The 72,089-nt window shown below is 32.8% G+C and overlaps 1 protein-coding gene across 1 annotated transcript; it reads left to right on the top strand.

Moving 5' to 3' along the window:
- The first annotated feature begins 14,012 nt into the window (after positions 1–14,012).
- On the top strand, positions 14,013–44,578 carry LOC143222849 (protein-L-isoaspartate(D-aspartate) O-methyltransferase-like). The gene is given in 9 exon segments (XM_076449927.1): positions 14,013–14,071; positions 15,828–15,955; positions 16,509–16,645; positions 28,186–28,290; positions 30,382–30,502; positions 39,131–39,160; positions 39,163–39,215; positions 41,166–41,338; positions 44,106–44,578. Coding segments are annotated over 8 exon segments (696 nt in total). The 5' UTR covers positions 14,013–14,071; positions 15,828–15,900; the 3' UTR covers positions 44,128–44,578.
- The last annotated feature ends 27,511 nt before the right edge of the window (positions 44,579–72,089 follow it).

The following is a 72,089-nucleotide window of genomic DNA, read 5'->3' as shown; positions in this document are numbered from 1 at the left end:
CTGGTTTTTAAACGTCTTACATAATAAAGCTGACGAATGACTAATTTACATAACTTATACAGTTATAACTAAACAAGTATACTTACAAAAAAACATGTGAACGTGTTATTTCGTGTGGTGCTTCAAGTATTTTAAATTACAAAACAACCGTCCAAGATATCAAAGGTTATTTAAACTATTCACTAAATTTCAAATGTAGTGAAAAAAATAGTTTTGATTACATTGCATAACGGAGCGAAAATGAATATTTCTCCTGGAAAATTTTCCACAGTTTAAAACCACAAAATAATTTGTTTAGCACACAACATTTACTGATATGAATTTTACGTTCTTCAACAAAAATATGGATAGTACCTTAGCGCCCTCACATGGAATCTGGTGTAAATTATTAAGCACCAAATGGTTTGTACGTAAGCAGACCTTTAGAAAAATTATACCAGTTCAACTATACAGGATAAAGCTATTGTTCTTTCCTAACCTGCCATTTCACAGAATCATCGGTTATATTTTATATATACAAATGTTTATAAACGATTCAAAATTTTCAAAATTATCTTTTATTCAACATTTTCTCTAAATAAACTGAAACGTATACATAAGATTCATAGTGTTCTTAAATATTTCTAATGACTAAAACCATCATAAATTTCAAAGATTTTTCTATTCTGAAAAATCTCGAATTATTACAATTACAAATAGCAATAATTATCAAACGACAAACAAACTAGGGTTTAGAATACAAATAATGCTTCGTTTGATGAATATCCCATACTCAGTTGTAAACGAATTCTGCATTACGAAACTTTCCTATAATTATTAATATTCATACGATAATTTGTCAGAAGGTAATCGAGAAAACTGTAATTTATTTGATTTGGAAAAAGATATCTTATTTTCACTTTCTTTCTTGATGGTAATTACAATGAAAGCGAAAAAATATAGGTTACGAAACTGGCCCAGCATGACCATGTGGTTAAGGCGCCGACTCGTAATGTGAGGGCTGCGGATTCGAATCTATGTCGCATCAGACATGCTCGCTCTTTCAGCCGTAGGGGCGTCATAATGTTACGATCAATCCTACTGCTCGTTGGCAAAAGAGTGACCCAAGAGTTGGGGGTGGGTGGTGATGACTAGCTGCCTTCCCTTTAGTCTTACACTGCTAAATTAGGGACGACTAGTGCAGATAGCCATCGTGTAGCTTTGCGCGAAGTTAAAACAAACAAACGTTACGAAACTAGTTATTACAAATGTTATCTGGTATAACCTGATGGTTAGAGAACTCGCCCCTTCTAATAATCGATGTTTAGATCTAAGAATGTTAAGTGCAAATGACCTCTTGTCCTAAATTAATGAGTCTAAAGTTTAAGTATCTACCTTAGAGAAGACTGGTTAGTTTGGTTTGGTTTGAATTTCGCACAAAGCTACACGAGGGCTATCTGCGCTATCCGTCCCTAATATAGTAGTGTAAGAGTAGAGGGAAGGCAGCTAGTCATCACCATCCACCGCTAATTCTTGGATTACTCTTTTACCAATGAATAGTGGGACTGACCGTCACTTTATAATGCCCCTACGGCTGAAAGGGCGAGCATGTTTGGCGCGACTGGGATTCGAACCTGCAACCCTTGGATTACGAGTCGAGTGCCTTAACAACTTGGCCATGCCAGCCCAACTAGTTAGTTATTGTTTTTCCAGTCGGTTCCATAGGTTATTGTTTTAATTCTTTCTGTCAAACAGTTTATTCATGCTGTAGTAAAATATTATAATTTAAAACAGTTTGGTTAATTCTGCGCAATTACATTTAAGATAAACCTTTCTCTATAGCAGAGTTTGAAAATCAAAACAACCTCCATGGTCCATTCGAAACTTCGGTTACCCGATGGGACAGCAGTAAGTTTATGAACTTTCAGCGCCAAAATCAAAGGTTCCCTTCAGTGGACACAGCAGATAGCCTGATGTGGCTTTGCCATAAGAAAGAAAACAAATAAAAACATCGAAACCTTAATTTTTTTATTTGTAGGTGATAATATAGTATACTTTGCGCCATAAAACACCAAACACCAAACTAATATAGTATTATAACGATACGGCGAATGTGTTATTTAATAAAATATAAAATTCTGTTGCGAAAGTATGTGACATAATTATTATGGTACATTTATTTTATTGCTTACTTTTGTTTCATTATAGTTTTCTTTTTTTGCATGTGACGTATATTCTTGACTCCCGCCTGTTCTCGAAATTTTTAGATAATTCTTGAAAGGAATTAGAGGAGCCTAATGTTTACGAAAGCACGCTAGAATATTGTTGCAAGCGAACTTCAGTGAAAGTTTTGGAGACTCGAGTGATTTATATGAAAGTAACGCGTCGAGAAGATAATATTATTAGACAACTGCAGTCAGTACGCTTATAGGCCCATGAAGCTATAATTGTGAATAACGTCTGTTATTGAGAAAACTACAGAAAAATGACCAGGAACTTGATAGATTTCGAAAATTATAAACCGTTCAACTTCAGTGAATTACTTCGGACGTATTTCTCCAAGTATGTTAAATATCTTCGCTGAAAGGAACCATCTTGTACCCTGTGTGAGGCCAATCAAACGACTGCTAGCTAGCTTACGCGTGGTGTGACAATATCTACTCAGAATTAATTTACTCGTCAGGGACCTTGGCCATTGATAAAATATTTAGTTCTAGACCTGATATAAAACTCAGTATTGTTTGTAAGTTTGTAAACTCTTGCATATAAGTTATCATTTGTAATAACTATTAGTAATGGCCGTTATTATAAACTGTACTGTTTTTATGTTTCCATATTAAAATATACAGGGTGGCCCGTAAGTCCCTACCCATCCATATGTTATTTTGTTATATTCAATTACGCATGAATTATAAACTTGTTTCTTTTTTCAGAGAAATATGGCCGATGTAAGCCCATTTACACTTGAAGAGCGTATTGTGACAAGTACGTGGGTACATGAGCGCACTGGATACATAAGATATATGGATGGATAGGGACTTACGAGCCACTCTGTAATTGTGTTAAAAAAGAAAATTGTGTGCATAAACATTGCTGGCAAATAACATAAATTTAATACATATCAATCTTAAATTAATTACTAATTTCAAATTCTTGGTTATTTGAGATAGTAATACTTAACATACATAACGTAATAAATCGGTGTCTCGTCCAAAATAAATAATAATGTGACATAATAAATTGAGAGCTCGTCAGGGATAAAATAATAATGTGTAACAAGTACAAAATATTTAAAATATTGACTTTCTTACACTATTTTACTTATCACATTTTTCGAAATGAGTGATAATGCTATACGAAAAACTATATCTATAAAAATATTTCTAGAGCTAAAAATAATATGTGCAAATGTCGCCACGATGAAACTTAGTAGAAATAAGTGCCTGGAACGAGATACAGAGAATAACTAATCCAGAAAAATCCACAAAATAAATGCTTTTTTAAACCTATGCACAGTCAGGAAGACGTAATAAAATGAGCAAAAGCCAAAAGTTATGCTATTAAGAACTTACTCAAGAATCACGAGTGCATTACTTGAACGTTTATCTACGCGTGCCACACACATCCAGCCATCCTCACTCATTAAACTACAAATATAAAACCTTTGTCTTGAAAATGACATTAGGACTGATAAAAAAAAGATATGCCACGAAACGATCATTAGTAAAAGATTTCTTACAAGCAAAGAAAAATTTTCTGTTTATATCATAAACTCCAATAAAAAATTATAAAACATGATTCTGAACATTATAAGATACATTTTTCTTGATGACGAGAAACCCACTTGAAATGGCTGGTATGGGTATTAGTACTTTTATTGATAAAGAGAGAACAACGTTTCGACCTTCCTAGGTCATATTCAGATAAAGAAATATACTCATTTTGATTATTACGCAACTATACTATACTATACGCAACGGTCGAACGAAATATACATTTGGAAGAACTTGACGGATAAGACACAGATTCACGAGATCTTCATTATATATGTATTAGCATGGAATAATAAACGAGGACTAGAAGTGCAATATGCAGACAAAAATTAACTTTTTCTGATAAGTCCTTCAACAACCAGTGAAAGTAACTCACACTTTGAAAAAAATCGATGAAGTGAAAAATGGCATCTTATTGTCACAAAAGAATCCAATAATGATGCAACTCATTAACGTGTTAGAAAGAACATTAACAAGACCAAGTTCTGCTGTTCAAAATAAACTGATGTAGATTGTTTCAAAATGCTTAAGAGTGAGTTTGTAGGAAAATTCAGACTGCACCATTTCCCTCCATCATCATTAAACCGACTCACATGATTTTAAAATTTGTTCTTTTAGTCAAGTTTTTTGCTCTGTCCAAGTTGCTATAGGTAAAAATGAAAGACTCAAGAAATTGAAAGTTTTCCAGAACACTCCTAGGAAATTAAAGATCATAGCACCACTGAAAATGAAACCCGGAACCTCATTGGTGGGGGAGGGGGGAGAAAACATCTGTCTTTGAACAAATGCTACATCAATAATATATTAATGCTGCAACCACAACGAAATTTGTAAAAAAAAATCAATCTCAGGAACTTACGTTTGCAGTGTATACATTGCGCTACGTGGAACTTGAACCTTGTGATCATTGGTGTTTTACATGTTTTTCGACCAAAGTATTAACTAATGGGATGACTTATTTATTGTTTACGAGCGAATCGGAGGACATTAAAAAGAAACTGGTTGACTGGTCGACCCACTCAATGGTGATACTGTAAAAATATGGAGAATGAACGTCTCGAAAAATTTATTTGAAATATAAACTTATGTTATGACTTTAATTTTGGTTGTGAGAAAAATCTCTGGCGCAGGGACTGTGGGCCTCTACATGTATATAGTAAAAAGATGCAGATATGAAAACAACGCTCCATCATATGTATGGCGTATGTATCTACATCATCCTAATAAGCCCAAGACGCGTGTATCACTCTCGAGAACATCGAACAACAAGTTGACGAAAAGCGTATTAGACTGGTAAAACACCACTTTGATAAATTATCTGAAGACAAAGATTAAGGCACCTAGAAAATCGTTTCAAGGTAACAGTACTGAGAGCTACCTAAAACACTGTGATTGTGAAACTACATAACATTCCAAAGATTGAATTAAATTACAAACTCGGCATTGCCAGTGATGAAATTTTGTTATATCAATATTCAAGTCACAATCTATTAATAGTCTTCCTCATGTGCGTATAGCTAGTCACTTTTCAATCAGCTTTACACTTCAAAAGAAACTTAGCTTAAGAACCTTGTGTACTTATTTTTTTAATATTAGTTGAGTATTGTGTTACATGCTCAAGTTTTGTCGGTGTATGTGCACTAATTAGTTACTCTTTCCAATGACACTAGTGACCGTTGACAATATGAATAGATTCTTTTCAATTGAGAATGACCAAAACTACGTTGTAAATTCAACGATCTCAAAAATGGCCGAAAGAACTTGGGTTGTTTATCAATGAAAACATACACGCTACAAAGATGAAAGACGATACAATGCTTAGAATTTCAAGCATCTAAAGCGTGTAAAAGTTGCTTCAATTATAATAATAGCTTGGTGAGTCTCTAAATAGTTGTTCTACCCTATTATTTACGTGTATATATATAAGTTTTTGAAGCTTTGTTTAGAGGCACACATTTTTACAACTGAGATAATAATTTGAAGAAATATCAAACACAAGATTCCCATCAACTCAAAGTGCTTTTGAAAGATATACCTTGATTCTTAAAGTAAAACTTTGTTCTGCCTCTTGGAAACGCTCAACCTTCATGTGCTTTATTGTTCCTTTCTATATTTTCAAAGCATGTTTTCTTAATATCTTTACCATTTTTTATCTTACTTTCTAAATATAAAACAAACAAATCATAATGGATCTAAAGATGTTACATGTTACAAACTGTCGTTAGATTTTCACATTAGTTTTACAAATTTTATGTCTTTAAACTTTATTATCAAGTTATGTTAATAATTACACTTTTAGACGTAGTAGGAGAAGTGAAATAAAAAAAATGTGAGTTGGTCAAAGTGTAATTGTCGAAAAGTCTTCACACTGGCAAGTGACAACCGTAGATGGTTATGGCACTTGGCAACCATAAATGGTTGTGGTACTTGGCTACCATGGATGGTTATGGTACTGTCATGTGAGATTGGCAGTATTTTAGAGCTTCATCTAATAAGTCCATTTAATAAGAGATTCGAACAATATATGGTATCAGAGTTAATAACAAAGCAACTGGATAAAATATGTAATACATGAAATGTATTTTATCCTAAAAACAAATCAGAGGTGGGTAAAATATATAGATACAGAACAAGAGCTAGTGTTTATTGTAGGTGTATTGAATTAGTAAAATATGGATGTGAATAAAAGAAGTAATTGGTTCTTTCTCTCACCGGTCCAGTGCGCTACATCTCTGGGAGCTAAACAAAATTAATGAAATGAAAAAGTTAAATAAGAACAATATCCGAAGTAAAAGTAAAACAAAAAAACGCTCATTTCAAACTGCTAAAAGGTTCAGCTAAAGCAAGTGTATCTATGACAACTTTAACAATTTAAAACCTAAACAAATAGCTCTATTAACAAGGAAGGATCTGGATTTAAATACCAAACAAAATAACCAAGCCAAAATGTTCAAGCCACGCTCTTCTAACACTTGACCCAAGATCATACGAATTCAAGCATAAGGACACGAAAGTCTCGTGTTATTACCCAATTGCCGCCAGAAAAGACACCGTCTATTTATATACGTTATAGTGGGATAATAGTTATATTCCTTCATGTAAGAGAACAACATAATCATTAGTGGATCCAGTTCTTTTGTACACGAATTAAGTAAAATTAAATTGTTTATTTGATTGACTCTCTGTGTCAAAACTGAACTGTAATAAGAAAATATATACATTTTCAAAATTTCTGCTCAACTGAAGGCTTAGCTATTCTGTAGCATACACGTAATTTCTGCTTAACAAAAGGCGTAGCTATCTTGTACCATACACATAATTTCCCTTTTATTTGCAGGCTAACTAGGCTGTCTCTAAAAATTAATTGTGTGTGTGGGTCACTCAATAACATAAAGTAACCAGTAAAACCACTTGACTAACAATACTGACAAGTAATACAGTAAAGGCAACTTTACAAAATAAACTGAAATATTTTAAACAGATGGTTTGGTTTGTTTTGAATTTCGCGCAAAGCTACTCGAGGGCTATTCGCGCTAGCCGTCTCTAAGAAGTGTAAGACTAGAGGGAAGGCAGCTAGTCATCACCACCCACTGCCAACTCTTGGGCTACTCTTTTACTAACGAATAGTGGGATTGACCGTCACATAATGATGTCCCCACGGCTGAAAGGGCGAGCATGTTTGGTGTGACCGGGATTCGAACCCGTGACCCTCGGATTACGAGTTGAGTTTAAACAGATGGCTTATCCTTTTTCGGAAAGGTAGTTTAACACACTATACATATAAAAAAATACCCTTTAACAATGAATACATTTCAAAATATGAAATAAAACAAAGATCGTTTACCAAAACACAAAAAACAGCTATTTAACAACGTATTTTATGTATCACATAAAACGCGAAAGAAAAAATAAAATATTTTAATTAACATCGAAATACGTGAAAAGTAAAAGACCCTTTAAAGATGGACATTTTCTTTGACTATTTGTAATTAAGCATAAACCTACACAATGGTCTATCTGCGCTGTGCCCACTGAGAGTATGGAAACCAGTTTTTTTAGCATTAAAAGCCCTCACATTTAATGCTAAGCTGCATGGGGTCAATCTATTACAAATTATTTACCCATTGTTATTCGATAGAAGGTAAGGCCTCTCATTTTTTTAGGCTGTGACTGTAATAAAAAAGTAATAAAGCGTCTATACTAAAACAGTAATTGGTGAAATGTCTTACATTTAGAATTGAGATTATGCGGTAAATTTATGGTAAAAGCAATATAAACTATTAATTTTTAGTGTAGTTTGGATTTAAATAGTAGTTAATTAAAATAACTGGCTGGGACCCTTTATACATTATAATTTGTCTACTGGGCCTCTAATTAGTGCCTTACCATTATAATGGAGGCAGGGATGCCAACTTCAGGGAGTAAGTTTACTTAACTTATTTACCCTCAAGTGGTAATATCTTATTATGTTTTCTTTATTTTTCTTTCCTTCATTTTTACTTTGGAGAGCAGTTACCTTCCCACAACTGTGTGCAAGCAGTGAAGGGTTATATAGATGTGAGCAGTTACCTTCCCACAACTGTGTGCAAGCAGTGAAGGGTTATATAGATGTGGGACGTTGTAGGCTTGAGCACTCACATCTTGCTCTCATAATTTCTGTTTCTATTCCTTTGATTATTTAATTATTCTTCATGTGAGATTGGCGAACTGAGGTTAAGACTGCAAGATGGTGTATCCCCACCGCAATGTGGGTCCTACTTCATCGCTCACCTCCAAAACCTAGAGTACATTTTATATCCCGCATTATAGCCTGTACCCTGGGGATATTTTCGATTAGTGCAGTTTTTTATTATTATTTTTATTTGGATTTTTGTGTATAACAAATTGTCATCAGTCAGAGGCTTAGATTTGGTGTTTCTAACATAGTTCTTTCTTTTGATTTTGTTCTACTTTACTTGGGTGTCTAGTATCAATATTCTATATGTATATATATGAAAAGTAGTTTTATGTGTTAAAGTGTAATCACCGGAAAGTTGTTGTTGTTTTGAATTAAGCACAAATCTACACAATGGGGTATCCGTGCTCTGCCCACCACGGGTACCGAAACCCGGTTTGTAGCGCTGTAAGTCAGCGGACATACCGCTGAGCCACTGGGGGGCTTACGGGAAAGAACCACTGCTTCCTTTACAGTTTCAACTTTTTTTTTAATTCAAATAACTTTGAGGTCGTCGCCTGTACAGCGTTTAACTTCATCAATTAAATATAATTGTCTTAATTTGTCGAAGCTTTTGCCAATATGCATAGAATTACACCACTGATCGAAATAAACTTCTTTTTCGTAGGCGAATACCAAATACGTTTGGCAAGCTTGCTTGCAATAGCCTCGAACAATTTGGCGATAAGCCTCCAGTATCAATTCGTATGCTTTGAGGAGAGTTACTTTAATGTTATCACAATCGCTGCAATTTTCCAGATAGAGAGCAACTTAAGCTTCTTGTGACTTTACTAGTCAAACACTATAATAATAATAATAATTTTTCAGTGGATCATTGCACTGTTTGGGCAACTTTCTCAAAATACTGAAAATATTTATCAACTTCATTTGCATTAAATGATGGTACCTTAATATAATGATTGAGTTCAATCATTGGAGTTTGATTGGAGTTGAATCTAATTTCCAGTTCTTTCAGCCTAATTTCTTTTTCGGCTTCAATACGAGCTTTTTCGGTCTCGAGACGTTTAATTTTTCTTTCTGCTTCAATAAGGGCTTGCACTTCCTGGGCTTCGATGCTGGATTGTTCAAACTCGATTTGCTTGAGTTTTAACTGGATTTCTGTCTTATCTTTTTCATTCAACTCTGATTGGCTAGTGGAGATACAGGAGTATTTCCCTAATGCTTCCTCAAACAACAAATCATCATCGAGTAATATTTCAAAACACGCTTTTTAGATAACTTTTGTCTCATTGATTTTGTATCCAAAATTCTAAAATTTTGGCAATTTCAAGCAATTTACTTTTGTTATATTTCTTTAGTCGTTCGAGAAAGATTCAAGAAAACCTTAAAAATCAGACATGATCCAAAATTGTCGGCACTAATAAATGTAAATCGCACTATGATTTAAGATTTAATATATTTTGAATTTTGTCTCTGATTCACATCCGGGAAACGAGACTCCAATTTATTATTTCACATTTTACACTTTATTTGGGACGAGTCTCCGATTCATTATGTTATGTACGTTACGTATTACAATTTCAAATAACCGGAAATTTGTATTTAGTAGTTAATCTAGCTTCAGTTTACAATCTAAAAATACCTGAGATTAACCCAGTACAACACAGCACACATATACACTCACAGATTTTGTTTGGTTTGGTTTTGCGCAAAATTAAACGAGAAGTAACGTACCTGATTTCAAAGTGTTAGACTTTAGAGAAGCAGCTAGTCAATATCATCTGCTGGCATGTTCTGATTTAATTATTAGACTTAACTATCACTCTTATAACACAACCATTTCAAAGCGCAATCTTTTTTTTTTAAACATGTGGTAACGGAACACGAACCAAGGAACAGCAGTGCCACATTCCAGTACGCTTGCTATTGAGTCGTGCTTGGCCAGAAGATATAGCACTATTACGACTTGTCACAATATCAAATGTAGCAATTATAGTTTGTATTAATTTGCTCATTGGCCAGTAACATCGTACTGATTAACTAACAAACACAACAAAAATTGTTACAATAACATGATATAACGCACGGAATGGACACGATGTTAAATATATACCAGATTGTGAATAAAAAAGATTGCAGAATAAATAAATTTGCACAAAAATTATTTGATAGAAGCACGTAACCAAGCGACCATTCGTTGTCGCTTCACCATCCTTTTTTCATTTCGCGCTCTCTTTTACCGTTTGTCCCTTATTTAACCCTACCATAAAACATGATTTAAATATGGATTGTAGGGCAAAAGTCAGAGAAAAAAATAATGATTACAGCATACATAAACTACAGGTTCAAGCTTGTATTTAATCCTTTTGTGATGTGTTAAGTTAACTAACAGTTGCTACACTTTTTCTGAAGGTTTGATGAGTTTTAACGAACGAAAGCAAATGATCTTCTATAAACTATTTGAACTTTGACAAGCATTTCGCGCTTATTATTTTTTCCATGCTCCTATTAAATAACTGAGCTACGTCCTACCCGTGTGTGAGTTCTGTGGAAAACAATAACTCATGGAATGAAAAGCAAACCACTTAGTTGGCTCCTACTGTATAGTTTGGCTTCTCTATGTAATTCTAATAACTTATGAGTGTTGCGTATTATAATTTATGATATTACTTATGTTATCTATTACGATTTCAAATATTTGGAAGTTTTAATTTTAATTTGTAGTTATTCGAATTTCGATCTGTATCAACTTTATGATATTTGCAACAAGATTGATATACACAATTTTCTTTCTAAACGAAAATAACACAATGTTTTATAACGGTTATTACAAATAGTTATTTCAAACATTAGATTATATGTATGAGTTTTACAAGCTTAGAAACTACACTACATGGCCAAAAGTATGTGGACACCCGACAATCACACCCATATGTGTTTGTTGGACATCTCATTCCAAACCATGAGTATTAACATAGAGCTGGTTTTCCTCTTTGCTACTATAACAGCCTCCACTCTTCTATGAAGGCTTTTCATTGGTGCGGGGGAAAATGGGTGCGGGGATTCGCTCATATTCAGCCACAAGAGCATTAGAAAGGTCGGGCACTGATGTCGGGCGAGAAGGTGTTCATTCCAAAGGTGTTCGATGAAGTTGAGGTCAGGGCTCTGTGCAGGCCAGTCAAGTTCTTCTATACCAACTTCTACAAACCATGTCTATATGGACCTTACTTTCTACACAGGGCCATTGTCATGCTGAAACAATAAAGGGCCTTCCCCAAACTGTTTCCACAAAGTTGGAAGCACATAATTCTCTAAAATGTCATTGTATGCTGTAGCATTAAGATTTCCCTTCACTGGAACTAAAGATCCTAGCCCAAACTATGAAAAACAGCCCCAAACCATTATCCTCCTCCACAAAACTTTACAGTTGGCACTATGCATTCAGGCAGGTAGTGTTCTCCTGCCATCCGTCAAACCCAGATTAGTCCGCCATACTGTCAGATAGTAAAATGTGATTCATCACTCTGGAGAACGCGTTTTCATTGTTCCAGAGTCCAATTGCGGTGTGATTTTGTGCTTTACACTACTCCAGCTGACGCTTGACATTGTGCATGGTGATCTTAGGCTTGTGTGCGGCTGCTCGGCCATGGAAACCCATTTCAAGAAGGTCCCGACGAATAGTTTTTGTGTTGACGTTGCTTCCAGAGGCAGTTTGGAACTCGGTAGTGAGTTTTGCAATTGTGGACAGATGATGTTTACGTGCTACGAGCTTCAGCACTCGGCGGGCCCACTCTGTGAGCGTCTGTGGCTTATCGCTTCGTGGTTGAGCTGTTGTTGCTCCTAAACATTTTCACTTCACAATAACAGCACTTACTGTTGAATGGGTAGCTGTAGTAGGGCAGAAATTTGACAAACTAACTGGTTGGAAAAGTGGCATCCTATGACAGTTCCACTTTGAATGTCACTGAGCTCTTCAGTACGACCCATTCTATTACTACTTTTATTAGAAATCTATAATGTAGAGCAAACAAATAAATGTTTAAAAATTATAACCAGTCTTCCTATTGTATAAATATTATAGAAGCTATCGATAAACTACATTCTTCTAGCTAATGTCAGTTTTAAACTGTGCTCTTTATTAACATCCGCTAATTTATTATAATTTGTCTTTTGCAAATATTTTAGACAAAATATACAGTGATTATTATAATAGTACAACAAACACTCATTTCATTAACTACCTTCCAGATTTCTGTGCACAAAATTTCTACATTAACAATTACATTTTAACAACTTCCAGAAAAATAAATTAAAATAATTATTTTACCATTACTTCCACCATAATCATTGCTGGAAGTTTGCTGATGAGAGAACAACCATCTGGATAACTTCAATGAAGAGCGCTTGAAAGAAAAAATTCAACTTACTGAGATCCAAGAATTTTTGTTGAGACTACGTCCAGAAGATGGAGGGTGGAGCTACCATTCAATTACCCATAGCAAAAGGATGACCAATGACAAGACGTCATGTCATCTATATATCTTTGGGATTGGAAAAGGAAACGACCTAAAAGACTTGGTGAATGGACAGTTTATTAGAGTGCTTTATTACTTTTTGTTTTAAGGTCATTTATTGGACTTCATGATTCAGGAATGTGGCAATATTATAAGCTGTGTTTTTATTTCGTAATTTAGATTTGTGTGTGTGTGTTTTCTTTTAGCAAAGCCACATAGGCTATCTGCTAAGCCCATCGAGGGAATTGAACACCTGATTTTAGCGTTGTAAATCCGTAGACTTAGTACTAGCTGTACTAACGGTGGGCGTAATGTGGATGTTAGATGGAGGGTGAATAACGTTAAGATCGAAGAAGTTTAATAATTTAGGCCTAAAAGGTTCTAAAAATTTTAACGTAACATTTTCTAGTAAATAAGATATGTAAATTATAAATCTACAAGGGGTGTTGAAGTGTAAATATAGAGTAGTTTTAATTGTTTCTAGCCAGTTGAGTGAAATATTCTAAGAGTGTTTTTGTTTCAACTAACGACTAGTCAGCAGTGTTTTGTTTTCGAGTTACTGCCTTCCCCCTAGTCTTGCACTGCTAAATTAGGGACGGCTAGCGCAGACAGCCCTTATGTAACTTTGCGCAAAATAAAAACAAACCATACTTGATAGATCAATTTTAAAATTATACAAGTAATTTTATTTTTACGTTAGCATAGTACAGTTAGCATTGCGGTGACAAGGCTGCAACTCAGCACAAGTTACAAGAACATACACTTTTGCAAAAGTGTTAAGGAAATAATAAATTATCTGTTATCATTACGTTTACTGGACTTTTAATTGTTTTACTCAATCATTTAAAAAACCTGCTAACGAAAGAGTAAGCTTATAATTTTCCTCGTGTTGATATAACGAGTATAAAATTTTTTGTATTTGGGATGGAAGGCCTTAAGTTTTGTACAAATTACATCGTCTCCAGATTTATTGTTGTTTCTTTAAAATTTCTTTATTGATATAAAATAATTAAAGCTCAGTTGTTTAATTACCGTATTAAATTTCCTCAAAAGAAGAGACGTTTTTGTAGCAATGTGCCATCTATAGGTAAGTATTTATGAGGATGTAAAGTGTATTGATGGGAAGGGAGGTACGAGTAATGGTTACATTTTACTCTATATTAAATATGATAAGAAATAAATTATTTAATGCTTAGCTCACTTAAATATTATTCAACTTGTAAGTGTTATTAGACTCTGTTGAGAATATTATGTTAATATTCAATCTGTAACTTTTTGAATAAGTGATTAGACGTCAAGTTACCTCATTCAGTTAACTGACTTTACTCTTTTTACTTTTAGTCCAAAATTATGGATTCATTCTAAAATTCCAGGCTATTCATTTATGATTTATCTCAAACTCTAGCCTAATACCTATATTCTCAATTACGCTGTATTAAAGTTGTTCATAAATTTTAGATAAAATTGGTAAGTTCACTGATTATTTATTCATTATATTCACTAATAATGGTATAGTAGAGACTAAATTGATGTTACTACGAATACAACTGGTGGCAGAGTTATAAAGTGTAACTTTAAGTTAAAATTTAAGATACAATTATGGTTAGCATAAATAGAACTTAGGTCCCATAATTTTTCATTCTTATGTATTATTAGTTCTGTATTATAATATTAGTTTATCTTAATAGTTGTTTTATCTATTATTATTAATTAATAGTACTACAACGTACAAGTACTAGTTAGTCTTCACTGCTATTCACAGTGACAATAGTCAGTCAAAAAATTTTGTAGTAAAGTAAATTCAGTTTCTAAGATAGAACAGGTTTCAATTTGAAAATCTTTTATAACAATCTATATTATCAGCTATTACAGAAATTCAAATATGAAATAAATACCAATATATTTAATATTGTTTTTTCATGCCCATTGATTTAGTTTTACAAAACACTGACTAGCTACTTTAGTAGGATTCTTTCATACACATTGATTTATGTAGAACTGGTTATTTGATCAATCAGAAAACTTCTTTTTTATCAAGTGGCATATTTAGCCATATAAATTATAAGTGCAGTGATATTTACATAATGTTTAATCTCTAACATACTGTACAAAACCAGAGATCCCTAGAGTTTCAGAAAAGCATGACACATAATTACTTGTACATTAGATCAGCATTGTAAATAACCCTTCTATGACAAGCTCTCTGAAGACATTTGGTATCATAGACTTCTGAATGGTGTAGGTAAACAAATGTTTACTGGTAGGTAACTACTGGGATAGTATCAACCATTATCAATTAATGGCTGGTTATTGGACAAGTTTGTGAAGTACAGAAGATGTCAGGATCTATCTCAGTAAACTTGCTTCTTCATTATATTATTATGATCTGTTATTATAAAAACTAATATGGCAGCTGAAAACCACCTGAAAATTCCTTAATATGATTGTAAACAGGAAGACGCATACCTTTCATTCAAACATTTAAGATGTTGAATTGGTGGAAGAGTAAATTTGATTGTGTTAGTGTAATAATAACATTTAAGATATAAGTTATTACTTAGATTTATATTGCAGTTGTAGTTTGTTTTAACTGGTATGAACAAAACCTAAGATGTTGGCTAAAAGGTTTGTTTTGATTTGACTGTTAGTTTTTTCTTCTTGCAGGTAGATTGGTACAAGATGTATTAAAATTTAAAAAATAGAGCATTTGATAATAAATAAGGGCTATTAATATTTTGTAACAGTTTCCTAAGGTCAAATTTCCCAAAAGCAATAAAGTTCATTGTCAGATCATTCTTTCATAACAAATTTTGGTATTAGGAATTTTTCTGTGAATATTATATCTTGATTTATCTGAAAGCTCATATTTTTATTCTATATTACAAGATGTAGAAGAATCCATTGGGAAGAATCTTGTACTTTTTGTTCTGTACTTTGAAGCATCAGTGATATAGTCATAATGGCTTGGCGATGCCATGGGAGAAGTAATGCAGAGATGGTTCAGAACCTGAAAAGTAAGCTTAGGAAGGGGTATGCTGGGATAGTCATTACTTGTAGAATAAAGTAATATCTTTATCCCATAGAAAGTTAAACATATCATTAGATGCAATTTACTTTGGTATTTATTAGTATTAGGATTTTATTTGATAATTTATTTTACTTAGTCATTGCAACATATTTGATTTGGTTGTCAAAGTGTTTGTAACAAAATGTCAATATCTTAAACTCTCAAACAGAAAGATGTAAGCCTTGGGAAGAAAAATCTTTAAATGAAAAAACTATATATGTAGGTTAAAAAAACAAAACTGAAAAGACTTTGTATGGAACAGTTATATATATAATCTTGTAGTAACTATTTCATTTTAATGTTTTTTTTGATATAGATTATTTAGACAGATATCACACCTAAAACGTAGATTCCTGATAATTTTTTTACCAAAAAAAGTTTTAGTTTAAGAATATTGATCCCAAAACCTTTCCACAAAACCTAAACATTCATGGAGCTTGATCATGCTGGTAATAGGGTTTGATGTGTGCATACTTATTCTATGTTGTGTTTTTTTACAGAAAATGGGATAATCCGTACTGAACTAGTTGAAAAAACAATGTTGTCTTTGGACAGAGCACATTATTCTAAAAATAACCCATATATGGATTCACCACAAGGTATAGGATATGCTGTCACTATTAGTGCCCCTCATATGGTAAGTGTTTATTCCTGTGAAGGTGAAAATTATCTTAAGCAATTTCTATTATGTAATCCAGATTGATTTTAGAAAAATTGGCAATCAGTATCCTTCAGAAACAGCTCATCAGCAAAAATAAAAATAAAAACAAGAAACGAGTATCAGTATTTTCCATGTAACTTAAACTGTTATCTGTATGCATAACATGCTTGTGTTTGTTTGTCTGAAACATTTTGTGCATATTTCCTGACCAAATCCTACAAATCTCATACCATTAGAGGAGCCTTTTTCTGTGGAGTCCAGATTAAATATTGACTAAACTTTTCAATGCAACAATGATGGTAGAAGATAGCACAATGTTATCATCAGGTGATGACTGACTTCAATTTAAACTTTAGTTTTTATATGCAGAGCATTTTACACAAACAATACCTGTGTGTAATTACCCAAAATGAAGATTACATAAACAAAGTTATCAATGGGCTTTCTTGATTTTTTTTTTTAGATCTAAAATACACAAGCACAGTTTGTTCAAAATCATATGCTTGTTACATTGAGAACATGCATTCAGATGTTTCTGCATAATCAGCTAACTTTGTTACAACTTTACATTTACTTTAATTTGCGATAATTTAGTTTTAGTGTGTTCAATGGACTGCTGTAATTCCCTTTCAGCTACTTTTCTTTTTACTGTGGGTTGTATTTTTTATTTCAACTCAAATAACTGTTATTTTATTTCTTACTTTACACATAATTTTGTTAAATAAAATTCTGTGTGAGTTTGTCTGTCTGACTGAGTAAAATTTTGTAAAATACACCAGTGTATATCAGTCTAATAAATAATGCTTGCAAGAAAGTATAGCTTAAATGACATAAGTGAAAATGACTGAAGAAGGAAATTCAAGTAAAGGGTATGAAAAATACTGTTAATATTTTGTGGTTCACAACTTGTATACTTAATATTACATTATTAGAAACATAATAGTGTTTCTTTGCACTGACTTGTAATGCTATACTATAGATGCCACTTGTGTTTTATTTTGTCAGTTAATTGTATTTTTTTTTGTAAGTGTGTGTTTTTGTGCACATACACTCACACACACAACTTATGGAAAAAAAGCTGAGGGTGCTTCAAGCTTAGCCAATCATCAACAGGAGTGCACAGGTGTATCAACAAAGACTTAATTTGCTCTCTGTGAATGCTGATAAATATTCATTTCCAGATCAGATATAAGGCTCAGGTATTATTTGTCTGTAAAACTCTTGTATATAAAGCATCATTTGTAATACTTGTTAGTAAGAACTGTTATTGTAAATTGTATTGTTTGTACATTAAAATATATTTGAATTAAAAAAAAATTGTGTCAATCTTGTTGGAAAATGCCATAAATTTGATACATATTAACATTTAATTAACTTTCAAATTGAAATTAAACTTTTCAGTTATTTCAACTAGTAAATATTTTTAATGTATATAACATAAGTCAGAGATTTATAATAAGTAACAATTCTTTAGCCTGCCACCTCTGAGTGGACTTGTATTTTATTTTCAGGCAAAAATAGTTTTTTTTTACATGTGGGATTCCAGGATGGTTCATATGATTGCTTTGAACCAGTCACATACTCTTTTACTTGTTTAATCCTAATTTTTGCTCCATGATACCCCACCCCCCTTCCAAATGATTGTCAGACTTCAATTTGCAGTTGAGTGAAGTTGTCTTGGTCAGATGGATGGACTGCTTTTGTTCCTTCAGTAGAGATACCTTGGTTGTTGTTGTTGTTTTGAATTAAGCACAAAGCTACACAATGGGCTATCTGTGTTCTGCCTGCCACGGGTATCAAACCTGGTTTTTAACGTTATAAGTCTGCAGACATACCGCTGAGCCACTGGGGGGCAGATACCTTGGTGGAAGAAGTTTGTCTACATGTTGCAGCCTCTGTGTTTTACATGTGACTTGTTTTATGGTCACTTGATGTTCAAGAGTATCCCAAAACAATTGTATTGTGAAATAATGTCACCTGTTTACTTTTTTGTTTTTGTTGTTGACCTCTAGAAAATTCTTTGGCTCTAGCAGCTGAATAGATTCAGATCTTAGTTTGAGGGCCCCTCCATTCAGACTGATTAATGACATTAATATCTGTCTTGGAATAGAGGGAGGTTACCACTATTGATGGACACCTGGTATTCCTTCAGCTCCAAATTCATGGATATTTCAGGCTATTGTATTCAAGTTGATCTTGCCATCTAATTCTCCACCTCCATAATTCTCACAGCCTGTGGTATTTTCACCCCTAACTGAACAGTAGAGTATGGATTTTTATTTCATGGTTATCACATTAATGGTCATGGTGGTGATAATGACAGTTGATCCTGTTCTTCTGGGATGTTATTCCTGGGACATGGTAGAGATTGGTGGATTATCATCTTTCTTATTTCAACTCATTTTTCAGCCCTTGTAGGTCCACAGTTGTATTTTTTCTCACCTTTTGTTGGCATTCTAAACCCTTTTGCTCTGAGCTGAGTATGATACAGTATGTGTATCTTCACAAAATTTGTTAGACTTTTAGTAAATATTACAATTTTTTTTCCACACAAAAATAATTTTTTAATTAAGTTTTTATTAAAATACCTAGTCTGTTTTGTTACTAATCCAAGTTTGAAGTAATATTCATTTTATGATTAAAAGAGACAAACTATTCTTCATCCCCAAAATCTCGTATATTATTTGTATAGTTTTTAAAACCTCCTAAATACATTTAAAATTTTGTTTTCTGTAAAATTGTATATTTTGTCTACCCTAACTTTGTGGTGTCTGTCAATTTGACTTACCTTGTAACCATAATAATATAAAAAAAAGTAAATTATGCATTTTTCATTCTAGAATAACTACAGATTATAACACATTTAGTCTAAAAAGCTCGAATCTCATAATGTTATATATTTATTATTTTTATTATAAAGACCTTACAGTTCTATCTGGCTAACAATGCAGATGTAGTGCATGTGCACTCATGTTAATGTATTCACTAATATAAAACTGACCTATAGTCTTTACAAAGTGACATGTGGTGGCTGTGTTTTAGTGGACTAGTAATATTTTGTAATATATAGTCACATTTCAATTATTATATATTAAATGTGTATATAGATTAAGAAAACTAAATTTCTAAATAGTTATAAAATATAAGATAGCAAATAAAGTAGTAAAGTAAACAATTATCTTGTAGCTATGACCTTTGAACTTGGTTGCTGCTTGACATAGGTTCCTAAGCATTTTAAACTTTTGCATGTGGAAGAGAAGAAATATTTATATATATACACTTAAATAACTAAAATATCATAAGTTAGTATATTGCTACCATAGAATTTCTCTAATTTATCAAGCTTAGTAACTAAGCTGTATTTAGGTCTTAAAAAAAGTATGAAACTTTGAGCATACAAAAGACATCCTACCTCCTTGAAATCTTGGTTCGAAAGAACATAGAGGCCTTCTAATAGAATAAAATGACTGAAAAACCATGAGGGGAAATTCTAAGCTGTAAATTATTCTTATGTCATATATTTAAGTAAGTGTATATAAGACAAAAAAAAAGCAAATTTTAAAAAACAGTTGTGAACGCTCACAAAATGTACTTTTTAGGTCGCCTTATCCATGATGTCCTGGATAGTCACATGACTGCCAAACATTTACAATGATCTGACCATGTTGTCTGATAGTAAAAAAAACGAGAAAGTCTCTCAATCTATTTCAGTTTGGCTTCATGAGCAAGACTAATGAATCAGAAGACAATACTATGGAACCCCAAGTGAAATGACCCAAGCCCAAGTGTTGAAGCAAACACTGTTACTGCTAGTACTGGCGCTAAGCCTACTCATCATTTCCAGGATGAATGGAATAGAGGCTGACCATGGCTGAAGTATAATAACACTACCGGACTGATGTTTTGCTTAATTTGTCAGGAATATGACCAAAGTAGTGGAAGGCAGAAGAACACCTTTATAACAGGATCTTCCAACCTGAGAGCAAGTGCTGTTAAGGAGCATGAAAACAGTCGTGCCCACAGTCTAAGTTGTCAAGCTAAGACACCAAAAGAAACACCTGATTTAACTCCCATGATGAAAGAATTGAGCAAACTTAACCAGACTGAGAAAGATCATTTGCTTGTGCTGTTCAGGACTGCCCTTTATATGGCTTTGAATGCCAAACCATTCAGCGATTTTTCAAGAGCTTCTGTTGCTGCAGGAGCACAACTTTAGTATGAACTTAACAGAACATTATGCCAATGACAAACAAGCAGTAATCTTTACAAAGTATATTGCAGAAACAATTAGAATTAATGTCATCTTGTCTGCACACCTCATTATTCTTTGGCATTATGACTAATGGCTCAACAGACACTGCCAACATTGAGCAGGAGATAGTCCATGTAAAATACTTAGACAGTGACTGTTACCCAGTAATCCACTTTCTGTGTCTGCAGTCAGTTGAGAAGGCTGATTCTGAACACTTGCTACAGGCACTTATTTCAAGTAAAGGTTTCTTAATTACCTGAGATGAGAATTTTCTGGATTTATCCTGAATTCTTAATTAAGAAAAATTAAAATGGACAATATTTCATGTACATTTGTGTTTTAATTCAGGTTTACATAGTCATTCCATTATTAATATATATCAGGGAAAACTCAACCATTTTTCAATTGATTTAAACCAAGAAGAACCATGTATTTACCTCTGACAGAATTGGAGCTTAATCTAACACAACTAGTGTAATAGATAATGGAGCAATTGAATTTTCCAAAGTACAAATTTACATATTTTTTTTTTCTTTTTTACAGAAAGTAACTTATATTGGGTACTAATTTTTTGTACTTGTAGCATTGTCCATATATGTCAAGTTTTCCAACTGGCTTGAATCAATTGTTTGCCTGACAGCTGATGGGGCAGCTGTCAATTTTGGCACAAATAAAGGACTTGTCAACAGATTTAAGGTGCAAAAACCTTATTTGATAGGGATCCACTGTGCTAGTCACAGATTGGAACTTGCAATTAAGAAGACCATCAAGGACATCTCTTACCTTGATAGTATCCAAACCTTTTAAGAAAACCTATGGAAGTTTTATGACAATTTGCCACAGAATTGGGCTGGCCTCTAAGAAGCTGGTAAAGCCAACAAAAGGGACAGGTACCAGGTTGGTGGCCTACAAAGAGTGTGCTCTGGAGTCAGTTTCTCATAACTGGCCAGCTTTAGTGGAGTATTTGTATCATGTAAAGCTGCATGACAAAGGGAAATGTGGACAGAAAGCTGCAGGATTATACAGTACTTTGACAAGCCTTAAATTCATCCTGTACATGGACATACTCTTGGCAGTTCTGCCTGTTTTGACATCTCTTAGTCTCAAAATGCAAGACAATTCTGCTACTGTGAACATTGTTTCTGACAAACTTGTTGTTTGCAAAGAGAAGCTGGGCAATCTGAATCATGTTGAGAGATCCCAGTAAAAGAGCTCACAACATGTGAACAAACTGGCAAGTGGTTACTTAGAGGAAAGGTGAGTGCTATTAGTGGTCAGACAAGGGCCAGAGGCTCAAAAAGTGTCACAAAAGAGACAGTTGCTCAATCCATGTTGGCCTTGGTATGCTTCATGCAGGTGATTTCTGTGCTGAACCAGAACATGGATTTTCTCAGATGGCGGTTATTAAGGATGACTGGCAGTCCAAACTAGTAAATGATTATCTTAATGACTTGATGACAATAAAATTAGCAAAGAATAAGACCTGTGATCTTGCAAGCACAGAATTACTGTGCAAGTCTATAGAATCCTGGTGGAAGAACAGTAAAAAACCAGACAATTTGTGAGTCCACATGGAACTCACACACGTAGAGACAATAGAGATACTGAGTCTACATCAGCTGATGTCTTAGTGCTGGTTGACTAAATATACCAGTTTGATTGATGTCATTTTTAATGGATACAAGGCTTGTTGCCACTTGCTTTGAAATAATGTTTCAATGCCATAAATAAAATGATTGTTTTATATAATAATTGTCTCTACTTGATTTCTTGTTTTCGGTAATGTCCAGTGACAATTTTGAGGTGTCCGGCTAAAATTTCAAATGTCTGGCAAGTTTCACTGCCCAGCAGGACATGTGTCCTGCTGAAAATTTAGAGTATTTCTACCCCTGCTGAAGGTGTCACATATGAGTGGACAGAAAGGTTATTAACATTAAATTAATGTCCACTGGTCAAATGAAGATAGGGGTAACAGTTGCTGAGAGATTTGTGAAATAAAATGTCACTCTTATTGTAAAACTGCAGGTAAACAAGAGCTATAAGAATCTTTTGTCAGTATATGTAAAATATGTTGTAGGTGTAGAAAGCACTTTTATTCACTATGTTCAAGATTGGGGTTTTGTTGGATTTTTTTTTGTGTGATTTGTGAAATTATACATGTGTGAAAGCTTGTTGTATGGGGAAATTAAAAATTGTTTCCATATTTTTCATATTGATGGTATGGCATCCATCTTAGATTTTAAATAGTTGCCTTGTGTTTGTAAAGACCTATCTACTTAATTTTTTAGCTTTGTTAGCACAACAGATGATGTTTTAATGGCCTAAAATATGATTTTTTTAAAACCAATTGTAAGTACATTTATTTTCAACTACCATGGATCATTAGAAGAAAATGGTGACATGGCAGCCATTTTTGGATGCTAAGATTATAACTGTGTACACTTAAGTTGTCATCACATATGAGTTATAGATATTCTAAGAATGTTAATTAGCTGAATTCAGTAAGATGCTGTACTTTACTATTTGAATCAGTTATATTTAAGATTGTGACTACCATATTGGAGGAACGTCAAAATGGTCAAATAGGAGCTTATATTATAATAAAATCTTGGTATTAGTCCATCAATGACATGCATACTGTAAACTGCATATACATTTAATTGATTTTTAAGTTAAAATGTGGTTTGTTGCTGTTCTTTTTATGTGCTAGAAAGATTAATTAAGTCAGAAGCACCTGAAGAAAATAAGAAATGGATGCAACCACATGCCCAAACTGGAAAAATGACTAAGTGTATATAGATTTTAAAATTATTTCTTTGTTTGTTGATGTATCATTGTAGCATCACAAATCATTACACAAGTACCAATAATTCATAGTTGTCTTTTGTACTATTAGAAATAACATACATAAATGGAAACAACAATGAATTACTTTTTATATGTATATTTTGATAGTCAAATGAAGTATATTAGGTGACAAAGCTCACAGAAAATGTGATTAATGTCATCACTGAAATAATTGGTGTGTGATTCCCCATATATGCAAGATTTCCATTCTTGCAATGGGTATTGCATAAACAGAGGTCTCTGCATTTCGAGTCTTTAGATTTGCAAGAACATCTTTGTGATGAGGAATTGTCTTTGCATTGGCTCCTAATCATTTACATTATAGTACTGGGAGCTAGTAGTATGTCTGTTGTTTTAGGCTTGAATTGACCATAACATTTTTGAAGAAGCCATTTTCAACAGGGTTTAGGAACACTAACCTGGACATGGGCTCATTAGATGTGTTTCTACAGTAGGTGGCATAATCTGTTGCTCTCTGCAATATATTTACAGAAGAGATGCTATCATAATTCAGGGATATTTTTGATATAAATATCCTTAGAGCAATGTACTGCACATACAAATTTTCCTAGAGTAAATATTAAACTCCCTCAATCTCAGTCCACCAAGTGTTCATATGGTATAAATTACATGATTTGTTTTTGAATAGATTTTGAAACAGATGACTTTACCCATTCAATAAATCAAACCATTGTTATCATTCCAGTAAATACATAAAATGAAGGTAACACCTTTGCCTCAGTGGTCCCAAAAGCTGTTGCAAATACGAAGACATCTGTGTATGGAGAGTAGATGATCATCTGTACATCATTAGAATTCTGATGTAATCCAGACATTGCTAGACATATCAATAAAATATCAGCTTTGTGATTATTACCATCAGTGTGAAAATTCTTATTGGACTCTTTGTTTGACTGTGGAACAGATGTCATCTTGAACTGATGTGCTTTGATTGTTTGTAATATCTGCCACTTTGCATTATGTGAGCACCATCCCATGATCTCATTTCTGTTGTCATGCATTTCAGTGAATCTGGTTTGCAGGTATTAAAAACAAAATTGTTCTTATCATAGCTTCTAGTTAGACTAAGGAGTTTATCATTGAAGCATACACTAAGGTTTTTGATAATGTAGGTGTTTTTGTCATTAACTTCTGGACTAGCAATATTCTCTCTGCCACTGAGGTGTATCATCAAAAGACTCATGAAGAATTAGATCTTGTGTAACATCTTCAGGAAGTTCTATAGATATATTATCCAGAATGTGGATCAACTTTGATTTGTCAACAAATGGTAATATTGACCCATCTAGTGCAAAAAGTTCTCTGGTCATCAAAATGGAATCACAGTTACCAATTGCTTGTTTCCAGTCTAGATTTTGGCTAGATTTAGCCAATACCATCAATTGTCAATATAGGTCTTTTGTTGTTTTTTTAGGTCTATGACCTTGTCATGAATATCTGGAGAGATGGTTTTGTTGCCACACAGGTACATCATCTTTATTTTTTTTTATACCTTTTCTCTATTGTCCCATCATTCTATGATGAAGTGGTTTGGTTGCTAAAGTATTCTTTTACCATGCTTTGTTTCACTGTCCTCTCCTTGTAGGTAGCATTTACATAGCATGTCTTTGGTAGTTTGTGAGGTGCTAAGGATGTACATGTTCACCATCATGTAGATCTGCTCTCTTCTTCACTGTTTCTAACAAATGTTGATAAGTATCCAATTTGGGCTGTACAAATTTATCTTTGCATTCTTTTTGGCACAACATACACACCTTCCAGTTTCTTGGCAACTCTGTTGTATAAACTGTTCAAATGCATGTAAGTTACTCATTGTAATCCACTAAACAAAACCTGAAAGAAAGCAATATTTTACCATGAGGTAAAAGTAAATAGTGTACCAAACCAGGATTGAATAATTTAAGTCTGTTGATAGAGGTCAAACTTCAACCATGTACTTGTGTGTGTGTGGATGTGTTGTTATGAAATACTCAATTTCATTTTGAATTCTGAAAATTTGGTAATCTAAATTTTGTTTTGACTGAATTATTGACATGACTCTAATATTACCTAGCATACTGTGCATAAGTGCAGATTGACACTTGGTACTTCTATTTAAATACACACTTTTTCTTAAATGAATTTATAAACAAACATTATATAATAATTTTATATCATACATTCAAACTTTGTTAGTCTTCTGTATTGGTGCAGCATCAAGTATCTGATGCACATGAAGACACTGGCTTATTTCTTGGAATTGATGGTCTTCAGACATGTTTCATACATTGTGAAAGGAACCATGCTCTTTCTCTTAGCTCATTATTAATATTTAGTCACTAAGATTCCAATACAGTATTGCTAGAGTAAATGATATATTTGGAAATCTATGCATATAATAGGTTGCCATTTTGAAATCCAAGATAGCCACCATACTTTCAGCATGAAAAAATGCAAACAGTAATTTTTAGATTTTCCATGTAATAAGCTTACTGAAAATATAATTCTAATAATCTTAAAACAATCAAAATGAAAACATTTAAGAAACTGGATTAAAAGATGTTAAGACTGTCAGTAAACTGTTTCTTCATTTTTCTTCAATACATTGTGTTAGTCTTTCTTTGCAGTTATTAAACTTTAATTTAACAATTCCGGAACCTGTTGTTTTGTATTGGTTAATATTTACATGATGGCTTAGCACATCTTGGAATATCACTGTAGGACATTCTTTTAACATTTTAACTACAGGTTGTGTGTCAAAGGCTATGTCATAGTGTTTGACTTGCATTAAAAATTTTATTGAATCACTATTTTATAAATTTGTCAGTAAGTTTGGAATCAGATTGTAGGGTATAATTCAAACTTTATTATTATATATTAGTTAATTTCTTAATTTAAAAGTAAATATTAAAAGAACATATCTAAATATTGATTTTTATTGAGTCACATGGTATGTTGAATGCAGCACTGTTTAAAATTGGATGTTTGTGATGCCAAAATACTGAGTTTATAATTTTGTACAAATCAGGAACTCAAATAATCTATGTTAGCAAGGTAGAATATAAAATAAGAACCTTGTATCTTTTTATTTTGCTGAAATATGGCTTATGGTCTGAATCAAACATGGTGGCTTCATTTAACTCTTTCCACTATTTGAAATGGTCTTTTATATACTCTTACTACAGTATATGACATGTGAATAACCAATCAACAGCTTAGAATGTTTCCAAGTGGTTTTCTCAGCCATTTTAAACTTTGAAAAGGCTTTCATGTTCTTTTGATCCAAGATTTCAATGAGATAGGATGTGTCTTTAGTTTGCTTGAAGTTTCATATTTTTTTAAAATGTAATTACAACTTAGTTACTAAGCTTGATAACTTGTAGTGTAATTCTATGGTATCTGTAAAGCTATTTACTATTTTTGGATCATTCAACTGTATATATATAAAACCTAAAAAAACAAAAAAACATTTTGTTTGACTTCCTCCGTGTGTGAAATTTTAAGACTTAGCAACATACGTCCAGCAACAACTGAGTACAAAGGTCATAGTGCAAGGAGATAATTGTTTGCTTTACTTCTTGATTTGTTGTTCTATATTTTAAGAAAAATAACAATTTATTTCTAACTAGTAATACCATATATGTATGTATGTATATAATGAATAATAATTGAAATGTGACTGTTTTACAAAATACTAGTCAACTGAAACACAGGCAAGACAGAGAAGACTAAAGATCAGTTTTATGTTATTTGATGTGTAACATGAGTGCATGTGCATTGTGTCTATGCAAGATGTGTAATGTTAGCTAAATATGACTGGAAGGTCAATATAATAAAAAAAAAAAAAGTAAATAAATAAGATTATGAAACTTAAGCTACTCAGACTAAACATTTGTATTTTCGTGTTACAATATGTAGTTATTCTAGCATGAAAAAAAGCATAATTTATATTCATTTCCTAATTTTTTATGACTGTTGTGAGGTTTTAGAGATGAAGCAAATAATATTTGTAATTTTTGGGAGGAAGAATGGTTTTTTATATCAACATGTAATCACTGCACTCAGATTAGTAATGAAAATGATTATTTTCACAAACAAATCTTCAGTAAAACTGTTTTATTAAAAGAAATCTGATTTTCTGTGTACAAAAATAGTTGTAATCTTTACTAAAAGTCTACCTAACTTTGTGAAAATACACATGCTGTATCAAAAGTTATTGTAAAAATACTTAATGTTTGCAAATGTGTAGATGAACTCGTGTTATACTGAGCCCATATCAAAACAGTTAATATATATTACAATTGAAATCTTGTAGAATTTGTATTAGTAAAGTATTTGTGCATACTTGTTAAAACATTGGGTTTTATATATATCAGTGAGATTTTGATATCACCAATGTTTAATTGCCTGTTCATAGCATGCACATGCATTGGAATTATTGAAAGATCACCTACATGAAGGGGCCAGGGCATTAGATGTAGGCTCAGGAAGTGGTTACCTTACAGCTTGCATGGCTCTGATGGTAAGTTATATAGAAAATATTAGAGAATTAGGTTTTTGAGAAATGTTAATGCCAAGTTTTGATCAGTCAGTTATTAGCACTTTATTTTCTTTTGATGTGACACTGTCTTTCCTCATTATTACTTGTTCATTTACAACATTTACTGTAAACTACACTTTGTGAAAAAAATTTAATACAAGAAAGCATAAGTGTTATATCTCATTGTCACTCACCTTAAACCATTGTGGAATTGGCATGTATAACTTGCATAACCTTGTAACCATAATATAGCCATGAAAGTATACATACTTTCTGAAGTTACATAATGAATATTTACAAGTATTTTGTAGACATCACAATTTTTTATTAAGTATTTTTAATAAACATTTGTTCATAAATATATGGGGCTAGTGTTGACTGCTCCAAGTGAAAAGTAAATTTCCCTTTTATAAACATTTTTGTCATTTTGAAAATTGTCAAGTAACATCTAAAACATAAACAAGTTTTCTTTACAGCACAACTTTATTTTATGTAATGTGTTCTACCATAACTATGTTTTCAGTCTCTTTGACCAACCTCATAATCACCATGAAACAAAAACTAGAAAATAAATTTAAATACTTTTTCCTCTGCAGAATGACTGCAAATTGTAATTGAAAATCACAATTGTTTATCCTAAGTAGTTTAAAACTTGTAGCAGTGTAAATCTATTTATACTTAGTTTTATTGTTTTTAATGCTTTCTAAACTGTCTAACTAATAATCCCACCACACATGTTGTAAAAATACTTTCTTTTATCTTAGAACGTAACTTTTTTTTTAATGTTAATCAAAAAGCTAGTCTTTTATATATCTGGTTAATTTCAATTTGATTATTTTTCATGAACATATTTCTTTTTGAAAGTTTATTTTGACAGTTGCAGTAGCTACCATACAAGTTCATAAAGATTTATTAGTGACCTAAAATCTGACCTTTCAAAATTATGTCCAGGTCAGGCTATGTAACAAAGATCCTGCTAACAGGATTCTTGATCAAAATCAACTTAACTAAAATTATAGGTTATTTATAAGCATTGTTTAAATATAAAACTTAAAAATAATATTCAATAAGTAAAAGTTTGTCATCACAACATTTTGCTGTCATTACTGTACTTGTGTTGCAGAAGAAAATTATTATAACTTTCAAACAAATATAATTCAACACTGAAACATTTTCAGGAACAAAAGTAATGTCTAAAGAAACAAAAAAACTAAAAGTAATCCCACATCTGATTTGTTCTTAAAAGTTGTAAACTTTACACTAAATATCATAGTTATTTTCTATAGGAGCTACATCTAATCACTTTCTCATTAAATTATAAATTTCTTCCTGCACCATTTTATTAATGTTAAACCAAAGAAAATAGTTTACAATCTGCTCTTTGCAATGGTGTTTCAACTTTACCTGTAGTTAGTTTCAAAACTTTGCCTTATTAGTAATTGCTTGAACTGCATGCTGCAGAATAAAAGGGGTGGGAACAAAGTGCTCTTGTAATAAAACCAGTAAAAGAGATGAAAAATGAAGAAACAATACATTATTACATTTTCAGGAGATAACAGTTTATTATCATACTCTAAAATTAACTTGTATTGAAAGATTCTTAAAATACTTTACATGTAAATAAATTTACATGCGAGAGTCTTTGTAGCAGCACATAAATGAAAGTTGTTACATTGTTACACGTTTTTCATTTATTTTTGTTACAGAATGACAAAATATCAGTTATAAAGTATTTTTGAGTTGTGAAGTGTTGATACAATTAAAATTTTTTGAGCTAAATTTTGAAATTTGATGTACAGGTATATATTCAACTTCTGAAAGATATTCACTGGTCTGGAAAGGGTTAAATTCAATATAATTATATGAATAAGTGTAAGAGATTTGTGAAAATGCTTCATTACTTAAAGATTTATGAAACATACATAACTGATTTTAATGAACATTACTTGTACTTTATTGACATGCTGGAGTAACAGTTTAAATAATGTATTCGGGAAGATAATTTGTTTGCTTTAAGAATACGAGCAGTGTAATGAAGTAATTTTATTTGTAAGACATTTGCAATATTTCTAGGTGGGAGAAACAGGTTTGGCTGTAGGCATTGACCACATAGAAGAACTTGTAAATATGTCTATAGAAAATATCAAGAAAGATAACCCACAGTTGTTGGAATCTAAAAGAATCAAAATGGTTGGTAAGTAAGATTAACTGTATGAAATGATATTTTGTTCTTATTTTTCAATGCATGATTGAACTGACTTGCACTTTTCTTTTATAATGTTTTTCACATTTTTTTAAAAATCCTATCCAGTAAAATTAAAGGTTTCCTTCTGTGTCATTCAGTTAATTAACCCTTTTACATTGGGTAGGTCAAAATTGTGCATGTCACAATCTTTCATAGTTATATTCAAAATTTAACTAAATTATTTTGATATATAAATATAAACATTCTATCAAAACACATTAAGAATTTGACTGTTAAAGTTTTTAATTAAATTTTAAGGCAATATTCAAAAAAGAAACTTCTTAATCTCCTTTTGTATGAGAACTATATTTCCTTTGTCTCCTCTCATCTGTAATTTATTTACCACCCTCCAAAAATATGAACTTTGTAAGTTACTCATTGTAATATAGTTATTACTCAAAGCACAAGTTTTATAGCCTTGAATCTTATTTGGTTTCAGAGCTACAAGTTATGAAATTAGATTCCTTCAGCCATATCCTATCTATCCCACATTTTCTTTCACAAATAACAAATAGTTCTCTCTAACATTTAATACTATATCATTTATAACTATAGAAAGCCAAAATTTTAAGTTATCAAAATATATTTTGTTAGAGAATTTTCAATTTCCCTTCCAGTTCACACTTTATTCCCATGGGAAACACATTAACAACCCCTTGGTTGTGGATTTGGGAATGCTACCTCCTCTGGGATCTAAACATCCACCCATGTGTTTGCCATGCATGGTAACCCCTGAAGAGGAGAAGAGGATCCTGGTGGTTGAGGGGTCCAACCCTAACAACCACTTTGGCCTTGAATTCCTGTAGACGGGGTGTCAATCGGCTGGTTCACTTGGGCTGGGGTCAACCAAGTACTAGTGTTGGACATTCTCAATGGGTGTTATGGACATTGTGTCTGATGCTAGTGTTTGGGTGTAGTGCTCACGAAACCCTGGCATTGCTGCAGTGTCCTTGCTTGACATTGTAGTGCATCCCCTCGTAGGGCTCCATGGTGGATGGGGTCAGTGGACACCAAAATTTTTTTTCCTATGGATCATCCAGATAAAAATTTAAATAAAATAGTGAAAAAACAGTCAATAGGTAAATGACCACGTCTTGAAGACTCTGATATGCAATCTTCAACATCTGTATCACTAGTTGTACCTCATTTTCTCATCCTACATTCTCTTTCAGAGAAACCTTTAGGGCAAATGTCCCTATTTTTTATTCAGAAGGAACTGGAGGGACTTGCTGGCTCTCCAAAGTCAGTAAAGAAGGTTCAATCTGGAGACATTGGTTGAAACATCCACATCCCAACACAGTGAACTCCTCTTGAATTCAAAGACAGTTGGGGATATACCTATTGAGGTTACACCTCATGCTACTTTGAATTCATCATGAGGAGTTATTGTTGAGATGGATTTGAGGAATATCCCTATGTCAGAGATTCTCGCTGGTTTCTCCACTCAAGTTTCTGCAGTGAGGTGCATCTCCATTTGCAAAGATGGAGTTGCACTGCAGACAAATATCCTCGTTTTGACACTTACATCACCACGTGCACCTGCCACTATCAAGGCAGGTTATCTAAATTGCAGGGAATGGCTGTACATTCCAAACCCTCTCCAATGTTTCCAGTGTCAGAGGTTCGGTCACTCAAAGACGTTACGTCGGGGTTCCCTGACATGTGCTTGTTGTGGTGGCAAGGACCACTATGCCTATGAGTGTGAAATGGGCCCACATTGTGTCAACTGCAATGGTTCTCACCCTTTGTACTTTCATTCTTGTCCTAAATGGTTGGAGGAAAACGAGGTGCAGCATTTGAAAACGACTCATAACATTACTTATCCTGAGGCTCGGAAATTGCTTTCCACCACTTCATCTCGGACACATGCTGCTGTACTTCGTTCCACAACTACAGTGGGAGGGCAGACAGATCTCTCTCTGCCTCCAAGAGAATCGTTCTCAAAACAAATTTAAAGCCTTTTGACCTCCATGGTTAAAAGAGTTGATGAATCAACTTCTACACCCATCTTTGTTCCTCCCATACATTCCAACAAATCCCAAGATCCATATCCTTTGGTTCCAGGTCCAGGCATTTCTTTGGATAAATTTTTTTTTCCCACCCCAAGATGCAAAACAATCATTTGTTCACATCTTCAGTGACTGGAATCCCATTCCAACAACAAAGACCTGCCCAATCGACCCAGGGCAGGATCCATGGAGGTCGATAGACCTCTGCAGAATAAGGACAGTAAGGAAAAAAGACATGGTTGTAAACAGAAGGGTTCTCTGGCCAATTCACCTACACTTCATTAAAAATGGCCACCTTGATACAATGAAACTGTAGAGGTTTACGTTCTAATCTGGATGACATCAAAACTCTGATTGCTTCCTACCATCCTGTATGTCTTTCCTTACAGGAAACATTTCTGAAACCTGTTGATACAGTCACCTTTCGGCAGTTTTCTCTGTACAGAAATGACAGGCTGTGTGATGGACGAGTACATGGAGGGGTGGCACTGTTGGTTGATCAGCATGTGCCCACTTTGTCACTCAACACACCCTTGGAGGCCGTAGCCATCCAAGTTTCCTTGGGTCATACAGTCACTGTTTGTTCTCTTTATTTGTCACCTGGAGAGACATATGATCAATCAGACCTTGATGCTCTCATTGAACAGTTGCCATCTCCCATTCTAATCCTAGGGGACTTTAATGAACATCATCCCCTCTGGGGAAGTGCTGTTATCGATAGGAGGGGTCGTTCTGTTGAGCATATGCTCTCTGATCACAACCTTTCTCTTTTCAACACTGGTTCTTCTACTTATTTTCATGCACCTAGTCAGTCCTTTACTGCTATTGATCTCTCAGTTTGCTCCTCTTCATTATTATCCCATTTTTCATGGAGGGTTTACAATAATCCATGAGGCAGTGATCATTCTCTTCCTATACTTTTGAGAGAGACTGGCCATGGTTGATGCCACCCAACCAGCATGCCCAGCTGGATCAGGCAGACTGGTTCACTTAAACTGCTCTTGCAGAAGTTGATCCTGCCATCGTATGTCAGCCATCAATAGACGACTGTGTGGCAGCAGTAACTGACTGTATTATACAAGCAGCTGCTCAATGTATTCCTAAAACCTTGACATGTTTTCCACTTATATCCTCATCCACGGTGGAATCCTGCCTGCCATGTGGCATGGAAGGCTCAAAAACGGGCCTGGGATACTTTCTGTAGATATCCCACACTTTCAAACTGCATTGCTTTCCAGCAGGCCCATGCACATGCTAGGTGGGTAAGACATCAAAGCCAGAAGGGATCTTGGATTAAGTTCACAAGTGGCATATCTTCTACCACCATTTCCAAAGTCACATGGGACAAGTTTCGAAAGGTCAGTGGGCACTACAATTCTGTCCCCCTCTCGATCCTACTCTCTGATGGCCAAGAAGTAGCTGATATCCGGAGCATCGCTGATACTCTAGGTGAAAACTTTTGCCGGGTATCTAGCACTTCTGCTTGACCACCTTCTTGGCCATCATGACTCAGGCAGAGAGTTCACCTCTTTCCTTTTGAACTGACTGTCTTTATGACTATCATCATCCCTTTACACTGGTGGAACTGAAACTGGCTCTGGATCAGTCTGGCAGTACATATGTTGGACCAGATGATGTACACTATGACATGCTGTGCCATCTATCTCCTGCTTATCTTGATATTCCTCTGATTGTTTTAAACTGGATCTGGCAGGAGAATGTTTTTTCTAATGCCTGGTGCCAGGCTATTATCTTACCTTTCTCTAAGCTTGGGAAAGATCCCAAGATTCCTTCAAACTACTGTTCAATTGCTTTGACAAGTTGTCTCTGTAAGACCTTAGAGAGGATGGTTAATGCTCGTGTTGTTTGGTTCCTCGAATCAAACAACCTCCTCTTGCCCATGACGACAGCACTCCACTATAGACCACCTGAATCGACTTGAAACGTCAATCAGAGAATCCTTTCTCAATTGACAACATTTTGTATCAATATTTTTTGACATTGAGAAGGCTTGTGACACAACATGGAGGTATGGCATTTTGTGAGACCTTCATATATATGGGCTATGTGGCCATTTACCCATTTTATTAAAAAATTTTTTAATGGACAGGAAATTCCAAGTTGGTGTCAGTTCGACACTTTTCCATACTTTTCTACAGGAACTTGGAGTCCCTCAGGTCTGTGTTTTGATTGTCATACTTTTCAGTATAAAGATAACTGCCATCACTGAACAACTCCCTCTCACTGTTGCAAACGGGCTCTATATCGAAGACTTTCACATCTAATGTTAGTTGTCGAACGTGAGATATATTGAGCGGCAACTACAAACTGCCCTCAATCATGTACTGAAGTGGACTCTGGCAAATATCTTTAATTTCTTATTTTCTAAAACCGTTTGCATACACTTTTGCTGCCAACAGGGTATTCGCTCTGATCCTGAACTTTGTATCAGTGAAGTTGTGCTGCCTGTAGTCCCTGAGACCAAGTTCTTGGGGCTTATTTTTGACTGTAAGCTGACCTTTATACCAAACTTAAAGCAGCTACAGGTCAAATACACAAGAACACTGAACATCATCCGTGTCCTCTCTACCACCAGTTGGGGAGCGGATCGATGTTCTATGTTGAAGATATATCGTGCTCTTAATCGATCGAAATTCAACTATAGATCACTGGTCTATGGCTTTGCCAGACCCTTGGCCTTAAAGATACTGGACCCCATTCATCATCAAGGACTTTGACTCTGCACTGGGGCTTTCCGCACCTCCCCAGTTCAGAGATTATACATAGAATCTCATGAACCTTCTTTGCACCTTTGCCGTTTGCAACTGTCTTTACTATATTCTTCAAAACTTCATTCCTTACCAAAGCATCCCACCTGGGGTTGTTTTTCTTCCTTGGTGGGTCATACTTTTTCAGAACTGACAATATGCCATTGCTCCTTTTAGTCTTTGCATCCAGGTGCAATTGGATGAATTGGGTCTGTTGTTGGAAAACATTGCAATATCCACTGGTCAGCCCATCCAATCATGGCTTATTTCAGTCCCCAAATGTGACCTTTCTTTAAGTCATCTGAGAAAAGCAGATACTTCTGATTAGAAGTACCATCTTTTATTTACTGAACATCATTCGAACAATCTTTCCATTCCAATATATATGGATGGTACCAATCAAATGACTCTGTGGGCTCTGCCATGGTTTGTTGCAGTTCGGTGGTTGCACGCAGAATCTTTTCTACTGCTTCTGTGTTCACTGCTGAACTGCATGCCATTTCTCTTGCCCTGTATCATATTGAAGCTAAGTAGTACTCCAACTGCACTATTTTACTGACTCGCTTAGTTCTCTACTGGCCCTGGAATTGCTTCACGTTGGTTCACACCTTGTTCTCACTGATATTCAAAACCGACTGGCCCATTTGTCATTAACATCTACTTCTATCCAGTTTTTCTGGATTCCAGGCCGTGTTGGTATTTCGCGTGAACGAGCTTGCAGACACGGCAGTTAAATCTATCTGCTCTGGCACCATCACCACTGTGCCTATTTCATACATGGACTATGGTTGTGTATTCAAGGCTCAGCTCAATGCCAGCTGGCAGTCGACTTGGAGTGAGCAACACGAAAACAAGCTTTTCCAAATAAAACTGTATATTGAACTTTGGCCAGCTTGTTTCTGTAAGGATTGGAAGGAGGAAGTTGTTCTAACTAGACTACCCATTGGTCAGAGTTTTTTAACTCATTGTTTTCTTTTATCTGAAACTGATGCACCAGTGTGTAGTCTATGTAATACTCAGATTACTATAAGCCACATTTTACTTTCTTGCCATCTTTACGACTCAACGATGGCACTATTTTAAACATGTTCTGTACCAAGGTTTGTCCGTAACTTCAGACAATGTTATTGGTGATGGTGACACTGTTTACCGTGATAAAGTTTAGTTTTTTAAAGGCCATTAATCTTTTTAATGTCATTTAAGTGTTTTAAATTTATACATTAAACCGTTTTTAATTGTGGTTCCCTTTTAAGAATCACAGTATCTCTAGTTCGATTTGAAATTAGAAAATGGTCGTAACATTAAATAACTTGACACCAGAACTGGAAAGGCCAACTGTAGGTGACTGTAGTTGCTGTTTGATCTACCCTTTATTATCCTGATGAGTTATTATTACACTTTTGCTGCATGTCTTTTAAAACTTTTACTTTACTTTTTGACAATGGCCTTATGATGACACATAACCTGGAACCAGGACTGGAAAGGCTAACTTCAGGTAACTGACGGTGGTTCTTGTACTTACCTGTTAGTCTTCCTGACAGGTTATGATAATTACCATTATGCTACAGAAAGTTCTTTACAACTTATCTTACTGTAGTTTCTCTCTAAACATTGTAGACTGGATGTCAACATTTGGTTTTATGCTATTTATTTTTTTAAGTGCTGTTCTGTTTTACCTTCATTTCCTTTTATGAATTTTACTACATTTACTTTATTTTTACCTTTTTATCGGATGTTTGGTATAGATAACCTAGCTGCTTTGTGCCATAAAACACTAAATCAACCATCCAACCAACCAGCACATTGACAAGCTTTGTTAAATTTTAATTACTTTTATTGCATAATTAAAAAAAACTCATATTACAAAAGTTATAGGTTTTTTGTGCATTATTTTATTAAATAACAAATTATTTGTTGCAGTAGTACCACTATTATAAAAAAATTTTTTTAAAAAAATTTCATTGGCAATTGGCAACAAAAAAGACCCTTCTAAGAACTAACTTTTTTCATTTGTATTTATTTTTTATGATAAATGTAAGTAAAATGTAAAAATTAGAAAGTTGATTGGTGAGATAAGGTTAGATTATGTAATTTTTTTAAACAAGATATGTTCACAAACAGTTCACGAGTACGCAGGGTGTTACATAATTTTATAGGGTAACATGAACTACATGTTCACTGAGTGATTTACAACCTGTGTGGTACATAATTAGTTTAGTTAGACACAATTCAATAAAAACAATAAACTTAAATATAAATAGATTTATACTGTTATGAGGTTTTAAGTTTTTTTTCAGATGAAGACAAGTATTTTTAATCTTCACATGAAAATCACTATGCATGGAGCAGTCAATATTCTGATACCATATAATTAAGGACAAAGTTTCAGTAAAAATACTTAAAATTCTGATATTTCTTAGCTATAAAAGACTTAAAGGTTACTGAAAGCTTGACAAATTCCATTAATCAAGTACTTTCAGGTTCATGGTAAGTAACCAAACCACCATGATTAAACAATATACGAATATGTGATGGTAGGGTTAATAATTTTCTTTCTCAAGTAATTTATTTTGCCATTCTTTTGAGAGTGTTTTTGAACTGAGAAAAAAATCATCTTCCAACTTAAACTGTATTCTGACTGGCAGGAGTCTTTCATATTTCACTTTATATACATTGGCTCATCCACTTTTGCCAAATTTTTAATCCTGAAACTTTACATACCATAACTTTTAAAATAGAAAGTGTATATTTACAAACTTTAGCAAGTTTTTGGTAATAAGTACAACTCTTTTTGTACACAGAAATCATATATATTAATTATTTTCACTGAAGATTTATCTGTTAATTTTTGTACTTGGAGTCTGACTATTCTGAGTGCAAAGTTATTTTCATCTTAAGGTTAAAGAAACTCTTTTCATCTTTTAACTTTCAGATTTCATTTACATAATTTTTAGAATCTATAAAATAAATACCTAAAGTTGTTTTTAGTAAATCTTTATATTTTGTCTGTTATTGTTTCTAACCTAACACTACATCATTTGACTGATCTAACCACTATAAAAAAGTGAAAAATAAATATAATCTTTTTTCTTTCTTTTTAGAATGATTGTATATTTTTACAGAGAGTTGTGCAATGTTTAGTCTCACAGCTAAACCTAATACAATTCAAATTTCCCAGCCATTTAGATTTATTATTTTACTACCACTTAGATAGCAATAAAATGCACTCTTGTGGTGGGGAAGTTTTGTGTAAAGTAGCCTGTTATTTGGACCCAAAATACTGAGCTCAGTGCTTGAAGTATTGTGATAAAAAAGCTACAGCTAGGAAGATAATTAACTGTGGTAGAAATCATTTAGTTGTTTTGCATGAATACAAAGTAAAACAAATTATGAACTAGTGAAATCCTATGGTTTTCACTTATAACCACTTCACTCTTAATATAGGTATATGGATCAATAGCTATCTAAAACTGATAAGCAAATTTTTAAAGTTGGAAATAGTGGTGGTATGCATTCAGAAATGTAAAAAAAAAAAAAAAATTGAAATTACCTGACAATGTATCAAGTAGTTAAACTTATCTTGCACCATAAATGCTGGTGTTGAATTTCATGTTTTAGTAACTTTTTCTAATAGCAGGCTTCACAAAGTAGGAGTAATGGTTTTGTTAGGTTCTTTGCTATGTAGGCTTTGCAAAAATATTCTAGTGAATTAAGAATAACATCTTTATATTTAAATAATTGAGCTTACTGATGTGGATCCATATGCTGAATGTGATAAGATTCAACTGAATATTCTACAGTTGGTGATGGAAGAAGAGGCTATGCAAGTGAAGCCCCTATGATGCAATCCATGTTGGTGCTGCTGCAGCTCAGCTACCAAATGATGTAAGATAATTTAATATGAACTTTTGTTTGTCTATAGTTGACTTTTTTTAATGTTGTATGTATATATGAATGCATACACATACAGAATTAACATTTTCTGTAGAAAACAATCCATATGCTGTACTTGGGTTACCAACCATGTTTATTTCATAACAGTTCATTAGACAAAAAATATAAATACAACATTTCATAACACTTGAAATTTCTTAAGTTGCTAATCTCATGATATAGATAAGTTCTGTATTAACTGTATTGCCACCAGCATACTTTACTGCACATGTCATGAGGTTTTAGTGACTTTTTTATTTACAATTATACCAATTAGTATAAGATAAAATTATAGCTAATAATCCATACTTTAATAATGTATAAGTTTTAAGTTCTTAATTTTATAAGGTAGTATTTAAAAACCCCTTATTTCCTATACTGCAAGAAATTTGACATTTTCTCTGTTGAATTCACCTCCTCTCCAATAATTGTTAAATTTAACATAAATTACTCATTATAAGGTCTCTATTGTTTAGACAAACTGTAATTTTTATAGCCTTCAATGTTTGTTTGGTTACAGAGCCATGAAATAGTAAATCAGACCCGTCTTGTAACACCCTCCCATTGAGGATTTCTCATTTATTCTTAACACTATATTGTGTGTAACTGATAGAAAGCCAAGGTTTGCATTAACTAAATGATGTATTATGTTGTTTTCCTAAAAGAGAATTGTGATTTTTCTCTTAGTACAAGTTTCATTCCCACAGGAAAGGTAATGACTAGATTGGATGAATTTGTAACAGTTTTTGTCATGTAGTTAGAAATCTTCCTTCTCACAAAGTGGCATCATCAGTGTCATAGAATATGATGCAATTCAAGTAAAAATTATTGATAAAGTTAAAAAGGCTGGATTGCACACTTTTCTTACTGATGGTGTCTTCTCAAAATTTAGAACATTTACCAATATTTCCCACTTCATAGTTGACAACTGTGAAGTTAAGGAAAAATTTATTGGCTTTAAGTTACATAGGATCAGAAAAATGTATATTGTATGTGCAAATACAGAAATATTGACTGATGTTGGATTATCTCTAAATGAATTACATGATCAAGGATACAATGAAGCATCCACCATAGCTGGGAAAAGACCCATAGCATTAACATACTGACTTTGCACAATATGGTTGGCTTTTGATTTTGAAAATAACCACCCCTTCAAAATTTCTATGTATGGTCCTGTGAGACCAACTAAACTTCATCTTTTATCTTCATTAAAATTTGAGTGAAGATACTTTTTAGAAAATAACAATGGTATTTACATTGCAGTTTAAATGAAATTATTGATTTTATATCTGGGTGGACAACCAACTTGGCATTATTAGATAGAAGCTTTTTTAATTCTTTGGAGTTATATGTATTGTGAAAAACAAAGGTTATTGGAAGCCTGTTAAGTTGAATGCTTTCTGACATAGTCAGAATTTTTTGTTTGGACTACATATCAAATTCCTCCAAATGTAATTAATTATTCATTGTTTATTTGACAAAGCAGGGAATTATGCTGAAAGTGAAATTTCTTATAAATAATGTTTTCATAAAATGTTAATTATTGTAAGTGTTAAAATAGTGAATTACAATTTTCCTAAGGTATGTTTTCATTTCATGTTAGTAAGAACTTGTATTATGAATAAACTCTTAAAAAGTATGAATACATAGTAGTAGTTGCTCATTTCTATGGTGTATAAAAGTGAAGCCTCAGTTTTTGCAACATGTTCACTGTTCCATAACTTGTAGTTACATTTAGGAAATAGTTTTCTAGGTTTGGAACACTTTTCATTAACACTAATACAGTTATTCATTTAAACTAAACTGGACCTTTGTGTGAAGTAATTTCTGTATGCAGCATATCTGTTTATTTTTAATTCATCACACAATTACAATTTTTATTTTTTATATTTGATCCAGCTTATTGCTCAGCTTAAACCTGGTGGGCGACTGATTGTACCAGTAGGGAAAGAGGGACATAACCAACTATTAGAACAAATAGATAAACTTCCAAGTGGGGAGATTAAGAAGACAACTCTGATGGGTGTAATCTATGTACCTTTAACAGATAAAGAATCACAGTGGCCTGGCAGGTAAAGTAAGTTTCAAAGTTTTGTCCTGAGTACACTTTTGTTTCCAGGATGTTTCATTTTGTACATTTGATTAAATTTATATACTTGAAATGAAATTGGGGAAGTTAAACATAAATTATAGTAATATTTCTGTGTGGTCCAAGGAGTTACAAACTTGCTTGTATAAATAATAATAATGAGAATAAAAAAAATAATGACTCAATATTTATTGAATGTTCTCAGTGCTGAAGATGTCACTGTGACTGGTCTTGTTGTCTTCGTGACTCCCAGGCTGTTATTCCATTGTGAAACATTTAGTAATATATTTCATTCACCTTTAACAAATTTTCCTGCACTAGTGAAGTTTAGAGCTATTTATTTATGTGATATATGTGAGTGATCCTTGAATTGGAAAAAAAATGTAATATGTTATTTAAAGCTGATTGATATCCTTTCTAAATCCAAACATGACTTCAAAATGTTTTTCTAGTTGAACAGTCTATTTAATGTTCAGATCGTGCAATAATTATTTGAAATATATGAGGATTTTTACCAAACATTTTAACTTTCCCAGCTTCACTGAAGAATGTGTGTGTATTGGATAAAGGAAAAAGGGTAATAAATACATTGTGAATTTCAGTTGTTTTGTTTGTTATCACAGTTTAGCCTCTTAAGAGATGAAACATAAAAAAAAACTTGAGCACTTTTCAATTTCCTTTTTTAGTTCTAAATATTTCTTTAGTGAAATAATAAACTAGCATTTTCTATATTATTTCAGTTAGATCATAAAACAGTTTAATTTACAACCCTTGGAATGTATCACTAAGATACTGTAGTTTTTTATTGTTTTTTTTCTAATTTGAAGTTTTTATAATTCTCTTGTATTAAACTCCACTAATCAGCGTGTTTTTTCTTTATAGTGACTATAACAGTAGATGTTATTAGCAGTATCCTCACAACTTAAAGTAAAAAGAATGAAAGGAACAAAAATGTACAGTATTTCTTCTTACATTATCATAAATATGAAAACTGTTTCTTATGGTGAAGGTGCTCTCTAATATCAGTGCTAATGTTTAACTTTTATGATTATGCAGTGTTTAGGAACATAGAAAAACATCAGTTGTAAAGGGAAAAATAATTGTACTTTTAGTTTATAAAATATAGTTCCTTTTTTGTAGTTAATCCTCTTGCTACAAGAAGGTCAAAGTATACACTTTACAACTGTTTAGTTACATTCAAATTTAAACTATTTTATTATCATTTTATAAGAAAATGTTTAAAACCACTGTCTCTTCTAATGTGAGATGTATGACACTTGTTATCTATGCATGTCTTTCATCATCTATAATTTATTTACCACCCCTCTGAGAAGTACCAGATTTGACATAAATTACTGATTATAATGTAGATGTTGCTTATGCAAAGTGTAATTGTCACAGCCTTTGACCTTTATTTGTTTATAGAGACACAAACTAGAAAATCAGACCCACTTGCCACACCCACATGTTATATCCTCTCTTTCGCAAATTGCCAGTAGTTCTTGGCATTTTGTTCTGTATTTATAAGCCTAAGCTATTCTAAGCATTTCAATGTATTTTAACACAAAGCTCAATAGAATAACTTGTATTAAGTTTTTACTTTACTAATAATTATTTAAATGGAATTAGAAGACTGTAATGGGTCAGTAGGAAAGGTCAAAAGTAAAATATTGTAAAACAAGCATTTTGTATAAATTACAAATTTATTTTACATTAGTCTAATCAGCTTGTTACATTCATGTTTTCATACTTAATTTATTTTGCATTTCTAAACTTTATATTCAGAAATGCACAACATAAAATATCAAGCCATAAAATAACACCTTTTTACTTCATAAGAAAACTTGAATACAAATTATTGTAATAATCTGTATGTTAAAATCCAGTTGCTTATGATATTAATACCTGTGCTAAAAAACAAACAAAACAAATGTATTCACAAAGTTGCAAAGTTTATATATTTTGAACTTCTGGCTCCCAAATTTTTAATTAGTTTTATTTGTACTTTTAGCAGTTAGCATGGAGATAGTAAAAAATATTTCTCAAAAAAGAAAAATTTTCCATAAGTTTTCTTGGAAGTTACTGAAACAAAAAAAAACTTTTACAAATCCATTTATGTACAATTTGGATACAATATGTAAAATTAAATCAAATGAAATATGTAAATATTTGGACAAAGGTACCATAATATCTAGAATCTTCAAGAACTTGTATTATAGATAAACTGTAAAAAGTATGACAGTCTTAACTTACTGTTAAAAATTAATGAAAGTTTAAAGTATAAATAAATATATTTGCAAATAAGCATCAGTTCCTTTTGAAACCAACCTCCACAGATTAATGTCAATCCCCCTTTTGGGTTGAAGTGTAACAGTTAATTACTACTTTCTTTGTAAATCAAAAAGCATGTAAGAGGGTAATGAATTAGTTCTTCTTAACAGAATTAAACTTCAGTTATAAGTATGAAACCATTTTAACATTTTGTGAGTAATTTTGCATCTTGCCAATGTTTTATGAAATATGCTACTTGCATATCAAAGTACTTAATTTTTTACAGTTATTCACCTGATTAATTTTTTACCAAAATGCAAACTTGTATTTCAAAATGTGTTTGTGTTCATTAGATTTAAGATTGGCTAAGGAGAAAGAAACAAAAGAATTTTAGTGCAGTTATAAACAAATTTTCTTTGCATGCAAAAATGTTACTTTTATTCTTATAACAATTCTTACTTTGTCTTTTTTTTTTTAAGGTACTCAAAATGTGAACTGTAGGATTTCCCAGGTTATCAGCTTATGCCTTATGCACAATTGGAAAGGTAATATTGCTTCTCAGAAAGTTGTGTGATGCATATTTGCCTCACTAGATGTCCTGCTATTTTGTCTTCTGCAAGTCTGCTTTATGCTCAAACATTACACTATTTTTACAAGTCTCCCCTTTCTGGATAGTTAGTTGAAAGCCTTGAGCTATTTAGATACATCATAACAATAAAGTGTTAAGAAAATGTGTGCAGTTTTTTATACTGTAGAGCATAAGGATCTGATACTAACTTATAATTAATGCTACAAAATCTTACTTGAACTTACAGTTAAACTTTCAACTATTTAAACAAACAACTTTTACTGCATCTGCTTCCAGCAAACATCTTATCTATTTTAGAAGAGATTATTTGCAGAGTCAATTCTGTATTACATTGTTTGGAAATAAATTATAATTGATGTGTTACTTGGAATTACTTGTGTTTTTTTACAAGTAACATACAAAAGTAAGTATATTAGATACAACATCAGTGTTTCTTTGTCTAATCTTGTCTTGCTACAAGGCCACAGTCACATTCAATGTGCCCATCATGTTATTAGATGAAGTATCAGTATATCTTAATGGTGATCCTGTGGTACTAATTATATCTTTTAAAAACTGAAAGAATATGTTTTGCTTGAAAGTATGTTTTAAAGTTTCATGACATTGTTTTTACCATAGTTTATCATAATTTTTACATATGATAAACTAAAATCATTGGTTATAATAAATAACAGATAATTGGTATTTTCTATATTCTGGGGTATGACAAGTTAATAACTGTTATAATCATAACTGCACCTCTAAATTTTTTTTTACTGTATCCCAAAAAAATAAGTATCAGGTGGCCTATAATATGATTTGATATGTACATTCCAGTTGTGTATTAAAAAAAATGAAGGTAACATATTTTCAATTAGCACTGTTATTTTCAAGTAAAAAATATTTTTGCACAAGTATTAGATAGACCTCCTGATAACAGCAGGATTAACCAGAAAAGTTGGTAGCAGTCCTGAAATGAAACTTTGATAGAATTTTTTGTGTGTAAAATAAAGATTGGACAAGTTTGATGCAATGAGCACAGTGTTTGTTTTAGTTGAATACAGCTTCATGTCCCTCAAGATAAATCTCTGGTGAACCAGTCATTATCAGAAAATAGATGAAACTGAGAGCAAATAGTTGCTTTAAATTTAAAAGAAATCAGTTTTCCATACAAGGGCAGCACCAAGTGATTTGTTTTTCACAGCATTTAGTAGGTGTAATGTATAGATATCATTCAGTCAGACTCTTATACTTAAGAGAAGTAGACCATGATATCCACTTGGGCAAAGCAGATATTATCTGCTGTAGGAAAAACAAACAAACTAGAAAGAGGTAACTTCATTGGATTTATGGACCATATATTTGTTCATAAAAGTGCATAGACACTAAATGAACAAACATTTAAAGAATTCTGATATTCCAGATAGAAAACATGATATTTCTGCATAACACAGCAGTTTGAGCAATAGCAGTGTGGATATAAAGACTTCCATATTGACTGAGAAACACACTAGGACACCATCAAAGGTATTTAGACATTTCCAAACAGTTAAGAGGAACATGCTGGCCACAGATGTATCAAACACAACTAATTTCAGAATGGTTAATAATCAGTGTGTGTGACTAGCAGGTTGTGGACTATGGGCTAAAAGAAACTGACAGGTCTCAGCTGTAGTACAGACTGTCAGAAATAAACTTCTTTATGCTAGATGACTGCTAAAATGGTTCTTGTAACATATCACCACAGAGCAGCTCACATTTCACATTGTAACCACATACAATAGAAGATGTACACACTTGGAGAGTGTCAGGGACCAGATTCAATTCTTAATTTCATGGAAGTTGTGGTATACTGATTAGGGAAGGGATCAATATTAGTGGTCACACTGCACACTGAACTTTGTGCTATGCTATGCCATGCCATACAATATACATAACGTCTTGCAACTACTAGTGTTGCCATATAGAGGTGCAGTTCATCCGAACTTTCTTCTGATGGATGATAACATACACTCTCACTGTGGTCAAGAATTTGTTTCCTGGAAGGAAAGAGTATAGGAAAGATAGACTTGTAAGTACATTTTTTGGACTTGAATCTGCTGGAAAATGCTTGGTGGCACATGATTCACTTCCAAGCAATGTTGTTAAACTGGAAGCAATTCAGATAGATGAATGAACCACATGACCTCACCAACTCATTTATTTACTTATTTTAAGCTTGTGATATTAATGTACAACCATATTCTGTATTAACAAACAATTTTTTGATCATTCATTTGGCTGCAATGTCTGTAGAACCACATGAACATGTGTGGGAAAAGATTTTAAAAGTAGACATTTGTGTATCATGTACATTACAGATCACTTAAAACTAGTTTTTTTGGGGGTGCCATTTATGCCTTATCATTATCTACAATTTTCAAAACTTGTTACACTTATACAGTTTAAGCAGCATTTTGATATTGAATGTTATACAAAATTAAAAATAGAAAAATATTTAGAAAAAATATAATTAGATCAAAATCTGCACAGAAAGTAGTTTCTATGGTATATTGGGAATGCCACAAATAGAGAAAAACTATTATATTTAGATCATGCTTGATCAGTCTGACTGACAGATGGTGAAATTGCAAGACTTATCAGTTCAGGTTATGTCCATTTGAGATAAAAATATTATGGAGATAGTAGATGGTGAAGCATGTAAATGTTACTGAACAACAACAACAAAATTGATATCAAAGTTACCAAACCAAAATTTGGGTTAAGCTGATAAGAAATTTTTGGTTAAATGGAAAAAAAATTCATGCTAAAAGTCATTTTACATTTATACACAGTGTAAACATTAAGTTCTTATCACTTATTGACAATTGTTTTGTGCTAATATTTTCTAACAATTTAGGGATAACACATACCAGGTAATTATCAATCTGATGTGGACTGATGCACAGATAAAACAATTTGTTCTTGTATTTCAGTTTCAAGTATTGAGAATGTGTCTCGGATATTCTTTAAATGTAGAAGTTCAAATATCCAACAGGAAGAAGCATTCTAATGTGACAAAAGTAAAATAGCAGTCAGGTACAACAGGGTTGGTAAAGCTAAAGAATGGAAAAAGTAAGGTGTTCAACTGAACAGAGAGAAAACTACACAGTGAAGGAAGACACTGCATGAATGAAGTAAATTGCCTTGTGTACAGAGAAGTTTACTACAGTTACAAATATTAAAGAATAATCACAGGAAAAATAGTAATATACAAAAGTTAAAGACATCAATAATTGCAGATTCTTGACAAAATGTTGCCACAGATCAAAAGTTTTATATATATAACACATTACATTGATCTTTATATGAATTATGTTAACACATCCTATGGATATATAAATTCGTCAAGTAATTATGTTACTAAATAGAAAAGCTTTATTTCTGGTTTAAAGTTAAGAATTGTTTAAACATGTTAGATTTTTTTTAAGACCCTTGAAACTTGCAGTTGCTTCAAAGTGTATTCTCTTACCTCAAAAACACTACATTATTTTATAAACTCAAGTGTTAGTACATTTGCACAACAAAGAAAAATGCATCATTCGACTGTTGCTACCTCTATTGCTGAAAATGTATTTCAGTGTATAAGACCGAGAGCTTATATTACTTTAAAATATCTTAATGTAAGAACCACTTGTTGCTGGTCTACTGCTATTACTGTGAATGTATTTTAATTTGAAATAGCAACTTGTTCCATATCTATTGCTACTGAGAATGTTTTTCAATGTTACTGTTACTACATTTGTTAGTATGAAATATTAACTGTTGCTACTACAACCAAGATTTGTGTAAGGTTAGCATTACCGACATATTTTCTCACAAATACAACATAGTGTTCTCACATCTGAGCCATGTTAACCAAGGTAATATATTCTAGATGAATAGCATTAAAGTTCATTAAATTTTTTGTTCTGATTTCAGTAAACATTGTGGTAAGAAAAACTGTAATAAAACTTTGTGCTTATAAATGTGTTGATAATGTATATCTACTTATCAAGGTTTCCATGACATAGCTAGACAAATTTGTACACGAGACCTCACTCTGGAAAAAACTTTCACTAAAAACAAACCACACTGAATGGATTTAGATATCAGAATCATTAACCAAACATTTAAGTTTAAAGTTTTCAATGATAAGGACACCTTCACAAAGTTTTCATTTCCAAATGCAAATATTTCAAATAAATTATATAGTGTTTAATACTCAAAGCTGCTTAGATACAACAGAATTTGTTTACCATAACAAATGCTAGTTGGCATTAGAACTTTGCAAGATGACAATAAGAAAACTCTATCTTAACACTCAGTCTTTATTAAATAATATATAAGTAACATTTTGCAAGTTCACATTTTATTATAGATCAGGAAACATTTCAAGAACAGATGAAATCATCTAAAGATAAGATAATAAATATTAAATTTTTCAAAAACCTGAGATATTTTGAAAACAAAGTTCATGAAACAAATTGACAAATACATGTATTAAAATAAGGGAAGCTTTAAAGTCATAACAGTATTTCAAGTTGTGTAATTTAAGCTCAATTATTAACAGCTTGAGCCATTAAAAAAGTTACTTTAAATACTTAACTATGCTACTATTCATCTGTACTTGACACTTACTGATAAAGCAATGAGATCTAACTTGGAATTTTGAGTAAAATAATAATATACTGACCAAACATTTTTAAATATTGATTTTGTAATATATAAAGTACATCTGATAGAAAAGTTACAGAAAGTTTTAAAAAACGTGAATGTAGTTGTGAAAACACAAAAGTTTAATTTGCCTTCATAACATCCATACCATAAACACAGGGTAAATTATTTGTGATGGTGGCAGTAAAATTAAACATTATTGTAAAACAAATAATTGATAAATAAAATTTATCAAAACTAAAAAGTAATGTAAATGTATGAAACAATTTATTGAAAACTGCATTGGTACTTTTCTGGACAATGCTTATACCTTATATGCATATATAATTAAAAGCTTATCAAAGTTTTTAAAACGTCTAATGTTGGATCATAGAACAGCATTAAAAGTTTATATACTTATGGTATTACATATGGTAAAATTTAGCCATAACTGAGTTAAAGAAAAAAATGTACACAAGTTACAGAGTTAATTTATTTCTTTTATAGAATATGGGCTGTATTTAAAGGCTTGATTAATATTAGGTTTAAGACAAGTGGGCTTACAGATTTTGGTGCCTACAGTTAGAAGTATTTTAAAGTGTTTTAGAAATCCTGTATTTGAAGAAGTACATTTGACTGGAAATATTTTGCAGGTCTCTACTTGTATTCAAAATAAAGTGTTCATTATGTAAAATTAAGATAAAAATAAAAAAAAAGGCTTAACAAAATGAAGACATTAAAGTAACCTGAATTTAGTAGGTGGAAAGTAGGCTTATAAGTGTTGTCAACAAGGCTATATCAAGGGTAGTACGAATAATGTGCTGACCTGTAGGGAGTGTGAGTTTACACATTTGAAAGCAAGGTAGAGTAGGTGTACAATGAATCACAGATTTAGATTTTTTTTCAGAGAAAGTAGTTGTGTTTTCGTTTTCTGCAACTAACAATAATTCAGCTTATTGTATTTTATTTAACATTCCTTCTCAGGACTATTGATCAAACTTTTATTTTAAGTATTTAAATTTAAATAACCTGTTCCAGAACAAGTTTTAAACCTGCTACAACACCTGTATATGACGTTTAAGGAACTTTAATTGTCACAAAGTGCTACCTACAATGAAGACACAGACCATGGCTACATGATCTACCTAAGAGCTGCTGACTTCTTCAAAGAGGTTTCAGTTATTAATGTGGATGCCCAGGATTGCTGTTCACATACCTAACATGAATTAGTGGGTTCATAACAATTAACCAGCAATTCTGATAATGATTTTATACCAAGTGAACCCATCTAGTCAGCATCCAGTCACAACCAAACCATAACTCAACTCATATAATCTGTTTTAGTTGCTGTTAACAACGCACCCACGATGCCAACTGCCATAGTAGCTAGTGGCATCCTAGGTGCCTTTCATCAACCTGACATCACCAAGGGGCTCTGCTGACTTTTCCTTTGAACTATGTTCACCCACCTATGTCACTTGCTTAAAGGTGGTGTCATAATCAAGTGCCAACATCCAAGAGGCTATGTCATGATCCTCAAGCTCTGATTTGCTTCTGCCTTCACTGGAGATAAGCTCTCTTTCCATATTGCAGGTGATTGCCTACCTGGAAGAGACATAGTTATCAAAACACTGAAGCCCTCATGACTGAATGAGTCAAATCAATCAGAATTGGACTTCCTACCCCACTCATCAAGTTTTACATTACTGACAACAAGAAAACCAAAAATATCATCACTATCAAGTGATACTTTTCTTCCTCCATCAGCAAGAGGAAGCAATTAAGGAGCATAGACCCAAGGTTATTCAGTGTTCCAAGTTTCAAGGGAACACAAAGACAGACACTATTGTGTCTGCTACAGTGGATCCCACTCTGTAACAAACTGTACTAACTGAGGAGGCCTTAGATTCCAGTGATAGAGGCTCTTCATGCTTGCCACAGCAGCAACCAACAACCATATGAAGTTCCTTCGGTTCCAGGAACCAGAAGTAGTGCAGTCAACCAGCCAGAAGCATTCAAGACAAGTACACATTACTCAACATAAAATGATAATAAGTAAACCTGTACCATCAGAACCACCATTTGAGGTCAAAGGCTTCTACAGTGTCTTCATCACTGACATAATCAGGACCATTCAGAGGAACAAATCCACAAAGGACCTCACATATCTTGCCACAGATATTTGTGCTACTGCTTCTTATTACTTTGAACCTCATAAAGTTGGTAAACCCATTCTCAGGATGCAGTTTTGGACAACATAGTGCACGTCAACACATTAAAAGGCAAGCCTTTCATGTTTACTTTATTTTAATCATAATGGTTACTTTATTACAAATTAATATACATGGCAGGTTTTTTAAATGAAAAACTTTGAAATATATCAATTGATGCAGATATAAATATCAGTGAAATTTTGCTTAATGAAATTAGTAATGTTAATTATCTAGATTATAAAATTATCTATAAACCAAAATCCAATACCAGTAGCAAAATAAAGATATTAAGATTACATTCCCTCACTTATACTTACCTGATGATAATAAAATAATTTTATGCCAACTTCATTTCCCCAACTCACCTTCAATAATTTCAGTCAACTTATATGTTTCTCTTACTTCCCAACCAAATGTTGATAGGCTACAAGTCATATACAACCACAACCTAATTACAAATATCACTAGTGACTTAAACTCTAAACTTACCAATTTTAATTGTCACATCACTAATGCTAACAGAAGAGTAGTGTACAAATTTGCACAGGATAGCAATCTTGTCACCATTAATGCAAACGATATGACACATACACAAACACATGCTGATGGCTCTCAGATAATTCTAGAGTATAATAATCGTTTTCACAACATTAGATAACCACAAACTTTCAAGTACATAATAACATTGGCAGGGACCATAAACCTATCTCTTTCATCATGTACCTAGATTGCAGTAGCATTCACCACCAGCAAAAGTAATCTGTGATTACTCTCGTACCAATTAGATATCCCTTAACAATAACATTATTAAACACTTAGACACACTGCTGCTTACTACACAGAAATAAATAAGTATATTAATGAAATCACCAATGCAGTCACAGAAGTAATTAAGGAGAATATCCCAAGCAAAACAATAAGCCTAACACTAAAGCATGGAAAACCCACCAATTAATTCCATGCAGGATACAAATTAAACAAGATTTTGTCTGTTCTTATGATCCAATGTTCAAACAATTAATTAATGACAAAAACTACTGCACCAAAAATCTTAAATAAAAACAGCAATACAACAGTTGCAAAAGATTCTGTAATTCCACAGATAATTCTCAACCAAACCCCACATTATTTTGGAGGAAATTCAAATCAGTCACCAATACTAAGAGTAATATTACTTTAATACAAAATAAAGTGACAGCTATGACCAATGACAAAAAACTGAATTATTTCTCCAGTATTTTAAAAACACCTTCATAACACTTAATACTGCCTCTTTTGACTCATAACACTTTACCATGTAAACAGCTACATAACTAATAATCCTAGCATTTTCATGCCTATTTTCTCTGTGATATTATTCAAAATAATCACCCCTATAGCTTATAGAGAAAAGTGAAAACTATGTGAACAATGCTCTTCAACAAAGCCCTCAAATTTGTGACCAACCTCAAAACAGCAGGGAATAGCCTGACTTTCAGTATGAAGGTTCCTGTGGATGAAGATGTGATGCTTTTTGACACATCTGATGTAGGGAACGTTGCTGCATAGTTTTTAGTTTATTCCTAAAAAGGTTAGAAGCTGGACAGTCACAGTAAATATTGGACTGCCCCAATAAAACCTAAATAACTGTGGATGTACCAGCATTGGTGAATGAGAGGTCAGCAGAATTGATCCTACTGGCAAAACCTACTATACAGGTGACACAACAGCCAATAGGAACATCCTTGATGCTTATCTTAGCCTTTATGAAGCATAAATTATTTTGGTATTCGAGGCAACACATTTATTTTCCTTTTCAATATCCAATCTGAGCATGCACAACCAATACCAAGGAAATACCACCACAAGCATGTCAACTTTCAGGGGAAACACTATATACCAAAGTTAAAAAAACAAGAAAACAGTGATTAGTGTCTATTAAAGTAGTTGGTTTATGGGCAGGGAAAATAATGAACGAGTTCACCCACAACCACTGCTCAATTCACCAACAAGAGTAACTTAGAATACTAATTAAAAGCATGTTACTATTCCTGTGAGAGAACCAGAGGAGAAGGTACATAATCTGTAATTGACCACATGTTTACTTTAGTAGTGAATAAAAGTTAAAGTTAGTAACTTGCTTGAGCAATGCTATATTCCAATCCTAAGAATCATAGACAATAACAAACATTAGTTTACTCTAAGAGTGTAAAATGTATAATACAGCTGGGAGCTGTGGTACTCACCACCTTATAAAGGTGATAGTGTAATAGGCCACATTTGCAAGTAATACTAACAAAAAATATAAACATACTCTTTAATAAAGAGAAGATATACATATCAAGTCAACAATGATACTTACTACATATTAGATGAAACTTTTAATAACAGATAGAATATACATGAAGTTACCATATGACAATGATAGTACACATGAAAATAAGGCCATTCAACATTAAAATCCAGTGTACATAAATAAAAACTCTTTAGAAGTCAGCTTTTAACTAGACATAATTATATGTTCTGCATCAATAGTTAAACTTTGAATATTTACAATACAAGGTACACATTCATAAACATAATGATTTCATGGACTATATACAAATTAGTAAGAGAGTATAATGCAGTTCTCCTAATATATCATTGACAGCAACCTCACCAGTGCAATTATAGACTTTCTGTATACTATGGTGATCTTACAGACGATCTCCTTGGCTCTGATGAAAGTTACCCATGTTCATGCTAGATCTTTGCAGAGTTGATGCTGATTTTTAAAATTCTACTGATGAATTTTATTACTTTTAACACATAAATTCCCTTGTGATTATATGTTGCAGCTATATTTATTGAAGAAGCTCTAATAACCTGCCCAACCAAAACAGGAAACTTAATGAGTCTTGGGACAGGACTGCATACAAGCCAGGGGAGTAAGACACAACAAAATGCCAACTGAATGGATGTCACAGCCCATGCTTTCTGAGCCATTGTGTGGTTTTTCCCAACACAATGCATGGACTACACTTTGTAATCACTACTCGATGATACAGCTGGGATGGTCATTGTTCACGCTTCCAATGACTTAGCAACCTTTGCTTTCTGAGCTTCCAAGTGATTATGTGTGATACAGCATATTAAACTACACTGTAAATGTACCATGCATGAAATAGTTGGACAGTTGATTGGTTGGGAGACCAACAACAAAAAGTGGTGTTGCTCCTCCATTTTTTTTCTTACTCCTAAGTGGTACTCCATATGAAGATTGCCACTTTTAACTTAGAGTAGCAGAAATTTATCTAAATATGATAAAGAACCTATGAGAGAGAGAGAAAAGCTTTATTTGGAGTGTACTGCTTCTATACTAAACAAGGTTTTATGTTCCCTAACAAGTGTGTTGAAGGTTCAAGGCAGTGGTAAAACAAAAAACTACAGATGGAAGGTTGTTAGTGGATTGTAACTGTCAGAAAACAGCTTACCAAAGTAGTCCATATGTTCTATATGGTAATGGTACATGTATCTGAAATCAATTGCCACAAGTTACTAATGTTTGTGGCTGTAATTAAAGTTGGATTTTTATGTATATGGAAATATGCTTTTGCAAATTTGTGCATTTGAGAGGTGTGGCACGTGTATGAAATTTTATACAAAATAAATCAATTATGTGTATTGTTGATCACAAGGAGATTGAATCTATTAGAGTTTCTATTCTTGGATATAAAAGGAAAGGTCATTTAGTAAGAATTTATTACAGACAACTAAGTGATACTGACAAAATTAGTGAGAAACTTGACAATGAGATTAAGATTTCAGCTGTTGATGAAACCATAATTATAGGTGATTATAATTTCAGGCATATAGACTGGGAAGTGTGAGAGTCAAATCACATAGGGAAAAGGGTTTTGAAACTGTTCAGGTTGGCTTTCTTTATCAATTAGCAAAGGAACCTATTAGAAATAACACCATTTTAGCTTTATTGTTAAGTTCAAATATAGAAATGATTAAAAGGGTGGAAACTGGGGAGTATCTGGATTCAAGTGATCATTCATTTATTAGGCTCGAAGTTTTGCTGCATATGGAGATAAGGAACAATAACATTTTATTGCATTTTTAAAGTTCATCATACTATAATAGAACTCTTGCTTATGTGATACTGGAAAAGTTTATTACATGATTTGCAAATCCCAGATATGTGAAATTTTTTATCCTGTGTGCCTGTAGATTTGCAATAGGAGTCATGATTTTCCTGTTTCCATCATATAAAACTTTTTTTTTCTCTCCATTCTCTGGATGCAGATATGATGTCATGAATGGTGCTAATGCATAAGATTCATCTATATAAATATAGTAGTACTGTTTTTTACATGTCCATGTAAATATTTTGCAGGCTGTGGATGGAGGTTCATTAGGTCTATGGGGAAATACACACAAATTTACAGATTCACATTTTGTGTTTTGCTGTTTTTATGGGGATTTTGTTTGTTTTTTTCATGTCCTAAGACAACCTTTCATTAATAATGAATTTAGATAACTTTTGTTCAGGCTATGGGTACTTGAGATAGTCATATTAATGTATCAACTAACAAAGCCACTAAAATGTTATTACTATTAAAAATAAAAAAAATATGAAGTTAGTCAAAAGATGTTAACCTGAAATCTTATATTGAAATTTATAAAACTGTTGCTTAATTTTCAAAAAGAATATTAGAAACAACAGAGAACCATTTATCACACAGTGCTGTATTTTAGGGAAGGTTAGTAATTGTGAAGTTTAAGTATAGGGAATAATAGGTTACCTATTGTTTTTCATTATTTATGCCTTGCAATCACATCCTAAAAATATTTCTAAAATTACCAAATACAGTATATAAACAACTGAGCAATTCTTGTGAGAATTTTGATGTCTTCCCTAATTATTAGGGTCGACAACTATGGGGCTGCATTGTTCTTTATTACCTACATCTATATTTCTAATTCATACTTTCCTTATTTTCCATTTTGTAAAGTCATTAAATCGAATCTCTGCCAGACGTTCACTCTTAAACCTTCAATTCTGCCCATCCTTCACATCCAATTACATGTTAAAAGCAACATTTCATCGGTTTCCTAGAAATGTCTAACAGTTTTCATTTTATCTTTGATGTTCTAATAATTCCACATCAGCTATAAATCAATGCAGCTGATTGTCATCATTCACCTACACCACACGTCACACTCTTCTTGTTTTGTGACAATGCAGAACCAATAGGTTTTTCTTGGATATTTAAAAATATGAATTAACTTTGTATGTGATAACAATCCATCATAAATGAGACAATAGAGCAAATATTTCTAATAGCATTAGTCCTCTGTAATTGTCTTTAAGTGTTGGAGTTCTTTATTTAAAAGACCATGGGAATGAATTTTTCATAGGACAGAAAAATTATTATGACTACATTTCCAGTTCTGGAATATATTAACTGGCCACACATAAATGTAAATATTTTATAATATAATAATTTTTAATATAGTTTATTTTCACTGAACATTAATTCCTCTTAATTCTGTGTCACTTATATATGTCTTATATACAGATCACAAATGAACAATACATGTTTTTGTCTTTATAAATTATCTTATATGTTGTCTTAAATTAAAGCCTTTTCACAATAACATACTTTCCCACAGACTTCACAAATGTACAAGTCATTACTAGTGTGAAAGTTTTGATGTTTTCTCAAACTACTTCCACTTCTGAATTTCTCACTAAACTCATTATAACTGTATTCATCCTCTATACTGTGTGTACCCTGATGCATTCTTAAGCTATCTACTCTTGTGTGTTTTCTACCACAGACATCACAACTGTATTTTCCTTCTATATTATGTGACAAATGATGTAATCTCAAATTATTTACACTTATGAATATTCTGTCACAAATATCACATTTGTATGGTATTTCTCCTGTATGGATCATTTCATGTATATTTATGGTATCTTGTCTTGAAAACTTTTCACCACAATGAACACAACTATATAGTTCCTCCCGAGTATGAATACTATGATAGCTTTTTAAGTCAATTTTTTTTTGAATTTGTTACCACATTCATTACAACTATATTTTTATCTCTACACTATGTGCAAACTGGTGTTTTGTCAAGCTATGAGCAATTTTAAATTTTTGACCACAAACATCACACATGTATGGTTTTTCTCCAGTGTGGATCATTTTATGAACATTTAGGGTGTCTCTTCTTGAAAATTGTTTGCCACACCAATCACATGGATGTGATTCTCTCCAGTATGGATCCTATGATGTAACTTAAGGGTATTTATTGCTTTGAATTTTTTGCCACATACATTACATCTGGGCTTTTCCTATGTATTGTGTGTACTCTAACGTTTTCTCAAGTTATTCATTACTCTGAATTTTCTGCCATAAACATCACATCTATATGGTTTTTTATCCTGTATGGATCATTTTAGGTACTAAATGGTATAGTAGTTCTAAAACTTTTTACCAATCAAACCACAAGTGTATGGTTTTACTCCAGTATGGATTATCTGGTGTAAGTTAAGGTTTCTTAATGTTGTGAGGTTTCTACCACATACATCACAACTGTATTTTTTTTCTACATAGCATATCCTATGATGTTTAGTTAAATCATTTTTATTTTTAAACCTTTTATCACACACACCACAACTGTGCATTTCCTCCATATTGTGTTGTGTTGAATTATTTCTGTCTTTTATCACATATATAACAACTGCATGGTTCACCTCTAATATGGATATGATGATAATTTCTCAACTCAGTTTCTTTTATAAATTTTTCACCACACTCACTGCAATTGTCTATTTTTTCTCCACTATGAATTATTTGATTTTTATACTGAACATTTTTCCACAACTACTATTCTGCTGTTTTTCTCTGCTATGAGTGGTCTGATGGAATCGTAAAGTTGATTTAAGTGCATATTTTTTTAAACATATGTTACATTTGTATGTTTTTTCTCCATTGTGAATAACCAAATGTTGTTTAAAATATTTGACCATTGTGAATATTTTACCACAACCATATTTTTCTCCATGTTGTGTGTCCTCTGATGTTTTAAATAATTCATTCTTTTAAATGTTCACACATATTACAACTGTATGGTTCATCTTCAGCATAGATGCTATGGTGGTTTATCAAGTAACTTTTGTTAAATGTATCAGAACTATTCTTTTTATCTAATCCATGGATCAACTTTTGACTATGTATATTTGTATCAAGTTCAAATTTTTATCCAAGTCATTATTTCTGTAATGTTCTCCTTCAAGGAAACAAGATTTCTCAGCCAAATTACCATGATGGGTATGTTTATGATCAGCAGTTTCTACGTCTTGCATCACATTAAGCTGCTTTTCACTGTACTTGTTAATGTGTCTTGATATCTAAAGTCAAAACAGAAGTAAATGTATATCTGTTGATCTGTTACAATATTTGATATTCTTTGAGAAAAAAAACTTTATTTCTAATATTTAAATAATTAAACTTTCAAGATTTTCTTTTACATATCCTAATATTCCCTAAAACTAATGATGTTATCAAAAGAAAAAGGAAAACTATCCAAATATACTCAATCATAAAGTAGATGAAAACTAGTTGTTTTTTTAAACATTTACACAAATGTTCAACATTTTTCTACCTGGAACAACTCATGTTCTAGAATGAAATCAATCTAAAGACATTCATAATAATTCTGTATGAAATTTCATTTAGCAACTACTTAAAACTTTGATGAAGGACCATAAATAATTTCATCTGCAAAATATTTCCATCACGTTTTTGAGAAAAGATAAAAGTCTCTTACACTGCTTTAAAAATATTTCAGAACTTCCACTCTTATCAGAGGTTTACATTATTATAACAAAGAAAAGACTAAGGTTGATTACATTATAATAAAATAAATTTAAAACCTCATCCAATAATCACAGTCTAAGTAGTTTCATCAGTTTGTGTTCCATCTGACAATTATGTGGCTTGACAATATTCCTATAGTACAGTTTCTAATGCAAAAAGACTTCACTAAATAATTATAATGTACAAAGCATAGAATTTTACCCAGTTTGGTTTTCATAAACATTCTAGTGTACAGTAAAAGTATTTCTCAGAGCCTGTTTCATCAGTCTATTCATATAAAACTCCATAGGTATTGCATTCAACACCTTGAACAGTGTCTTTATACTGTACAGCATAAATGTATAAATACTCACTCCTTTATAATTAGTTCTATGACAGTAAGCATTATCTTAGTGATCCTTCACTCTGTTAACATCATTTATAGATGGAGATATTTCATTATTAAGTGTTGTACTGTTGCCTGGGGCAAAATACCTTAATGTTTATGAATTTTAGCATGTTATGAGGTGTTGCATTTTCATACAATAACTAAGATATGACTTGTAACAGGTCCCTTTCCAGATTATACTGGTGCTCCAAGATGATCCATATTGCTTTGTTTTCCAATTAACTTATGCACAAGGACAATTCTTTGAAAATTCTAAATACCTTTTCTTAACAAGTATTTATGATCTGAGTGTATGAATATTTTGAGTAACAAGAGGCTTTTATAAACCTTTTCAAAACGTGATCAATTTTTGGTGGAATCACACAATTTACAAAATGTAATTCTATTTGTTTGTTGCTTTTCATGCAGAGCTACTTGAGGGTTATCTGTAATAGTCATCCCTATATTTGAAGCGAAAGATTAAAGTTCTGATACTTGCTATTCCAACTTCAGCACGTAAATAACCATGTGACTTGGTTATTTGCATATTCAAAATTATCTTAATATAATGTAGTCAGCTCTCTATAAAATATGGTATGTTATGTTAGTTTTCATGTCAGTAAAAGTGATTCCAAGTTGTTATTCCATCTACAGCTATGATTTACAATTTCCAGTTCATTCATGCATTAACTAGTTAAATATCTTATTTTTGTAACTGTTTCAATTCCTCCACAAATTGTATTGCTCAAATATTTTGATAAATTATAAAGTACAGAATAAACACTTTTCTTCTGTTAAAGACAACTTTGAAATCCATGACTATATGAATTTGGCATTATCATAAATAATAAAAACATTCTAGTGTTATTTACCATTTTTAGTTCTATTTTTTGTTACAGAAATAATGCTGCAAAAAATACAAATATTCAAACAAAATCATTATACAGAAAAATGGGTTAAAAACGGTAAAATTAGTTTTTATCACCTTAATTGTATTTGAATATGTAAAGAAGAATTAAAACACCATCAATAATTTTCTGTTGACCCTAACGATCTTAAAGTAACAAAATTGTTTTTTCTACATATTCCAGTGATATACTATTTCAACATATATATCAGAACACTTGTCAACATTTTTGTAAATGAAGAATATATTTTCAATGATATTTATCTCTCCCTATCCTTATAGATTTTACTTGACCAACAATAATGAGTGACATAGGTTCAACCTATTCTCAATACACCATTGTCTCAGTACCACTGACAAGTGCATCTTTTGGACAAAACAAAAACTGAGATAGATTCATGGCAACCTTAGAAATTAAATTCTGATGCTGTGCAAAAAACAGCATAAACTTTATGTCAGAAGCCTCAGCTTCTGGATAGTCAGGTTATCATATCAGATCATGGCTGACTAAAAAGAGAGAACCTAGAAAGGAGTGGAAGAGTTGGACACACTGGAAGGGACCACAGGTGCAGAAACCAAGGTGTAGTAGCCAATCTGATGCTATCAACAGAACCTGATAATTGGTTGGAACAAGCCATATTTAATACCCTGGGTAACATATTAAGTGTAAATAAGACTTAGAATTGTAACCTCAACCAGTTCTGGTGGAATACATCTACTGCAAAAGCCCAAATACAAGTTACTGGAGATCAAACTGCCAGTAGTTGGGTGATCCAATGAGAGGCCAACCCACCCATTAGACTTGCAAAATGAGAGCCAATTGAACAAAACATCACAATGCAATACCTATTATGACAGGAGAATCTGTGTGGATTAAGTCAATTGACCTCCTTCCACAGCATCACCCATAAAACATGACAAGCTAGAAGGGTGATAAAATAGGAATAGTCCTGAGGAGGAGGTTTAATTATTGAAAACAGGAAGCCCTAGACCATGCGTCTCCTTGATGAGACACACAAGACACCATTATGGAATTGTCAAACTGAAGCCTGACAATTTACATTCTAATAAGCCCAGACCATGATGATCTGTCTGTTGAAGAGCATGAAGGATAAAAATATTGTGTAGGAACTCCACTTTATTTATGCATGGACCTGGGAATTCCTGACTGTTGGAATATGATACCCATTCCTGAAGAGATGGAACTTTGGACAAGGTGACTGTAAAGAAATCTATATCGTGCTAGTGTACTAATTTACCAACCCCTGGAGTCATATGATATTTACGATCTCTTGTTTGCATAAAGACCAATAACAGGATTGCTCATGTTCTTGTCCCAAAGATACAAGCGATCTGAGTGATGCCCACAATCTCAGAAAAGAAAGAACCATCCATGCCGTTGGGAAAGGAGAGGTAAGAGTGTGGTCTCCTATTCTACAGTGTTCAGCTGGATAGGAGTCAGCCAAATCAAACTGAGAGATGAACTGGAAATTACAAAATATCCAGACTGGTAACATCTTGAATTCTAGCAAAATATATGTTTCAGCTCTGAAAGGGAAACATACCTGAAAGAAGAATCAGGATGTGGAGGTCTGACAAGTAAAAAGATGACACCAGCAGTAACCAGTCAACCATGGAATGGTGAGAGCACAGTATAAGAAAATGAAGGGGATGAGGAGAAGAACTCTTTGTTTTGGTGAGATTCAAGGTAAAAACCTAAGGCTGCACAACAAATGTTTATAGTTATGGGACTCCACTGCTATGTCAAAGTGAAGATAGGAACTGACTACACTCAACTAAGACATCTACAATGATAGTAAACAAATCAACACATATTGGAGAATGAGTAACTTGTGATACTTGAAGAATCTAGGCATTGGTATAGACAAAAAAGATTGATGACTTATCACCAATTTCCTCTTTGCATAGGTCCAACAACTGACAGGAATGAAACTTTCACAGATTCACAATCATATATTTTTGGAGAAAAAAAGGAAAGAAATAGTGAGTCATACTGTTTAATGCTAGAAAAATATAGTAAGAAATTCCAAACATCTTCATTTCAAATACTAAGTGATATAAATCTGAACCAATTTTCTCTGCTTCTGCTACATGAAAAAGTATGTGAAACTAACATAAATTTAAATAAATCAATCTCATTGTCTCCTCCAATTAAAAACATACATGAAAATCCAAAAAGAAGATTACATATATATAACACAGTTTGATGGTGTGTTTCAGTTCTGACTTTGAATTACATTTTGAGTAAAGCAAATGTCTTATTGATTAAAATTATACATGGTAAAAGCCACTAAACATGGAATTATCATTATTTTCAGTGATTCATGAAAATATAAAATACAAATTGGGAACTAAAACTGGAAAGCTACTTACATATATTTTTCTTTTAGATTTTCCTTAAACAATTGACACATGCAGTAACACAAATCTGGTTTCTGGAGTTACCCATTTTGATAATAACTAAATTCATTCACAACTAACATATCAGAACAGAAGGTGTTTGTATCATTAAATATTTTGTTTATCACTAATTTTATTATTATGATGTAGAATTTTAATCTTTAAGGTAATTCATAAACTAAATTAAGAAAATTAAGAGAAATATTTTTATCAGTTTTTCTTTTCTTATTATAACATTTCATTTGGCATCACACTTGACAATTAACCAAAATTCAAAGGCTTTTCTATTGGCTTTCAAATTTGAAAGATTCCTACTTGCATAAAATTGTATAAATATTTATTGGAAGTATTCTAATGTAACTCAAACAAGAAATTTATAATATTATCAGAGCTCAACATAAAATTTTAAAAACACTTTTATTTGAAACCTGTAATTTCAACTGCACATTATCTGTTTTGACATGAACAACAAGTAAAAGCTATTCTTTAACAAAGGTTTGATTCACTTATTTCCCCTGGTGGCCAAGGTATGATAAATACTTTTAATTATATTTGTATACTTCCATTTCTTCCAAAAAATAATTTAGTTTTTACAAACCCTCACAGACACTAATAGACAGTTTGAGATGCAGAAGTGCTCTTAATCTTTTATTTCTTTCATGTATAGCTGGGGAATAAACATTAAAACCAGATATTACATATTTCTACTATAGTTCATGTTCTACACATCTTTTACTAAAGTATAATTTGTTTTCCACAAAAACACTTATTCACAAGTTTCATTTGTTTATCTTTCATGTGAAACTTCATTTTCCCTCTGATGGCTGAATGTTCATTAAAAGAGTATGAAATACAAGAAGAATATATATGTTCATTCTCATTCTAAAATGTTTAAAAATTAATATAATTATTGTGCATGAAAAGGTTTTAAAATTCATTCAATGCTCTACATATATCACATTACTGTTATTAGTCCAGCTTATAACATTGGTTTAGTTGTTACCTTAATTAACACTTGTCAGAAATTATTAAAACATTTTCCCTTTCTCTGTCTTAAGACATAATTTTATATTATAGTGTATGAGAGAAAAATTCATTATGTACATAACTGTCTAATTGCATGAACAACACTGAAAATTAAGTATATCTTACTTCCCAATTCCAATATTTCATTTTCTTCCTTTATACAGGTTTCACTTTTTCCAGGTACCTTATCTTTATCTCCACATTCCTCTCGAGTTTGACTGAACACACTCACAATTTGGCCTTCTGAATCTCCTTTTAAAACTTCTGCCACCTTAAAGAATAAAAGTAACTTGTATGCAGTTCTGTAGATTAAACTCAGTACAATTAACTTCTTCATAATGGAGTAAATTTTAAATGGCCTTACTTTACTAATCAGTCATAAAAAATGTGAAACACTAGAATTGTATGTTTTTATATTTGAATTTTAAAATGAAATTCAAATCGATACCTGGTACCATAACTTACGGTTATTATTCCTGACTAATTGCAATGATAGAGACCTGAGTGATCTTTTTACTTTTTTCCTTCTGTGTAACTGTTGAAACTACAAGAACAGCAAAATGTTTTTCACATGTTAATATTACATGATTGTGTGTTTTTAACATTCTATTTGCATAATATCTTCAATTACATGAAGTTTCCACAACCAGCCAATTCCATATTTCATAACTTTGTTCTAAATGTTAGGAGGAGGGTGTATGATGTAGTTGAGGTAGTCTTTATTTGAATTTCATTTCAAAATAAAAATCACAGTAACAGGTCTTTCTTCTAATATGACCTATGGCTGGATTGGTTGGTTGGTTGGTTGGTTTGGTGTTTTACAGCACAAAGCAACTAGGCTGTCTGTGCCAAACATCCAGTAAAAAGTTAAAGCAAAATTATTAAAATTCATAAAAAAGAATCAAGGTAAAACAAAACAAAATTTAATTAAAACATAAATAGCATTAAATTCAATTTTTATATCTAGTCTACAGCAGTAAGAGAAAAACTACAGTAATACAAGTTGTAAAGGACTTTCTATAGCATACATTTGATTATCATAACTCACCAGGATGACTAACAAATAAGTTCAAACATCAGTGTTAAACACCTGAAGCTGGTATTTCCAGTTCTGCTTTCGAGTTATTTGATGTTACGGCCATTTTCTAATTTCAAGTTGAATTAGTTTTACTTTAATTCTTAAAAAGGAATCACATTGAAAAAAGTTCTAATTTATAAACTAAAAACTTAAATTGCATTAAAAAGATTAATGGCCTTTAAAAACTAAAAACATTTGTAAGGTGAACAGTGTCACCATCACCAATGACATTGTCTAATGTTATGGATAAACCTTGAGAGAAAACATGTTTAAAATGCTGCTGTCTTTGAGAGTCGTAACAACAGCAAGACAGTAAAATGTGGCTTATTGTGACCTGAGTGTCACACAGATGACACACTGGTGCATCAGTCCCAGATAAATGAAAACAATGAGTTAAAAAACTGTGACCAATGCATAGTATAGTTAAGACAAGCTCCTCTTTCTGATCCTTATGGAAACAAAATGGTCAAAGTCCAATAGAGAGCTTTATTTGGAAAAGCTTGTTTTCACATTGCTCATTCCAAGTTGTCTGCCAACTGGCACGGAGCAGAGCCTCAAATACAGGACCATAATCCATGTATGGAACAGGCACAACAGTGATAGTGCCAGAGTAGACAGATTTAGTTGTGGTGTAGGCAAGTCCATTCTCACAAATACCAACGTGGCTTGGTATCCAGAAAAACTGGATAGAAGTAGATGTTTTAGACAAATGGGCCAGTAAGTTTTGAATATTGGCAAGGACAGGGTGAGAACTAATGTGAAGCAATTCCAGGGCCAGTAGAGAACTAGGTAAGTCAGAATAAATAGTGAAATTTGAGTACTACTTAGCTTCTATGTGATCCAGAGCAAGAGAAATGGCATACAGTTCAGCAGTGAACACAAAACCTGTAGAGGGGATTCTGCACACAACCACCAAATCACAACAAACCATGGCAGAGCCAACACATTTGCCTGATTTTGAACCACCTGTATGAATAAGAATGGAAGGATAATTCGAAAGATGTTCAGCAAATAACAGATGGTACTTCCAATCGGGTGTATGAGGTTTTCTCAGATGACTTAAAGAAAGATTACATTTGTGGATTATAATAAGCCATGGTGGGGTGGGCTGATCAGTGGATACAGCAATGTTATCTAAGGACAGACCAAATTCATTAAACTGCACCTGGATATGAAGGCCAAAAGGAGCAATGGAAGATAGTCTGTTCTGAAAAAATAACCAGGAACTTATCATGCAATATAATGACAGACAATCTGCATTACACTTGTATGGACAGTCCTGCTGTATTTTCGACTGCACTGTGCTACCTATTTAGGTTCTCTCCAGAGAAACTTCCAAACCAGAAACCAGATATAGCAAGTGCCTTCCACGCTCCATTTAAAAACTGTGAGAGAGTGGGTGTGAGGGGAATTCCAACCGAGAAACTTTAAACAGGTCCCCAGGTGCCTGTGAGGTACTAATACTGATCTTGTAGCACACAATGCAAGGAATGCACAGAGGGATAAGAGACTCCAATGATGCTCAAGTTTCTCAAAAAAGATAGAATCTCTTACACAGGGAGGGAAGGTGTTGACACTTCCTTCTGAAATAAAAACTCCATGGCTTGCAGATGAAAAGGAAAAAAACTGGGCTCAAGATGCAAGATAAACACTCCCAGCAAAACAAAATAATGGGTGGGATGGATAGCAGACTTCTTAACCTTACACAAGCGGCTTCTCTGAGAAGATGTTGAGTGAAAATGGAAGACACTGAGAAGGATGGAGCCAGAAGAAGCCAGTCAGATATCCATAAAAGGACGGAAATTGAGCCTACTAAAATGTAGGAATTGAGCAAATGACCAGATCATCCAACAGAAAGAGTAAGGTGCTGATATCAACCTGAAAGGAAAACCTCAGAATTAATAAACATGACCCTCTTGGATGTAATGTAAACAATAATATGAAGCCAAAGCAATGGGGATGTGATGATAGGCATTGGACACATTGAATCTCATCACCCACAACCTTGGAAAAAAAGCCCATCTCAGATAGAGACAGAATCAAAATACAACATATCTGTGATAAAGTCTAAAAATGTACTGAATTACAGGTGCTTCAACATGCTGAGAACATGCCTGCAAAGACAGGGGAAGGGGACAGTCCAAGTCTTCTTCATCCTGACCCAGGTCCTCAAATAATGGCAGAATTGTTTGTAGACTGGGAGGTAATTAAGACCACATGAAAGAAGCCATCTCCTCATGAACTATGCTGAACATTTCTTCCAATGATAATGATGCACCTGCAGTCATTGTAATAATCTGTTAAATTCTAGTACCTTCAGTAGCCATTGTAGTCATAATTGTAAATCGTGAAATCAAAATACTGACTAACAGTAACTGAATGAGTAACATAATTCATGATCAAAGAAATTCATCTGAATAGTGGATTCCAAACAATACTTTGAATATGTTCAAAATGCACTAAAAAAATCAACAACAACAAAAGTTTGAAATCAAGCACTAGGTCTTAACACAGTTGTGGTTTGTTGCAGTCCTACTGGTGGAGGACTGTAGCTTCCTAATTTGCATGCTTAAATGTGGCTAAACTATGTGTAATTAGGGGGAACGTTCAAAGCTAGTGGCAAGCAAAAATGTGTGCATCAAAAGGCAGAGAGAATGACAATAACAATAGCTGTAACTGTGAACACAGGTAACTACAGTATTAAACTTTACTAAATCAAATCAAATACGAAAGTTGTATAAAATATTTAAAAACAGAACAGCAAAATTAAATACATTAGTTAATAATAGTGCTGAGTTTAAACATGAAGCTAACTTCCAGTGCAAGTTCTCATAAAGATCTACATCATTTATTAGTGTAGTTCACATAAAAACACATAAACTAGATGTAAAACAGTTCAAAGATACTGGTATGCACAAAATATCAACAGCAAGCATGTGAAAAACAGCTTCTGTGTGCGGAGAGGTAAGTGGATCACTTCAGAATAGCCAATTAAACCATCAGACTGCTTACAGTTACTATAACAAAAATTATGGCAAGTTAGCCAGCCAACTGTGGACAATTAATGCTAACACACACACATACATACACACATAATAAGCCATACTAGTATCTACCAAATTTTGCATAAATGTAACCATAAATGCAACTGTCTTAGAAATGAACTTTCCAAATGAATGAAAGTAAATCCAGTTTAAGTTCATTAAAAAAATGACTAGTTTTAATAGCCTATATGAAACACAATTACACAAGTTATTTTGTAAATGTTACACTGTAACAGTTGGTAATACTTTTAATTACAAAATAATGTAGTTGCACAGTTTTCAATGGCTTTTAACTGTACTAAATTGTGTTTTTAAAGTCCATTCAGTAAATCAAGTCGGCACAGTGGAAAAAATGGTTTATCAAACTGCTATAAAATGACAGGATGCAATATAATTAAAATAAATCATTTTAATTATAAACTCTGAACAAAAACTGCTTATTGAGCAATCAACACTATAGCTAACCTCAACAAATTTCAGGTAAATTTTACCTAATACATGTAATATCTCATGACTGATTGACCAAGGCTAATTTGGGGGTAGCTAGACTACTGTGCTTCCAACACTCTGTTTTTACCCATGCAAATTATCCATAGAAGATACAACATACTCATATGTGCAAAATATAAGTAGGAAACACTGATTTTACTTCTGGTCAGTGTATTAACTTATTTTTTTATCACATTTTCAATAACAGGGAAGTACAATTCTTGTTTAATAAGTAATTATTTTTGCAAAAAACTATTGAAAGGATTAGTTTTTGTCATTTGCAAAACTCTTTTTCATTATGAGAACTTAATGTTATTTTTATTTGTAAATGTTTAGATAAATTTAAATTTACATTGGTAAACTTTTTATGCATTAAGCCTTGAAAACAGAGCTGGAAAATGGGTCCTAAGAAAGTTGATCATCCTCTGATCAGTAATAACTTCATTATTAAAAAAGGAATGAAAACACATGAACATTGAAAAACAACTTACCATATGTGGATTCCCATTCCTTTTTTTCTTCTTTAACTTCTGTTTTTTCGTTTTTCAAAGTGTTTTCGTATTACTACATTCATCTTATTTTTGAGTCAGTGAAGAAAGAATGGTACCTGCTGACATTGTGTACAATGGACATTTTGTTGGGATTGTTGCTACCTAATGATATGAAAAAGTTACTCGGGCTTTTTCTTTTACTTTTTTTAACATTAGATACATTAAATTCAGTTATAATTGATAGAATTAGGGTGAAAGGCTACTTTGATGACAGGCGAGAAAGACAGTATTCAATTAAGAAAAGTGGACAGCAAAAAAAACAAAACGATGCTTTTTTTTGTTTGTTTGTTTTTTTGGAATTTCGCACAAAGCTACTCGAGGGCTATCTGTGCTAGCCGTCCCTAATTTAGCAGTGTAAGACTAGAGGGAAGGCAGCTAGTCATCACCACCCACCGCCAACTCTTGGGCTACTCTTTTACCAACGAATAGTGGGATTGACCGTCACATTATACACCCCCACGGCTGGGAGGGCGAGCATGTTTAGCGCGACGCGGGCGTGAACCCGCGACCCTCGGATTACGAGTCGCACGCCTTACGCGCTCGGCCATGCCAGGCCAAAACAAAACGAAGAGTTCAAACTGTAGAGGTAGCTTGAGTTAACATTAAGATACAATTGTACGCTTGCAATGAGAAATATGTTAAGAAAGTTTATGCGGTAAAGAACTCTCTCATTACGCATAACAATAAAGTTAGTTGTAGTGGGTAGCAAAGAAAGATTAGGTTTTGGTTTGAATTTCGGGCAAAGCCGCCCCTAATTTTGCAGTGTAAGACTAGAGGGAAGGCAGATCATCACCATCCATCACCAATTTTTGGGCTACTCTTTTATCAACAAATAGTGGGATTGATCGTCACATTAAAATGCCCCTACGGCTGAATAGGCAAGCATGTTTGATGTGACAGGGATTCGAACCCGCGACCCTCAGATTACGAGTCGAGTGCTTTAACCATCTGGCCATGCCGAGCTCCAAATAAATATACATGCTCCTTGGCGTGGAATTGAACCCCGGTCTCCCGCGTGACAAGCTGATATACTCACTACTATAGTACCAAGGACCACGGTGAAAGTGAAACCCTGAAGTGGATATTTCTACTTATATAGAAGATACAGTGGGAAAAAAAATTCCTCAAATGGTACGTAAGCTTTTCTGAACACTTACGATAGCCCAGTATTACTTCTTAAGTATTATTTCTTTGTTAAATGTACTTATGATTACCTATTTATACAATTACATTTGAATATTATATAGCACAGATAGCCCTCGAGTAGCTTTGTGCGAAATTCCAAAAACAAACAAACTTGAATATTATATTATTTTGCTATTTTAAAGGGAAAGCAGTTAACAGTAACCACTGTAAAGAAATATGAAAATTGGCATTTCACAATCCGACTGAAACTAAACCCAACAAACATGAAATGTTAATACTGTTAATAGTAGTATGTTTTTGTGCCATATAGGTACAGCATTTCAATGTTTGTTTCCAACCCAGATTATTTTGAACAGTTTTTTTTTAACTTCAAAAAAGCTTGGGAGAGACAAAAGAAGTTTTAGAAGAGTGAGAAAAAAGGGGTTAAAGTGTTCCACTTTAAACTATATGACATGAAACCACGTTGAATGTGACCAAGAAAGGCCATAAAGATGGAGCATTCGTAAAAGGACTATAGGAAACTGTTATGATTAAAAAACAAAGGGACAATGAAATAAAAGCATTTGGAGACTGGCGTATTACTAAAGAAGAATAGTTCACTTATCTAAATAAAACCATTATTGAATAAAGTTTATTTTTTCAACTTAAGTGCAATTAAGTAAATTATAATTCCTCTCGGAAGGTAATTTCGAACTTTATAACAATTATGTTGCACAATTAATTCGGTGCTCGATAAGTATTTCCCAAATCAAAGACATGTGTCATTTCATTTACTTGAATAACTTTAAGCGTGTTATGTGTCACACATATTGAATCAGAAATAATCTATCCAGAGTTGAGTACACGACTAAAATTCATTAACAGGAATTAGAAAGGAAGGCAGTAACAGAGAAAAGTGAGGAACTGAAAAAATAACTATGAAAACTGATGCAAAATCAGCTGCCTTAACTTTATGCCTTTAACAAGTAAAGAGGTAAGAAGGAACGATGAAGAAAGTCATACAGTGAACATGTAAGGTAAGGAAGAGGATTGTGTGAATAGTAAAATGCATAACTGTGAATTTAGGATAATTACATTACCATGTAAGCAAGTCGGCCCATGTAAAAATCAGTTGTCATCAAGCATGTAAGCATTCCCAAAGAGGTAGATTCTAATGATTTGGTCTTTTTTTTGCAGCAGCTGTTGTTACTTCTTTATGTTTTGAAATTAAATGACACACCTGTATCTGGGACCAGTGTAAAATGTAACAGCACGTGTTTTATAGAGTAAGATGACATCCCTTCCACTAATTAAGGTCAAAAGAAGTAAGATACAAAGATGTAAGATGCAAATTATGCTTGTGTACTGTATTTGTAGAAATCTTATTTTCCAGGTGATGATCCAGTGGTACAACGTTCCCTGTGTAAAGAGTGGTACATACAATATGTTAAAATAAAAGGATGTATTAATTGATAAAAGTTCGTATTTCGCAGGTTCAAAATGTTAAAATACGAAAAATTATTACCTTTGTGTTTAGTGTTATTTCATATATCCATGATATTTTATGTGTATGTATTGTCTACATTTGTGTTGATTTTATAATGGCAGTAATTACATTTGAGTAATACTATATATCATTATTTGTCGATTTTCCAATTACTCACCTACTTGTGTGTTACCAGGAGTTCTATGAATTTGTATGTTATTTATCTTTATATATATCGTGAACTAATCATTTTGTTATAGATTCTTCATTTCGTATTTACTGTTCATCTTTTAATATTATTTTATACATTTTTATATCAATCTTGAGCGGAAAAAGTTTTGGTGTGTGCACCATTGTCGTTTTACAATTGTTATACTAATATAATTGTAAAAACAATGCTTTAAACTTTTTGTTTAGTTTTTCTTTTATCATGTTCATTGGATGTAGAAGCTGTTCAAAGTGAATTCCACGCTACAGTTGAACTGGTACTGAAATGTTGTGTATGAAAAGTTTCATAACGTGCCCAATACACAGTGTTTCTTGTAAGAAATAACTTACTGGTGCTTGAAACGTTAAGAATGTTTGGATGACAGGATAGCTTTAAGGGGCCTTGTTGGAGGCCATTATTAAAACAAATAAAACTTTATTTTAAGAG

The sequence above is a fragment of the Tachypleus tridentatus genome, chromosome 8 (genome assembly GCF_004210375.1).
Source record: "Tachypleus tridentatus isolate NWPU-2018 chromosome 8, ASM421037v1, whole genome shotgun sequence".
Taxonomy (NCBI): domain Eukaryota; kingdom Metazoa; phylum Arthropoda; class Merostomata; order Xiphosura; family Limulidae; genus Tachypleus; species Tachypleus tridentatus.
Note: the sequence above shows the minus strand (reverse complement) of the source record. Positions and strands in the feature narration are given on the sequence as shown.